This window comes from Bidens hawaiensis, unplaced genomic scaffold (assembly GCF_021521415.1).
Source record: "Bidens hawaiensis isolate Kalapana, Puna unplaced genomic scaffold, B.hawaiensis_p1.1 tig00006295_1, whole genome shotgun sequence".
In the NCBI taxonomy this organism is placed as follows: domain Eukaryota; kingdom Viridiplantae; phylum Streptophyta; class Magnoliopsida; order Asterales; family Asteraceae; genus Bidens; species Bidens hawaiensis.
This window is the reverse complement of record NW_027491420.1, coordinates 204063-276151: the sequence shown is the minus strand read 5'-3', so window position 1 is coordinate 276151 and position 72089 is coordinate 204063. Positions and strand designations below refer to the sequence as shown.

The 72089-nt window shown below is 37.1% G+C and overlaps 1 pseudogene; it reads left to right on the top strand.

Moving 5' to 3' along the window:
- The first annotated feature begins 25545 nt into the window (after window positions 1-25545).
- Window positions 25546-26735, top strand: LOC143631949 (WD repeat-containing protein RUP1 pseudogene; annotated as a pseudogene).
- The last annotated feature ends 45354 nt before the right edge of the window (window positions 26736-72089 follow it).

Genomic DNA, 72089 nt, shown 5'->3' with positions numbered 1-72089 from the left:
ATATAATATAATATACACATGTTCACGTACTTGTGCAACGGGTCCCTGATAGCGGAGACCTTGGCTTTCGTGGCCCTAGCCTCGATATAACACCCCGGCTTAAGTGGAAACGCCCGAGTGTGACGTACAGATTGCTCAAACACACGTGGCACTATTAAGTGACCAGAATAACATTAATTCATAAATTGCCAAGTACACAAGTTTAACAAATCACAATACAAGTTCAAATCAAAACATAATCATAACAATGTCTCGTTTATTAAATAACCTAGGTATTCTAAGCGTATTCTAGTCCTTCATCCTCTAATCACGGTACCTGTAACATATGTATAAAATAAAGTCAGCTATAAATAGCCGGTGAGTTTCCACAGTTTTAAATACATATATAAAAACCGTACAACTCATGGACAAGTGATAAACAAGCAAGTAAGTTCTTTCCAGTTGGTAACAACCAACGTACTTGGGTAATCGCGCAAGCAAGGTCCTTTTCAATTGGTAACAACCAACGTACTTGGATAATGAGACCCTTTTCCACTCGATACAAATGAACCGGAGTGCAAAGGGGGGCGTATGATCATACTTAATGAGGCTTCCCAACATGCAAGTAATATTCGTGCAAGTAATACATGTAACACACAAGTCCATATACGAATTGTAGTTTTGTAATAGAAGAAACAATACTTGAATTTTTATAAGGATACATATGCTACCCCAAAACAATAAAACATTAAAAAGGGGTGGTGAAAAACTCACCTTAGTAATTGAAGTAAGGGAAATAAGAATAACTTGAAAGCGTCAAGGGAAAACGAAGCGGTCAATCCGTACGAACTATAAATAAGAAATAAACACGACTTTTTATGACTATTCTATCGGGAGTCTAGGGTTGATTAATAGCATGAATAATTTTAGAAGTTAGTTATTAATTTATTATAATTCATTACAAATTTTATGGCTCTTTGATTATTAAATTATTATTTATGTTTTAACGGAAATCGGTTATTAATATGGTTTTAAGCGTTTTAATGGCGAGAAAACGAAGTTTATACTTCCGAAATACTTAAACCCTTGTTTATAAGTCGAAAATAAAGTTATTGTTTTAACGAGGCGATATTTAGGAAATTAAAGTTTACGTTACGTTTAATAACGACTTACGAAAATGAGAAACTTGATTTTTACATGTAAAATGGTGAGATATATTTTATAGTTAATTTACATAATTTTTATTTAATTTAAAAAGGTTTCTAAAATTTTATTTTGACTTTTAAATGATTAAAAACGGTTAAGAAATGATTCAAAAATTAATTACAAAAATCGGTTGTGACCCGGGTTCGAACCGAACAACACCCTTCCAAAGAGATACCTTGAGAAGAACACGATTACCAACGTTAAACTCGAGAGGTCGTCGACGATTATCCGCCTAGCTCTTTTGACGACTACGAGCGGCTAAGAGATTTTGTCGAATTTGTTCGATTCGATCAGTGGTCTCTTGGAAAAGTTCGGGACCGGTGATTTGGCTCATTCCAACAGATAGGAGAACGACACTTATGACCATAGAGTGCTTCGAATGAGCCATACCGATGCTCGTATGAAAACTGTTATTGTAGGAGAACTCGATCAAATGCATATGAGAATCCTAGTTTCCACCAAAATCCAAAACACAAGACCTAAGCATATCCTTAAGCGTTTGAATCGTTCGCTCGGATTGCCCATCGGTTTGAGGGTGATAGGCGGTGCTAAGGTCCAAACGATTTCCCAACGCAGTTTGCAAAGATGACCAAAAGTGAGAAGTAAAATGACTATCACGGTCGGATATAATACACAAGGGTACACCATGATGACACACGATACGTTGAACATAGATTTGAGCGAGTTGATCAATCGAGAACTTTTCATTGATCGGAATAAAGTGCGCGGACTTAGTCAAACGGTCAACAATAACCCAAATTCCATCGTGGCAGTTTCGAGTGGTTGGGAGTTTAAACACGAAATCCATGGTCACATCTTCCCATTTCCAAATCGGAATGTGTGGTTGCACGAGTAAACCAGATGGTCGCTGATACTCGGCCTTAACTTTAGCACAAGTAAGTCACTTTGCGACGTACAATGCAATGTCTTTCTTCATACCGGGCCACCAAAATGTGGACCGTAAGTCGAAATACATTTTATCCGCACCAAGATGAATGGAATATCGCGACTTATGAGCTTCGTCCATGATGAAAGTACGAAGATCGTCATGATTGGGAACTCACAAACGATTAAGGTAATACAACAAACCATCACGCTTAGTTTCGAGTTGAAGCTCAGTGCCATAGGACATTTCGTCGTGCATATTACCCTTGGTGACCGAGACATGTTGGGCTTCAAAGATTTGGAGTTGAAGATTAGTTTGAATGGTCACACTATGAAGCAAGATAGATTTCACATGAGTTTTTCGGCTAAGGGCATCAACTACAACATTTGCTATACCGGGGTGGTAGCAAATTTCGCAGTCATAATCACTAAGTAATTTGGCCCATCGACGTTGCCGCATGTTCAAATCCTTTTGGTCAAAAATGTGTTGATGACTCTTGTGGTCGGTGAATACCAGACATTTTGTGCCATAAAAGTAATGTCTCCAAATTTTCAACGCAAAAACAACAGCACCGAGCTTGAGATCATGCGTCGTGTAATTCCTTTCATGAACTTTGAGTTGCCGTGAAGCGTAAGCGATGACTTTACCTCGTTGCATGAGGACACAACCGAGGCCTTGATTGGAAGCATCGTAATAGACAACAAAGTCCTCGTTGCCCTCGGGGAGAGCAAGGATCGGTGCATTGCAAAGCATACGTTTGAGAGTTTGGAATGCTTCATCTTGCTTTGGTCCCCACACGTAAGGTTTATCCTTGTGAGTCAAGGCGGTTAGGGGCAAAGAAATCTTCGAAAAATTGAGGATGAAGCGACGATAATAACCCGAAAGACCAAGAAACAAACGAACGAACTTCAGTAGGAGAGGTTGGAGTTTCCAATTCTTGCTGGCTTCGATTTTGGCGGGGTCAACGTGAATACCCTTTTCATTTACTATGTGCCCCAAGAACGGAATTTCGTTCAACCAGAATTCACACTTCGAGAACTTCGCGTAAAGTTGTTCCTTCCTCAAGAGATCAAGGATGGAATGAAGGTGCTTTGTATGATCGGTTTTGGACTTAGAATACATGAGAATATCATCAATAAAGACAATCACGAATTTATCTAAGTATGGCTTGCATACACGGTTCATGAGATCCATGAATACCGCGGGTGCATTGGTTAACCCAAAGGGCATAACACTAAACTCGTAATGTCCGTATCGAGTCCGAAAAGCGGTCTTGGGTACATCACCTTCATGCACGCGTAGTTGATGATAACCCGAACGAAGAACTATCTTAGAGAAGCAAGAAGCTCCTTGAAGTTGATCGAAGAGATAGTCGATGCGAGGCAAGGGGTAGCGATTTTTGACCGTAAGCTTGTTGAGCTCGCGGTAGTCGATACACATACGGAAGGAACCGTCTTTCTTCTTGACAAACAGCACAGGTGCGCCCCATGGAGACGAACTAGGGCCGATGAACCCTTTTTCCGAAAGTTATTGGAGTTGGGTAGACAATTCTTGCATCTCGGAGGGTGCAAGACGGTAAGGAGCCTTTGCAACCGAAGTTGCACCAGGCACAAGATCAATGCGGAACTCAACTTCTCGAACAGGAGGAAGTCCAGAAACGTCATCGGGAAACACTTCGGGATACTCACAAACAACCAGAATGTCTTCAATCTTTTGCTCTTTCTTTTCAACAACGTGAGCCACGAACGCTACATACTTCTTGCGTAAGTACGTATGGGCTTGAAAGCAAGTTATGAGGTTAAGGCTCGAAAGAGAGGGCTTTTCACCAACAAAACACGAAGAGTTTGACCATCGGTAATCGGAATACGAATAATCTTCTCGAAGCAAACGATTTCGGCACGGTGAGAGGACAACCAATCCATGCCTACTATGATGTCGAAACTTCCCAATTGCATCGGGATGAGATCGATTGAGAACGTGTGGCCATTAAGATTCGTCTTGCAACTTCGAATAACGGAATCGATCGTCGCGGATTTACCATTCGCTACTTCAACAGTGTACGAGCTCTTAAGTTTAGACCAAGGTTTAGCAAGCAAGGACTCAAATTCAAAAGACATAAAACTCATATCGGCACCCGTATCAAATAAAATGGTTGCAAAGTGGTCGTCTACAAGAAACGTACTGTTCACCACATCGCCGCTTTGTTGCGCTTGGTGGGCATTCATCATGAAAGCACGCCCATGGTTATCTTGAGGAGCTTGAACGGCTTGACCCTCTTGAGGTGCAGGTGCTTGAATAGCTAGCAGTGGTGGAGCTTGATTAGCCATCAATTGAGGAACTTGTGGCTGAATCGCTTGGTAGGCTTGGTAAGCTTGGAGCTGGAATTGCGGAGCAGGAGCCAGTCGAAGTGTGTTCACGTTTGCGAGTCGTGGACACGCATTGCGGAAGTGGCCAGGGTCTCCACAATTATAGCAAGCTCTCGTTTGGTTGATGGGTTGGACATATGGTACGGGTCGATGATTCGGTGGAGCAGCCCTCGAGGGAGCCGCTATGGTGGTTTCACGACAAGTGGGGCTAAGATGCCTGTAACGGTTGCAACGGGTGCACTGTCGGCAAGAGGCATAGGCGGGGTGGTGACGTTGGCAGGTGCTACAAAACGGGTGAGGTCCGCCATAGGGTTTCTTGAGAGGTGGTGCGATATTGGCTTGGGTTTGAGGTGCGGGTTGTGGGGTTAGCGCGTAGTTCATGCGCTTCTTGTTGCGGTTTTGGGAGGAGTATGCAGGTTTTGATGATTCGGGTTTGGGTTCAGCAACAGGTTTATCGACCGGTTTCTTGGATGATTTCAATGTCAAAGTCCCAGCTTTGACATGATTGTCGGTTAGGGTTGCGGCCAGTTTAATCGCGTCGCCAAGTTCCTTAGGCGAACTACTGAAGACACTATCTTGAATTTGCCTCGGTAGTCCCCTGATGTGGTCTCATTTATACATATTATTATATAAATATTCTTTATACTTTTAAGTGCTTTTGAACCAAGTTTTTATTGAATATTATTATTAATTGGTTCACATGTGAGTTTAGTGGTTTCTAGAGATAATGAGTTAAAATGGAGCACTTTTACTATACTTGAGACCGATGAACGAAAAGTCGAGCATATGTTATATATTACTAATTATTATAATATATTAACAATTATATATAGTACTTAAATAAAAAATTTAATGAAAAATAAAAGGAAAATAAAGCCATGGGCTTTAGTGAGAGTCCGTGACACAAAGAAAAAAAAATAAAGAATAACCTAAGGCTGAGGGGTGTGGGGCTTCAGCGGGGGCGCGAGAGCCCATCCGCTCGCGCCCCGGGGCGCGAGTACCACACCACCGAGGCGCGAGAGGGGCGCGAGAGGGGCGCGAGCGCGGAATTCAAAGCAGGCGCAAGGCCGGGGTAGCGGGAGAAAGGTGGCGTAAAGGAGCATTGGGGTGCGTGAAGGAGCCGTTGGGATGAATAAAAAGAGACGTTGGGCTCTTTAATTTTATTAAAAAAAAATCTGTTTTTCCTATATATAAATCTAAACCAATTACCACACCCAAAATCACATACCACACCCAAAATCACATAAAACAATTACCACAACTTCAAAAAAAACCCAAAATCAACCCATCTTCCAAACCTTTTTTTTAAAACATGGCTGGAAATTGGTACCCAAACCTAGATTCAGGTTATAGTTACGACGATTTATGGTCGTCACCAGACCAATCGATGTTTTTTTCGGGGTCGCAAGAAACATCCGGCTTTCAACCATCCAACATACAACCATCTCCTAACTTGTTGTTCCGGAGACACAAGAATCACAAGGTGATGCTACGGGAGCAAGGAGACGCGTCCACCGGAAAAAACAAGTTGCAACGGACGGGTCGGGTTCGGCTTCGACTCCGAGGACGAAACGGAAAACCAGTCCGTGGTCATCGGATGAGAAGGAAGCCCTGTGTCGGTCTTGGATAGTCATTTCTGAGGATCGGCGTTGCGGTAATTGTTTTAACGTTTTTAAAAATGATTTTTAATAAAAAAGTTAAATAAAAAAGTTAAATGACTTACAAATTTATTTATGCATTTTGCAGCCGACTACCAAAAGAGCAAGGTCTTTTGGACAAAGGTTAGGGAGACGTTCTATTCGCTCGTTGGGAGTACAGAGCGGAACGCCGATATGATTTCGGGTCGGTGGTCCGAAATCAGAAAATTTGTCGGCTTGTTTACTAATCTTTTCAACAGGAACGCCGGTCGTATGAGACCAAGTGGCAGTGATGATTTGGCGGTTTACAATTTCACTGTCGAAGAGTGGAAGCAGGAGTGTCTGCGGAGGTATGGGACGGTGAAGACGTGGGACGATGTAAAGTTGTGGGAGAGGTTGAAAAGGTGTGCCAAGTGGGTTGAGCTGGTGGCGCCCGACCATGATGCGGAAGTAGGGCCGAAACGGACTAAAACTAGTTCGTCTGGAGCGTATAGCACTTCTGCCGCGTCGGATTGCCGCGTTGGATTCGACCTAAACATTGCGGGGGAGGAAACGTCTTCACCGCCGAGGAGGCGGCCATTGGGACGGGACGCCAAGGGGAAAAAACCGGCTGAGGGGGGAGCCGTAAACATCGTCGATCTAGTTGAATCCCTCAATAAATTCAACAAAACCATGGAGGTGGTCTCTAATGACAAAAAGGAAAAAAGCCGAATGAGAGATTTGGACTTCCTTACAAGAGACTTCAGTAACCTAAATCCGGTCGATCAAATGCTGATGGAAAAGCAAAAGGAACGTATCCGAAAGAGGTTGATCGAAGAAGACCAAGCCGAAGAATAAGAATAATGTTTTTTTAGTACTTTAATTTTTATTTTATTTTTAGATATTAATGTGTTTTTTTTAATGTGTGTTTTTTTAAATAATTTATGAGTTTTTTTAATAATACGTTTTTTGAATATATTTATAAAAAAATAAAAAAAAAAACCCGCTGGAGCCCCTGCTCGCGCCCCTCCACACCAGGGCCAGGGGCTCCAGCGGGGGCTCCAACACCCATCTTATCCAGTTTCTCTCTCTGCCACACGTCACAATATTATTGGCTAGAGCCCCCACTCGCGCCCCCGTTAGAGCCCCCCACACCCCTCAGCCTAATAAGGACATTGGCTTTATAATGGCATTGGCAGGTAGCGACGGAGAAAAAAAAAAGAAAGACAGAGAAAGCCGCCGTTTTGATATTCCTTCCGTGAGTCTTGGAGCACAAATCCCTAAAGCTTAAACATCATTAATCATCATTATATTATTCATGGGACAAAGCAAAAAAGACCCCTACGCATAAGGGAGAAATCAGACAGAAGGGACAGTTCGCAAAAGAAAGAGAGAAAAAGACAAGGGGAAACACTTTGGTTCGAGCAGAGATCGTCCGGGTTCAACACCTACTCATCCAAACATCATTAATATTTGGTTTGAATTTATTATTTTCGTTATAAATTCATTATTTGAACCTATTTATTTTCTTTTGTTTTTTAGTATGGTTGTTGGCTAAACCCTTAGACCGCTTAGGTTTATGATGAACTTTTGTTGACATTTGATCTTGGCTTGGGTTTTATTTATCGTTATGGTTTTATGAACTAGTAAAAGGTTTAAGTATATTAAGTTGATGCGTATGTGTACTTGAGGTTGTTTAATTAAGTTTTATTATTCCATAGTTGTCTTGATTATTGTTTGTCATTAAGATATGTTACTATTAGGTCATCTACTTTGTGTCTTTGACTATTTTATGATTGACTTCGAATAAGATCATAGGAATAATATTATTTAATTAAATAAACCTAAGTGTCCTGCTAACCTAAATAGCTGTAAGGTGCTAGGTTATTGATAGGTCTTTGTTGATCGGGATTGCTAGATTTAGTTCTTCCTAAGGAGTCCGTCTAAGTTTGATTGGTTAACTTTGTCTATCGAGTCAATTGAATATATTAGGCTGCCTTTGATTTCCGCGCTGTAAGGTAGGATTTCGTATAAAGGAACTAGTTTGTAATTAATTAGGTGACCGTAAGGAAACTTGATTTTTAATACTAGTGTGCGTTAAAACTTATTAGAAACCCATAGGTGTCTCTTGAGAAGGGTCAGGGGTCCTGTTCGGGTTTTCGCTTAGGTGTCTATTTTACAATCTCAATTCCATAACTAAGTATTATCTCGGTTTAATTGATAATTGAAACTTAGAGGATTCTAGCCTAGGTGGTTGTTCATCATCATCTGAATTAACTCCAAGTTCTAAGTTTAATCGTCTTTAGTTTCTTTAATTAGTTTAAATTAGATAAAATTAGTTTATTAGTAAAATCCCCCTTAAACAAATAATAAATAAGTAGTCGTGTCTGTAGTTGAGTCGAATTAGTTAGTAAACGTAATTTAAAGAGTCTCGTGGGTTCGACTTACTTAGCTGTACTAGAGTTGACCGGTTCACTTGCCGGTTAGTAGTTTAGTCGAGTTTTAGAAAGTCTAGAATATTATTTAGTGTCTAGATTAGTGTAATTTAGTTAATAATTATTAAACTACTTTTAGCACATCAAGTTTTTGGCGCCGTTGCCGGAGACTCTTGGCGATTGCGTTATTAGCTTTGATTAGATTTACTTGCTATATCCGTACTATTTGTATTTTATTATTATTATTATTTATTATTATTTTTTAGTCGTAGTTGTCTAGGTAGATCTTATTTTATTTTATTTTTATTTTTTTAGAGTTGTTTTGAGTCTTAGGAGTTAGGTTAATACAGTTTAGTTTAACTATTAGTTTAAATTTCTTTAATATATTGTTTATTACTATTATCTGGTGCTCGGGATCCTTTTCTGTTTAAGTTTATCTTTGCAGTGATCTTCATGGAGTGCTACTGTGAGCCCAAATTTTGCCCGATATATGATAGGATGGGGAACATTGTTGGTTATAAGGACTCATCTGGTGCAATGATGGACTACATACCACATCCAGAAGAGATATTCTTTGATTTTATGCGTGTCGTCCATAGCATGAACCCAAGTACACCGCTTGGGGATTTTATGGATGAGTTTCGGTTAGGCTTAAAATGTCGAATACAACTCAGTGAGCCGATGATAGAGTTGGAGGATGTTGGTTTGCAGAATCAGATAGAGGAGAGTATTCTCTCTTAGGAGGATGAGTTCAGAGATGAATTTGGTGAAGAGTTAGTAGATTTAGCTGATATTGATGAGAGAGATTTTAACCACGAAAAAGATATTGAGGAGCTTGAAAAATTGTTATTCGGGGAGCTGGTTGAGAAGCTAATTGTCAAAGAGGAATCACATGAGATATCCGAAAAGTTGAAGAATAACGAACTGCATCTCATTGTGAAACATCATCCGCGTGTGCGCGGTAAAGCTGGCAGGTTAATTACTCGTTCGTGGATCGCCACGTAAATCAAGAGCGCAAAGAAGGAGGATATCTGGAGTCAGAAATCAAAGTGTACCAAATTTGTCACATCCTCGGAATTTCAATAATTGGGTGATCGAGCTGAATTCATATTTGTTGATACACGTTTTGTCCGTCTCAGTCTTTATTCTCAGTTAATGTAATAGTTTAATAGTATAGGGGGTGTTAATGTAAATATGCGTAAATGTAAGGCACATTCGTTACCCCATAACGAATGTGTCACATTCGTCTAATGTAAGTTACATTCGTTAACCCTGTTTAAACGAATGGAACATAAAGAATGTTGGCCATTCGCTATCATTAATGTATTAACGAATAAGGGTGTTTATTCGTTAAGTAAGTGTAACGAATGACTCATTCATTAAGTCTATCTTAACGAATGAGGTCATCTTCCTATATATACCCCTGTAATCTATTTTTTCCATAACAGTTCCAACAGTTCTGATATTTACGAATCCTCTCGTTACTCTGTCTATTTTTGTTCTCTCCACACACACACCAATCACACAGTTTCGTATATTGATCCTAATCGTATCCTAATCAGCAAATATATCGTCGTAATCACAAGGTCTAGATCGTAATAAGCTCTTACAAGTGGTATCAAAGCACAGGGATCTGATCTACGATGCTATTAGTTGATTAAAGAGTTTAATTGAGTTCAATTGATTCGTTTTCATGATGAATTGACATGAGATTGAAGTCTTATTGAAAGTTTGTGAAACAGAGACGTTATAGTATTAATATAAACGAGAAATGGAACAAGTTTGTGGTTGTTCGTGAGTTTGGACTGGTATAGTGAGGTTCGGTTTTGGTTTAGGTACAATTTGATAAAGGTTTAAGGCGATTTAAGTTTTATTCGGACGGATTTGAAGTTTGAAATTGGTTTTCAGACCTAATGAAGATTCATTCGTTATGATGAATACTCATTCGTTATAATGAATGCTGATTCGTTAAAGATCTAGCTGCCTATTCGTTCAGTTCTAACTGCTCTTTCGTTTGAGTTTCAACCTCATTCGCTAAATCCCATTCGCTAAACCTCATTCGCTAAACTTATTCGTTAAACCATTCACTTTCGTTTCAATCACATTATTAAAACTCATTCGTTAAGCCATTCATTAAATCTTTAACGAATATCAATCTCATTCGTTAAAGTAATTCTCATTTAACGAATATCTCTCATTCTTTAAAATGATTCTCACTTAACGAATATCACATGATTCTCACTTAACGAATATCACTCATTCGTTCATATCACTCATTCGTTAACCTTTTAACGAATAAAGAAGTCATTCGTTATTCGTTAATTTTCTCATTCGTTACTGTGATCACATTCGTGTGAACAGTAAGTCTAAGTTTAAAGTTTTACTAGTTTAGTCCATGAAGTTTAACCAGTGTTTCATTATAGCTTGACAAAATGCGTCTTATTATGCATTGGCCTCTCAGAACGTGTTATTGCAGCAGATGCTAACTATGGATAATGAAATCGGAAGTCACAACAAATGTCCCAAATTGTTAAAATTGTCAGACTTTGCTCGCTGGGAACCAAGGTTCCATGCTCATTTGGGATCTGTGCATCCTAGTAGTGTACGGTTTCTCGACGATGTGTATGCAGCACCATTGATTGGAGGTGACAACATGGGGTGGACTCCGAAAGCATTCAAAGATTATGAGACTCATGAGCTAAAAGATTTTGAGAGTGAAACTAAAGCATACTCAACTCTCACCATGGCTTTACCAGAACAAATTTTTCATCAATACAGTACCATTAAAGTTTGTGCTTCTTTCTTCACAACTTTGAAGACGAGAAGTTTGGGAAACACTCTTGAGAGTAAAAAGACTTGTAAAATTTCAATTCAGATATTTTATTTTGATGAAAAACGAGACAGTGGAAGAGATGATTAACCGATTTAGTCATCTGATTGTGGAGATGTCCAGTGTCAATCTTGAGCCAACAGAACCAGATAAGATTGGTACTCTGAAGAATGCTTTACCTTCTTCATATTCGACTTTCTTGTTTGTATTGAAAGAAAACGGTTTCTTTCTAAACACTGAGCTTACTACTGTGCAATTTATAAACAAGATAGAAGAAAGCGAATTTGATATCAAATGTCAAAACTCATTTAAGGAAAATCAAAACCATCATTCTTCAACTCAAAACCCTTTACTCTATGGAGGTGCTTTGCCAGTAAATAATACTTCAAGTTCAGTGCCAATCAATGCGTTCTTTGCTCAATCTCAAGACGATCCTAACGTAAACGGTTCACCTAATGTATGTTTTATGGCTAATGGTGCGAATGCAAACTCAAATGCTCATGCATCAAGCTTGCCTAACGTAAATCTGCAAGAAGCTGAACAACAGTTCGCATTTGTGTGTGCGTTCATGACTTCTTATGAACAGTTTGTTGGAAGCAAGATCGCTACGAGCGACCTAACAGATGAAGATTATGATCAAATCGACCCAGACAATCTTAAATTAATGGACCTAAAATGGAACGTGGCTATGATCGTTCGAAAAGTCAAAAGGTTTATGCAACGAACTGGAAAAGATCTTCCTACGTTAAATAAACGGGTCGGATTTGATAAGATGAAGGTAAAATGTTATAATTGCGGGGAGTTTAGCCATTTTGCCAAAGAATGTGATAAGCCAAGAAAAGAATATTCTGGCCCATGCAATTCTGAACGTTCTTTGGGAAAGAATTCATCTGGTGGGGATCAGAGTAAAATGATTGCATCTGGTGACCAAGATAAATCTCTTGCTACTCAAGCTCTAGTGGCTAATGAAGTTGTTGATTGGTCTCAACGTCTGTTGGGAAATCAAGCAAATGTGGCTATTGTTGAACCAGTAGAGAAATTCGAAGATGCTTGCAGTGATAATGTATTTGAGAGAAGTGATTCATCTGACTTTGAGACAGATACTGATCAAAGCCTGTCTTCTCAAACCGAATCAATCCCTGATAAAGTTGAATCTTATGCCTGTATGGCTAAGATTGATGAGGTATGTTTCAAACCTCAAACTAATGTATCTGAACCTTCATCAAAAGTGAATGATTGTGCTGAATGTGCTGTATTAAAAGCCAAACTTGAAACAACATTAAATCAGAACAATACACTCACAAAAGATCACTTTATGATCAATGAATGCTACAAACAGAAAACAAAATTACTAAAGCAGTCAACTCTTAAAATTCAAAAACTGTCTGAAAGCAATCATGATCTTAAAGCTAAGGTTCAATGTAAGATTATTGAAGTTGATCAACATTTTAAGGAGATTGTTCGACACCGAGCCTGTATTTCCAATCTTGAAAACGAAGTAATGGAACTGAAAAATAAGCTTGGAAAATTCAGAGATTCTTCATTTCTCTTAAATGAAATAATTGAAGTTAACCATTCACATAATAAAAATGAAAAAGCAGGATTGGGATACGTTGAAATTCCACCTCCTTTTAAACATGATTACAGTAGCATTCCCGATGTGGAAAATGTTCAAATATTTTTACTGTTAAATCTGAAAATGTTGATACAACTGAAACTGCTCGTGAACCTATTCATATCGAAAGTAAAAGAGTTTTCACCAAAAATAAATTGGATGGTTCAATCGAGGAGTTGTCTGAACCAGATGTGATTGTCAAAAACAAAGACATTCCAATTGACAATCATATTCTGTGTGAACCTGAAGATTTTGAACAAGCTGTGTATGGTTCAAAGCCTTCGGGTGTTTCTTCAAACACATCAAACATTTCTAAGGGAACTCCTAAAGTAATTCCTAAGGAAAATTCTAATGTATCTCAATCAGACAAGCCTTCAGTATCTGACGAGGAATTAATGAGATTCATTAATCCTAAACCGAAAACTTCAACAGGAAAGGTTTTTAAATTAAAGGGTTTATCAAAAGTATTTTCTGACAAAGAAGTTCATTTGAATCTTCTTAAACCTGAAATGATTGAAAGTGTATTTCAGGATGACACCTCAAAAGTGACTGAACTTGAACAAAAGTTTTATCAATAAAAAAATGTTAATGTTCAAGAAAAACCAAACACCAATGTCTTTAAACCTATCACATTTATAAAATCATCAGGTTTGGAAAATTCTTCGAATTTAACAAATCTTGAATTCTATAAAAAGAAAAAAGGTTTAAAACACGAAACATCGAAGAAATTCACAATTGAGAAATCCAAAGATGATATTCATAAATCTTTGCTATCAAAGACTACCTGTGCTTCACCACAAAACACTTTGGACTCACGGTTATGTTTCAAATGTGGTGAATCGGGTCATGTGTCCAAAAAGTGCAAAGCAAAGATTGATGATATCAAAGATTCATCAACTCGAAAGACCAATTCATTACCAAACTTAAAAGAAAATCAAGTCGATGAGTGTGTTATCATGTATTCGAATATTAATCCGAGAGAAGTCGTTCGGGTTGATTCAGTTAATGTAATGAACAAATGTGTTGACCGTGTTCAACCTATATGTTCAAACACTGATTCGGGAAGAATACGTGATGGATATTTAAAGAAGAAAAACAAGAAACCTGTCACTTATTCCCAAGTACCGAATACATGTGTTAAATTATCATGTTCTCTGAAAGTATCAAAGGAAGAGCCCAAGACTGAGGCTTGGGCTGCCTTTTTGACCTAATCATTTAACTTGTTTGTGCAGGGTACATCTAGGTCCGTGTCTAATTACAAATGGATATTGAATAGTGGATGTTCTCGGCATATTACCGGCAACCTGGATCTTCTGAATAATGTCAAAGATATTCAAGGGGGTTATGTTGCGTTTGCTGGTAACCATGGGGGAATGATTACGAAGGAGGGAGAAGTCTCAAACGGGAAAATGACGTTTGAAAAAGTTAATTATTGTGAAAAGGTGGATCATAATCTATTGAGCGTGTCACAGATTTGTGATAAGAAATTCACCACTATTTTCACTGACAAGGAATGTGTCATCCTTCAATCGGGATACACGATTCCTGAAGACATGGTTGTCATGCGATCACCTCGATCAAATGATATTTATGTACTTGACATGAGTTATGATGTACCGGTTTCACCCTCAGCTACTTGCTTCATGTGAAAAGCTACCGAAAAGGATTCTATTCTTTGGCATAGACGCATGGGACACATTCACTAACGAAAGATGAACTTTCTTATGTCAAAATATTTGGTGGATGGTGTGTCCCTCAAGAATTTTAAATTTAATGATCACTGCGTCGCGTGCAAGAAGGGGAAACAAAAGAAGAAATCTCATCCGAGCAAGTCACTAAACACGATTGTTACTCCTCTGGAACGACTTCATATGGATCTCTTTGGTCCAGTGAACCGTGCTAGTAATGTTGAAGATTTTTACTGCTTAGTAGTGACGGATGATTTCTCACGTTACTCATGGGTGTTATTTATGGGATATAAGGATCAGACTCCTGTCTTAATTCAGAATTTTATCACAAAGATTAAATCACTTTATAAACTGAAAGTGAGACGAATTCGTAGTGACAACGGAACTGAATTCAGGAATAATGTATTGGATTTCTTCTGTATTCAGAAAGGAATTCATTGAGAATTCAGTGCACCTTATGTTCCTCAACAGAACGGTGTATCTGAAAGAAAGAATCGTATGCTGATTGAAGCTGCACGTACAATGCTTGCTGATTCAAAGCTACCTATTCAATTCTGGAACGAAGCTGTGAATACGGCATGCTATACACTAAATCGCGTATTAACAGTAAAGAAGCTCAAGAAGACGAATTATGAGCTTCTGAATAATCGTAAGTCAAATTTAAAGCATTTGGAACCATTCGGGTGTCTAACAAAAGAACAAATTTCCTTGCTTCTGGATCTAAATAAAGAAGAGGTGGATGTGTTAGAAATGAGTGTGGATGTGGATGTTGAAATGGAAGAGACTGATAATACAGGCATTCCTCACGGAAATGTGCCTGATTTTGAAGAAGTAGAAGTTGAAGACGTTACTGCTGAGGAGTACCCTGAGTTTTATACCAACAATAATACCAACGACTCAGGTATCCCATTTTTCACTACTGAGCACTTTGACGTAGTAGAACGTCGTTTGCAGGAAGAAAAAGATAAATTAAAAACTGCAGAATCGAGTTATGTCTCTGCTAATGAAAAGAAGCGTAAACGTGCTTTGGATGTTATGTTTGAACATAATATTGCAAAGATGAACAAGATGATCAAGACCTTTCGTTATCATGAACGAGAAGAAGGCATAGTTGAAAAGGCTCGAGCATCAGCTTACCAAATGAAGAAGTACAAGCCAGCTAAAGACGTAAAAGGTGACTTAGTGGCTTGGCAGTTTGATTCAGATCTTAAGGTATATATCATGAAGTGGGAGCATGGTATTTATTATTTCAAATGCCCACATGATATCTTATCTATGCCCAGATGGGATGTAAGAACTCTAGCCAATCGACCGTTTGTGAATCGTGGGGACGATAAGTGGGCTAGTTGGTTTTATAAGCAGATATTACATGAAACCCAATTTGGTTTCAAGTTCTTCAAGCCTGAGGTGCCTACTCATAAGTACATCGATGAGATTGATACTCACATAGGCTAGAGAAAGTTAATTTTACAGGTAAAGCCGCCGAACACTATGAAGAGAGTTCCTGTGAAGATATTCCCTCAGAGTCTATTCACCTCGTTCAATTATTGGTACTACGACAACGTTACAGGTGAAGCGGTAATTGTTTATGGTCATGGTTCAAACACGAAGACAATACGTGTGATTGATCCAATGTGGCTAGTTAACTTATCTGAGTCTGACAACGATGCGTTATTTACAAGTCAGATCAGATTTGCTAACGCAAGTGACTATGAGCTTGCTATGCAGTTTCAGAAGGTTGTTAGAGTCTGTTATGCATACAAGATTCACAGTTGCGTAGACTGGGAGACCAAGATGTTCCAGAGATAAGAGATAAAGAGCTCGAGACGAGGGGGAGTTTGTTGATACACGTTTTGTCCGTCTCGGTCTTTATTCCCAGTTAATGTAATAGTTTAATAGTATAGGGGGTGTTAATGTAAATATGCCTAAATGTAAGGCACATTCATTACCCCGTAACGAATGTGTCACATTCGTCTAATGTAAGTTACATTTGTTACCCCTGTTTAAACGAATGGAACATAACGAATGTTGGCCATTCGCTATCATTAATGTATTGTATTAACGAATAAGGGTGTTTATTCGTTAAGTAAGTGTAACGAATGACTCATTCGTTAAGTCTATCTTAACAAATGAGGTCATCTTCCTATATATACCCATGTAATCTATTTTTTCCATAACAGTTCCAACAGTTCTGATATTTACGAATTCTCTCGTTACTCTGTCTATTTTTGTTCGCTCCACACACACACCAATCACACAGTAACGTATATTGATCCTAATCGTATCCTAATCAGCAAATGTATCGTCGTAATCACAAGGTCTAGATCGTAATAAGCTCTTACAATATTTTTGGGCCCACGTGTATTTGAAAACTAGTTTCTTCCCAACTAGTTGTAAACGGAGAGTGTTGAAGAGCACTGATGGGAAGAGGATAAAGGAGAAACCTCCTGATTGAGGTTTCGGGAACGAGTCCGGCTGAAGACTCTTTTGTAAACTTAGCGCTTCCCGGGAGGCAACCCGGTACTATGTTTTCATTTTATTTTTATTTTTATTTTTTGGTTTTGCTTCTTTGCTCTGTCGGGTGTTACTTCTCTTACTTGCAGGTTGTTTTTGGATTGCTTATGAGATGATTGATGAGCTATGGTTTTAAACAAGTGTGGGGATGCCACTTGCTTCAGGATTGTTGCTTTTGTTCGTGAGAGATGACGTTATTTGAAGAGAGTTTGATGATTGCGTTTGAATTGGTTGGCGAAGAATACGACTCACGAGGCATATCGTCATATTTCCTAGGGGAGTCTGTTCCAATTCATTAATTTATTTTTATTTTTTGCATAATCTTATTGGTAATTTCCTTTTTCTCACATTGAGGACAATGTGAAACTTAAGTGTGGTGATGGGAAATTGATGTTTTTCGGCAAAAAAATAAAAATATAAAAAAATTTGAAAAAATGTCCCAAGAATTTAATGAATATTTTTGCACTAAAATGGAAAATGATAGTATAATCGGGAAATTGGTTTTTCAAACTACTAATATATAAGAGATAAAATAAAAAGAAAACGTACTAAGCTTGGGATGTGTCGGTAGGCCCAACTAGTCTTGAAAAGTTTCCCATTGCACATTCTTAATAAACCTAATTAATCTTAGATTTTGTGGGTTCTCATCCTAAGGGTAACAAAAATCGTGAGACTCGGAATAGTGCATGATATATATAAATCTATTCCATGATATATATAAAGAAAAGAAATCCTTGTTAAAGTTTGTTAAAATATGAAAACCATAAATATAATAAGTGTTGTGAGGAACTTAGAGTTTTCATGAACCACCATGGACTCTTGTGTTCCAACACAAAATCGAAATTTCGAAAATAAATCGAACCAAAAGCTGGGTATTCGTGTATCACCACGACTTGACAGACTTTCGGTTAAAACACATTGTAAAACATAGAGGGTCGGAGTCACACGTTGCATGAACCACCAAGACTTGTGTGACATCCTAAGGGATGCAACCATATCCTTATTTACAAAGACGACATGATCACGGTTGAAAACATAATGTGGTGACTCGTATGGCGTTTGGATGGTACGCTTTGGCGTAATAAGGTTCATGCCCTTCTCGAACACTCCAGGTAAGCAACTGGGTCCAACGTTTGATTTGATATATGCGCATTGCTTATCCTTAGGTTTCATGAACCTTGGTGTCAAGAGTTCGGGAAACAAGCACGTCCCCCCTTCCAGTTACTACATACCCACCACGACGAATCATCTTTATGCAGAAGAATTATCGGAACACCCAAACGAAACTTGTTTGTAAATCCTTTGAAAATTTTGATTTTTAGGCCTAGGCCTTGGACTTGTATGTGCTTTTATGTACATGAGGCGTAAACGAATTAAGCAATATAGCAATAATAGTAAGTGCGTTCAAACAATCAAATAAAGGCCCACATAATTTTCTAATCATGCAACCTAAACAATTTAAACAATTAAGCTATAGTTCAACTAGAACACTACGTCTAATGCCCGATCTTATAGCCACAGCTCTGATACCAGTCTATAACACCCCGGCTTAAGCGGAAACGCTCGAGTGTGACGTACAGATTGCTCAAACACACATGGCACTATTACTGACCATAATAACATTAATTCATTAAATTTCCAAGTACACAAGTTTAACAAATCACAATACATGTTCAAATCAAAACATAATCATAACAATGTCTCGTTTATTAAATAACCTAGGCATTCTAAGCGTCTTCTAGTCCTTCATCCTCTAGTCACGGTACCTGTAACATATGTATAAAATAAAGTCAGCTATAAATAGCCGGTGAGTTTCCACAGTTTTAAATACATACATAAAAACCGTACAACTCATGGACAAGTGATAAACAAGCAAGTAAGTCCTTTCCAGTTGGTAACAACCAACGTACTTGGGTAATCGCGCAAGTAAGGTCCTTTCCAATTGGGGTTTTTGTTCCATGTTTGTTACAATTAGATTAGGGGTTTTGTTTATTGGTGTAACGACGTTAACAAGTATATATTAATTACCTTATAAGGTTTTGTTTTGACCGAAACCCAGTTGCCGGAAAAACAGAAATACAACTCCAAATTACAGACAAATCGGGGTATTAGAAGGGGATTGAGAATTGTGAGCGAGTTGTTTCGAGTGTAAGGATCCTACTTATACTAGTAGGAGAAGCGTGTACGCGGTTATCGCATTAATGGTGAATCCTGTGAAATCCGGCGTCGATTACGGGGTGTTTTATGGCAAGGAATCACAATTAATTCGTTGGTTATTGATTAATATTGACGGAGAATCATTTTTATATAAACAAATTCGAGTTAAAAACGCGCTTAAGGGTGTAACGGCTACCTCCGACGCCGAATTCCGGCCACCGGAGGTTCGCCAGAAAAACGAGGACGGGGAAGGGACGGGGAGTTGGGTTTAAGTTTTATTTTTTTTTGAATTATTTTCACTTTGGCCCCTAAAGTATCATAAACCTTTTAAATGTAATTCAAGTTCCTTTAAGTTAAATATAAGTATTAAAGTTTTTTTCACTTTTAACCCTAAACTTTATAATTAAAATATATAGCATTCGGTTTTGGATTGTTTACGTGTTTAACCCGCACGAGTCGATTAATGTTTAAGACTCAGAAACTATAAACAATAACATCGAATGTTGAATATCAAACGTTGGGAACACTTTAATAAATGAACAATAATACATCGAAATGACCTATCGGGTCAGGTTTACAAATAAAAATACGAATCGAAATTTGACGAATGTCACACCCGAAAGCCTCATCGCTAATCGTGCTCCACTAGATCCTCACGTCGGCTTCTGGTAGCTAGTGTATGCTCTCCGTGTAAATCGGAAGCCGTACATTCGCTTCCGTGTATAGACCGAGCGCGAAGGCGAACTCCACTATAGAGAGGTGGATATCGTCCCCAAACATGCAAAAATAAAAATCTCCGCGTGAGGAGTATCTGCACCTAGCTGCCTCATCCGGGTCTCCTCCGTACCCGCCGCGCACGGCCTGAAACAATATAATATAATATATTAATAATAATATTAATTCATATAATATGATATAATAATAAATAAAATAATATTATCTAAAATAATATTATATTATATAACATAATTAACTAAAAAACTTATAGATACCTGGCACATAACGTAGAGTACAACTCAAGTGTGAGCTCCCAGCACCGACCTGAAACTGTAGATGTGAGTAATCAACCAAAATGTCGTCACCATATATCTGGCGCTTCTGCTCTTGCTCCACATCCTCATTCTCCATCTATAATAATAATAATAATAATAATAATAATAAGCAATAATAATAAAATAATAATAATAATAATAATAATAACAACAATAACAATAACAATAATAATAATAATAATATTAAAAAAATTATAGACAAGAGGCGGTGTATAGCACGGGAAGTCGCCTCTGGTCTTCCATCCGGCCGTGTATTCCCGTGCATTCCAAACCCCGTCCACAAATATCATAAGCTTAACATTATTGCTCCTCTAACCCTATAACCCTAAAATCTATAATTCGAGATAACAAAACCGAAATATAAAGTAATGAAACGTACCTCGTGTCGTTGCTATACGCCCCGTATAGTGCTATACGGGGCGTATGTACGACTTGACAAACTAGGATTGTCATAATCAATTCTAGGTTGATTGTACAATATACGCCGCGTATAGCACTATACGCGACGTATTAAGGGGAGTCTAGGTGTCCCAGCATGACCCTAATTTTTCCTTCTCCAATTGGGCAATTCCAGTTGACGCGTTCTTCAAAATCAAAGAGCCGAAGAGGAGGGGGGTGGTTGAGAAATTTTTATCTGTGCCATGGTGGAGTCTAGATTGGTTTTTCACTTTCTTCCATGCGTGCGTTAGGTAGGTTACGTAAGGTTGTCGAGCACATTCGTAGCATTGCTGAAGGTTGTCGAGCAATTAAGGCCATGGAATCTTGATCAACAGATTGAAACACACTTCAAGACTTTAGATTTGGAAGCGGTAGATTAAAAATCAAAATTGAGCCATTGCTTGTTGAGTTTCAAATGTTTAAATTGGGCAATATGCCATGGAGTCTTTGGTTTTAAATTGAGACTTTAATTAACTAATTCGTTTAAAATGAGTTTTCTTTTAAAATTTATTTAGTAAAATTTTATTTACTAAAATTTTCATGGACAATGGGTTTATTTTTATTTTGTAAAGCCAATAGGTTTAATTGCTAAAAAGATTGTATTTGATTGTTAGGGGGAAGGGGCATTTATTGGTATACCTATGTATTGGTCAATCCTACATTGTTGCCTTATTTTAACCATTAAGTACACACAAACTACATAATCACTGCCAGCATCTACCACATATGTAATAAATTAATTATTAATTTATTTTAATTCTTCAACCTTTGCCATGGATTAAATTTTGCGGCAAGCATTTGCCATAAAATGAAACAATGCGCCCTACCCACACGGGGGATGTGTTGCCACATGGTTTAGAAGCGATGCACTCTACTCATATGGATGACCCTATATAATCTATTAAAAACGTAAAAAGGAATAGTATTTGGCAAACAGACACCTAAAGAGTACCTCAACCACTGATCTTATTTATATGCAGATGTGTCAATACCCATGTTATACATGAAAATTATCTGTTATGCCTTTAGACTGTGCTTTGTGGAGCCACTAGAGGAGCCGTGAGTGGGTGGTGTTAGCCACGTCGGTAGCGAACACCATAACGTTTATCCGCGAGTGGAGCCACGAGCGAGCGGCCGCGAGTGGAGTCGTGGTGGCTAAAGGGAACGTTTGGAAGGGAATGTTTTGGGAGGCGTGCAAGTGACCGTTGAAGGTTATTTTTTTACTTTTTATTTATTTATTATTTTTTTTGCTTTCTATATTTATCCATAAAACACTTTCACACACCAAAAAACCTACAAGAAATACTCACCCATTCTACTTATTTCTCTCAATACAACCAATTATAAACCAAAAATGCAACGGAATTCCTTTTCTTCGTCCGACTCTTTGGAGGAAGACGACCTTATTTTTGAAGCCGGAAGAATAACAGTTAATCGGTTGGTTGAACGGTTTCAAGGAAGACACATATTATCAAGGCAACCACTTCTTCCTCATGATCGAGTGGGCACTAATGAAACTTTGGTACGTCACCATCTTAGCCTCAATCCCCTTTATGACGAACAACAGTTTAGGCGCCGGTTTCGAATGAGTAGACAAATATTCATGCGTTTATAAAATGATTTGTCAGATCGGTATCATTTTTTCAACAAAGAGAAGATGCAATACGTAGACCGGGTTTCACGACCATCCAAAATGTACAGCTTCTATTCGTCAACTAGCGTAGGGAATTTCGTCAGACGCAATGGATGAATACCTAGAAATGACTGAAAAAGTTTCACTAGACAAGCTTCATTTTCCTGTGAAGGTATACATATATACATATATGTTTCGTTTAGTTATGTTTTATATATTGTCTGAGGGTTTACTTGACAATGTTTATACATAGGGATCATATCGATTTACTCACGGATTTATTTGCGCAAACCAACTTTGTTTGATATCCGAAGTGTATACGAGGTGCACGATGAAAAACATGGTTTCCCTGGAATGCTCGGTAGCATCGACTGTACGCATGTCGGATGGGATATGTGTCCTACGACCTGGCGAGGTCAGTTCCACCGGGGTGATCACCTGGCCCTAGTATTATATTTGAGGCAGTGGCCTCTTAAGATCTTTGGATTTGGCATGCGTTTTTTGGTGTTGCCGGGTCAATAATGACATAAATGTTATCGAACAGTCACTGATATTCGATGACATTATTGACGGGGTTGAGTCAACTCAATTGTTTTATGCGAATGGGGTTCAATTCAAGCATGACTACTACCTGGTTGATGGCTTTTACAACGAATGGTCGACGATTGTTTAAGCTTATGCATCTCTAGTTAAAGACAAACGGAAGTACTTTAAGAAAAAGCAATAATAGGCACGAAAAGATATTGAAAGGGCGTTTGGAGATGTAAAAAAAAATTTCGTTTGATTTCGAGGCTACTACGGCTTTGGTCAAGAGAGAAAAAAGTGGATGTCGTCTATACTTGTATAATTCCACATAACATGGTTCTTGAGGACCAAGGTACGGCTATTTGTCAAAACTATCAAGGTGACGTCTCACGACCCAAATCGACAATAACCGATGATGAAAAAAATCCAAAACGTCTTATATCTCAAGAACCATGAGGTCCACATAAACCTTCGTCATGAGTTGGTCGAGCATTTGTGAGCTAGACGTCCCGTTGATCTTGTACTAGACTAGTATTATTTGTTAATATTTTTATTTTAATGTAATATTAGTTATTAGTTTCCAAATTTAGAAAAAAAAACTGAATAAATAAATAAATCAGATAATATGTTGAAGCCAGCGTTCTTCTGAACCACAACAGGCTCAAGCAGCTTCAATAAGTGTCTAGTTAGCATCCCGACTTCAGCAACAACACAACATAATATTATTGGATGAATTCGGAGCCCGACTTCAGCAACAACACAACACAGTCTTATATATGTGCATTACTGTATGATCATAAATGTTTTGATGTTCTAAAATTTATTTAAAAGTCAAAAGGGAAATATAAAAGGAGCAATAAAGGCGTTATTGATATTTGAGAAAGAAATAATATGATGTTAGTTAATGTGAGAGGGGTGTTGGGGGCCAAAAGGGGATGCAGATGACTTGGAAGGACAACAACCGCATCTCATGCTTGAGGTACAAAAACAACCACCATTCACTTTTCTATTTATCATACATGGAATCATGTCTCTTGGCCCTTAACTCCTGTCATTCCCTAAGTAGATTTCCTACTCATTTAATATATACTTTCTAATTACCAAAATGCCCTTCATGAAAACAATAAAATAACAAACGTAGAGGTTGTCTTTTAACATACAAGAATCACTATTAAGTATTGGGTACGAATTTGATCATTTATTTATCGTATCTATAAAGATAATTTATCATGAATGCCCCACCAAATGTTTATAGAAAGTAGGATTAAAGTAAAAAAAGAAAGAATACTCGAACTTCAACTAAAAAAACTAAATTGAATCGAAGTAATTAGACAATAGATGGTTAATATGTTTTTGATAAATGATTTTTATGTTCGGTTATTGTTATATATGTATAATAAGTAACGGAATTGAACCTATGTTAAAATAAACCTTAAACTTTACATTTTGTCTAAAGGTTTTCGTTACAATTTTTAATAAATAACAAGTTGGTTGTGACTTATTATATATATTTTTATAACCAAGAAGTTTGTCGATATTCATTTGAGCAAATATGTATTTAGTTTAACTAATTCAAGTTAACTTTAATCTACCCACACTTAACAAATGTCTAATCAAATTGATAGAGCAAGTTTTTCCACTAAAAGAAGCGTTTACAATGAGACTCAATCAGTTATCAAATCTAAAGAAAAAAACGTCAATTATAGGTTTAGTTTTAGTCCAAAATTTGACATGAGCAACCATAATTACCTAATTGGAAAAAAATTTATGTAAAAATGCATTTTAATGAGCATCCAAAACAAAAAACCCATACAAATTGACACATTATTACCGCATCAGATTCCAAACTTTTTTTAAAAGCTCCTCACTTTCTTTCAAAACAAAAACCCTCAAAAACCTCATTAGAAATTATTAAATATGTATATGTATATATAGTATGTGTGTGTATAAGAGAAGGAGGCCCACACTGCAGGTCTTGCAGGTCTGTTACAGGTTTGCAATCAAGGACAAAGTTCTTGGACTTGTGTACCACAATGGTACATTCTTTCCACCTCATGTTCGTCTTCATTGACATATCACTCGGGCCTTAGGGATTGTGGCTTTGTTGTAGATGCTCAAAGAATATGTTATTTATAAAAAAAATAATTTTAATATGTAGAAAGATTTAAAAGATAATCTTGTTTCTTTAAAATTATATCTTTAGTTAAACCAAACATACACAAAATCTCTAATCTGCCCATTAGGATTATTAACCTTGACACCATCTACAATCATAAAATCCATTTTCAAATAATCGACAAATACTACTTTCTTGTTTAACAAATTGATGTTTAAGGGTTTACAAAAGAAGAAATTGACCATTATCTGCCTTAAAACAACCTAATGGTACCATTGTAATAAATAACAAAAACAAGCCCAATCTTAAAGAATCCTTCTCTCAGGGTATGGGGAATATATACAGCCATGCATGTCTATCCATTATTTCATTCAGAATTTAACAAACGTAACATTTTCATTGGTGGCTACAAAATCCCAAACCAAAAAGCAACCGTGACACCACCACCGTTGCAAATTGGGTACTTGTTTATATACGATAAGCCATGACATGAACTACACAACCACACCTGATCGGATTCCCGACGATCAGGAACAACCACCCAAATTCGAGTGGGACTTCCGTGTCTCCGCTGTTGTGTCATCCTCCGCCAGCAGCGGACACATCTCCGACACCCTCGGAGTCATAGAAGTCGACTCCTCCGGCACCCTCTTTGCCACTGGCGGTATCGCTAGAAAGATAAGAGTCTACAACTTAAACTCCACATCATGCCAATTCAACATATGCACTCCGGCAAAGCTAAGCAGCCTCAAATGGAAACCCTACTCCGCCGGAAAAACCATGGGGTCCGCGGATTACGACGGTGTTATCACAGAATACGATCTCGAGACACAGATGCCGGTGTTCGAGCGTGACGAGCACTCCGGCCGCCGGATTTGGAGCATGGACTACTCCCATTGCAATCCGGTGGTCGGAGCCTCCGGGTCCGACGACGGAACCATGCAAATGTGGGACCCACGCCATGATGGCGGGAAATGTGTGGGTACAGTTCATTTTGGTAGTCCAGTTTGTTGTGTGGAGTATAATCCGTTTGGTGGACCCTCGATAGCCGTTGGATGTGCTAACACAAAAGCTTATGTTTACGATGTGAGAAATATTATTAATCCGGTTGCGTTATTCGACGGACATCAACGGACCGTGAGTTATGCAAGGTTTGTGGATGATCGGACGGTGGTTACCTCCGGTACAGACGGTTGTTTAAAAATGTGGGATACAAACCAAGGTTTGATTAGAACATATAGAGGGCATACAAACCAACGTAGGTTTGTCGGGTTATCCATTTGGAGGAATCAAGGTTTAATCGGGTGTGGATCGGAGAGTAACCAGGTGTTTGTGTACGATAAGAGGTGGGGTGAGCCCATATGGGAGCATGGGTTCGAACCGGAAGTTGGAACCACGTCCGAACATGGGTTCGTGAGTGGTGTATGTTGGAGCCAAGTGGGAGATGATGAGTGCACGTTGGTGGGTGGTGGTTCCAATGGAGTTATAAAGATTTTTTCTGGAAAAAGAAAGGTATCAACCTCTATTAGTTAACTGAATTAAAGGTGACCGATTTGTCTCTGATCTGGTTTTTTGTACCGATTTTAGTTTGTAACTTGTAAACTGAATATTACTTCGAACGTTGGTCCATTGTTTCTTTTTTCTTAATTAAATAGCATATATAGTCAAAATATTGTTTGATAACCTTGCTAACCAAATTGATATATAATCTTGATAGTTAACTTCGGCCCTTCAACAAAAGAAAAAAAAAACCCTAATATTCCTATTTTGCATAAAACTAGGTTTTAGGTTAAAGGTAGGCTTTAAAAGTTAACCACTGGTATTTTGTACTTAACTAGGTTTAAGTTTGACAATCGAATTAATCTTGAATCTTGATAGTTAAGCACTAGTATTTTGGAATTATCTAGGTTTAATTTTTTTCTTTCTTGATAGTTAAGCATTCATATAAATATTTACAATTAACTAGGTCTTAGTTTGATATCTTGAATCATGAAACTAATTAACCACACTCATATTTAGCATTTAACTAAGTTTTAGATCAAAGTCGAATCTTAATTCTTGTAAAGTCTGCCACTCTTATTTCCCAATTAACTAGGTTTGAGGTTAAAAGCAGATATTATATCATGATACACTTTGCCACTCATAGTTTCATTTAACTAGGTTTTAGGTCAAATTGATCTTTAGGGAGTGTTTGGGATTCCTTATTTTACCTCCTTATAATTTTTCATTAAGTTAATAAGTTACAAAAGTGTAACTTATGAAACTTTTCCTCTCACAATATAAGCAATCCCAAACACCTTATTATTTTTCAAAAAGTTAGTAAGTTATAAGTTGGTATAAATAAGCAATCCCAAACACCCCCTTAATCTTTAATGTTGATTGCGGGTCACTCATATTTTGAATTTAACATAGTTTGAATTACCGTTGGGGAACGTTCTCTAGCTGCACTCACGGGTTAGTGAACATGTAAGGCCAATATTTGTGACTTGCGATATCAAATTACGAAACCCTTTATATATTTAAGGTCAACTTAATAATTTATGTCGGCGAGAAAACCGGACACGAAATGAGAGCTTCGTTGCATGAGTCTAGCTTCAACGGAAGAGATCTTCTAGAAATTAATGTTTTGCTATAAATAGGGACTTTGTAGTTAATTCTTGTGGTGTGTTTTCCAAGGTGTAAATCACCCACCCAAGGGGCTTAATGTATCAAATATTTAACCGACAACGAGATCGTTCCTTTATTTTATCTTTATACTATTTATGTTCAGTCGTTTGATTTACCACACCCGTCTTGAACGTTTATCAAGTGCCAAATCCGTTCGCGCGTTAGATTTAGTCGTTTGGGACCTACAAGTGGTATAATAGCGGGTCGAATCTTATGATTTAACTTTGTTCTTGATATTCGGGCTGTATTCCACGATTACCTGAACCGAGACGTTAAAGACCCGTTGAAGTTTGAAAATCTTGAAAATAAAGTTGGAAATAAAGTGAGAAATAAGCGTATTTAAAGCTTCTCCTGGTAGATCCGAATGTTCAGGATCTACAAGTGCCAGATCCAGGCGTTTCAGGAACCATTCCGCCATACGCCGAAAATCCGGCAATCCTACGATCCTTCCCGGCGAAGATTCCGAGATTAAAGTAGTAAAAATCAAACTTGGATGTGCGTGAGCGTCGGTTATTTCTGATCGTGGTAACTGTTGGATAAAGATGTGACCGGGGGGTTTGCCGGTAACTGCTAGCAGCAGTGGTGGCAGCTGCGTTTTTCCAGCCATTCGGTTTTCCGGCAGCCGATCACCGGAATCGGTTTTCCGGCGGGCCAAATATGGTCACAATGGTGGCATTCGGATTTTGGCTCTAAAATCGAGGCCATTCGAATCGAATCGAATCGAATCAAACTCGATTCGAATCCATTCCAGTCAATTCGATTCAAATCGATTCGATTCGTTTTTCCAGCAAATCATTTTTCCGGCCGACAAGTAGAAGAAAAGAAGAAGACGGCGACGGTGGTGGTTACAATGGTGGTAGGAGTGGCCGTGGCTGGGGTAAAGGTGGCCGGGGCTGGTCACTAGAAGACGGTTTTCCGGCCATCAAATTTGGTGACCTTGGTGATGTTGGATGTGGCCGGCGGTGGTTATCGTTACGACGGAGGCAGCGATGGAGGTAGGTACGGCGGTGTTGGTGAGCGAGATGGCTGCTTCTGTGGACGGAATTGTTTTCCTGCACCGTTCACCGATGGAGTGGCTGGCAGCTGCTTCTTTGGTTCCATCTCCTGATTTTCTTGTTGTCTTTGTGCCCTAATCTTACTTGTAATGAGAAATGGTCTTGAAGCCTTGGACTGCTTGGGCCTAGTTCTTTTAGGGTTGCTAACTCTCAACCATATATGGACAAGCTTGCTGGTTCTTCTTGGGCAGGATTATTTTGTGTGAGCCAAATGTATAATTCTCTTGAACATTTGGGTCTAACATTTACAAGAAATAATTATTTTTCGGGGTTTGACCAAATTGAAGAAAGTCAAACTTGTTTGGGTTTTTCATCATTTTTGGACCGTGCTCAAAGCATATTATTTTTCAATACGCTTAAAAAGGAAATTAATAAGCTTTGTCATTTAATCGTTGCATCCAGTATCTCGTTGAGCGCGTCTTAACCTATATTGCTTAAAGATCCGAGATGGATAAAAAAGCGAGAACTCCTTCATGAATAAATTAGGTGGATCATACCTTAAGGGGGGGTGATTGAAGAAGCTCCGGTCTGTCGGGTTGATTTGGGAAAATGCGAGACATGGATTCGACAAAGTTTTGATATCATAAGTCAAGGGGTGATTGTAAGGCCAATATTTATGACTTACGATATCAAATTACGAAACCCATTATATATTTACGGTTAAGTTAATAATTTATGTCGGTGAGAAAACTGGACACGAAGCGAGAGCTTCGGTGCACACGTTTAGCTTGGAGGTGATCTTCTAAAATGTTAATGTCACACCCCAACCTAAGACGGAAATGCCGGGGTGCGAACTGATGGTTCACAGCTCACAAGGTGCTGTTATATATTATAAAATATGGCAATATCTATTTAATTTATTTATTTCAAATTTCAAATAAAGTGCACAAGTTTCAAATATAACAATAATAATCCCAAAACTAAATAATAGAGCAAATTTTCTTTATTTTATTTCCTAAGGTCTTTTTATGCGTTCTTCACCTTAACTTCGAATCAACTGTTAACCTTCATATGAGTAGAAAATAAAGAGATTTGTCAACAACACATGTTGAGTGAGATGATCACCAATTTTCATGATACATATAATAGTATATATATAATAAATGATAAATGATAAATACGCAAACAAAATAATGTGAGTAATAATCAATTAAACCGTAAGCAAATAATGTGTCAATTGACCGTTGCCTAGCGAATTGGGCAATAGTTACTAGGACTAGCATGCAAGTGTGATTGTCGGCTGACCATGCCTCACGAACACGGGCTATGGCTACTAGGATGGCTATGATCATATTATAATGTGATTATGACGGACCTCTCCAAATAAAATAGAATGTAAGCATATAAGCAAGTAACAACTAACATTTGATTGAATACACACGATCATTCATTTGCTAGTATTGTGTATATATGTAATATAAAAGAAAGTGTTAGTACGCATATGTCCCCAAAATGTTTGAAAACAATAAAATAAAAAGGGGAATGATATCTCACCTTATTACTTAGGCGACAATTAAACGAAAGATCCGTTATTTAACGTGCTGACTAAGATAAACTGAACAGACCTAAAACTTAGAGATAATAAACTATTATTAGAACATAAAACATAGCCGCTAGAATCGATCCAAATGAATGTCTAGAACTCCGGTTATGAGATAATTAACGTTTAAGCGAGCTGGTGCTGATCAGAATCTGAACAGCTAGTCGGAAGTCTGGTTTTGGTCAGTAGCCTTATAATCTTTAAACAAAAATAAAAGTCTTCTGGACCGAAAGTCGGTTCCGACCAGAAGTATGAGAAATTGATTAGTCAAAGTTGTTGACCGTTTTGCCCTTACACGGGCTTTAGTCAAATTGACCCGTCAATACCCCTCAATATTAGAAATTGATTAAAGTTTATTGACTAAGGAATAATAATGGATGATTTACGGTAAAAAAAACTTACCTGGAATGTGTATGAATCAATAGAAAAGTAAAGTCAAAGGTTGATATTATGGCAAAGTCAAACAACAAAGCTTTTATCTTTGAGTAATATGACAAAAACGGAGAAGAACTTGAGGTTTAAAGGTAGGTGACGGCTAAGGAATGCTTTATTAGGGTTTAGGGAAGAGTGTGGTAGATAATTTATGCCTTGTTTATATAAGATATGCAAGCATTAGTTAATTTTAGTTAATATGCTCGATTAAGAAACCGAATATCGTTTTAATGACTAAATCAATTATAGAATCATCAAAATTCATTCTTGATGAAGGGGTTATTGAATGTGGATATGCACTTGGTGTAGATTAGTTTTCTCGGGGCTTAAATCATGAGATTCGGTTCAAAAAATAACCAATTTAGCACCAAAAACGAACTAGGAAACAAAAATAACAAAGATTGCCGATATGATGGGTTGGCCGTGTCACACGACCAACTTCACGCTCCTTGGCCGTGCGGCTCGGCGTGGTCAAGGTGGGAAAGTTTGGCTTTTTGGCAGGTATAGTCCTTGTACTTGTTAAAGTGTTAATTTTTGTAATTTTAAAAGTTTTTAAGCAAGAAATGGCAAGTTTAAACAATACAAAGAGTATGAAATGAAAATACCTTCACGAATACTTTTAAATACATGATTTTATTAATAATAAAGATCTGAGTAACGTTCCCGAATCGGGTTAAACATAAACGAATACAAATACGGAAAGTCCGAGATGTTACAGTATCCCCTACTTTAGGGAATTTCTTCTCGAAATTAAGAAAAACTAAAACATAATCGTGTTATAGATAATTAAACTTTAAGGAAAACATTTTAAATAAAATTAAAAATTTATCATAACATATAACTTTTACTAGCCGGAGCAACGCTCCAAATGAAAATCCAATAAGGGCACTTATATATAGGATGTATAAGCGGCGTATCCACCATGTCCTTATCATCTCATCATTTGTACCGTTACTCAAACTACCGTCTGTTCTAGATTATGATACACAATTGCACGTATTATGGTTTCCATGTGAGGACTTGGATAATTATGTTCCGGACCATAATTACTTCTATCGTCGGATGGTTTGCATAATCCGTCCCATCGTGTGGGTAACAAAACAAAAATTTTGAGAAGAACCAAGGTTTTGATAAATTTAGATATAAAACCAGAACACCATAAATATACAAAACATTTCTAAAATTGAACGTTTTAGTTGATTAATAATGTAACACCCCGTAATCGCAGCGGAAACGTAACCGGGGCGCCGCAGACACCTCTGATATCAACCACATTGTTTATAAAAAAAACTGAATACATTAATATACTTCAAATTACATTATCTCATATTTCATTACCGTCTAAGTGATACACACATAATACAATACGATACATAATTCTATTTAATATAATGTATCATAACATCCCGCACGCAAATCTTACACACATCAAGCACTTAGCACGTAAGCAATCACTTCGTCTTAATCGTACCTGAAAAGCATGTGAGAAAACGGGTCAACTACGAATAGTTGGTGAGTTTCACAATTCGAGTAAACCATGATAAATCAATATCAAAATATAATATTATCGATGTAATTATGCTGAGCCCACAAGTGAAACCTCTGACTATCCACATACAACCCCGTGGCATACTCCGCCCACGAACCTGCCCCAAACCGCTATGTCTAACATTACATAGCAAAATAAATAACAACAAAATAGACATGTGCAACTGGCTGGGAAACATCAGCAAATCCATGCCGGACCAGTTGGGTTTGTCAGACCAATAGTACTATTCACACTCTACCAGCTTTTAGCTAATCACTCGTGTTGCGGGGCCTTACAATGTTAGCAACTCAGACAATCACCATCTTAGTACATTTCCGTACGATTCCCGTACAATAAAATATATATAAATACACGCAAATCCATGCGTTCAGTATGTACTTAAACATTTTAATAGTAACATGCTTTCCGCCCCGAGAAAATATTTAAAAACAATTCAGAAAAAGGGGCTCGTGAAACTCATCTTAGCACATACAAGCAGGTAACAACAGTCATTATCAGTTAACACGTCCAATCTGTAATATGATCCCTACGATCGTTACTATACAATCACTATTAATATAGCTTTAACCGTGTTAACCGGTACATCTGGGGACACTGTTAACCCAGTACTGTACCCGTTCCGGGGGCAATGTTAACCCAGAAACACTTCTAGGGACATCTGGGGACACTGTTAACCCAGTACTGTACCCATTTCGGGGGCAATGTTAACCCAGAAACACTTCTAGGGACATCTGGGGACACTGTTAACCCAGTACTGTACCCATTCCGGGGGCAATGTTAACCCAGAAACACTTCTCCGGACTCAGATTGTGATATCGTTTATAGTTCAACAGTCAAAATTACTATAAGTTTGTTTTCCCCGTTTTGCGTGCCTAGCACGGTTATCCGTTTTTTTCTTTTCAAAAATGAGTTTGGTCACACACGACCCGAAAATAGTTGTTGACTGATAATTTAATTAAAGTTGTGAAATTAGAGCTCGGTTTAGACGCCCCGATTGGCCGCGGGACCCGTTTCCGTCTTTAGTGCACCGGAAACTGTTAAATCGGATAAAATCACTCAAATCATCCGAATTATTTTCGGATGATTTATTTTTACTTGTTTAACTCAGTTATATGAAAATAATTCAGTTTTAGGGTTTTTATACACCGGTCAGCTCGTTTAGGTGAACTTTACCGGTTTACGCGTTTTAAACTTTAAAAGTTTGTTTTTATTTTCTTTAGCACAAATAATTACCCGTTTAATCTCGGATCTTGAAATTTTGCAAAAATCACTTTTTGACAGTGGGGAATTTTATAAAAATATTTCCAGAATTAATTTTTATATTTAAAATTTATTTATCTATTTTTAAACACCATTTAAACACTAAATATGTCGTAAATACCAAATGACCTTAGAAAAATCCCAAATTTTTCCTGGATGACCCCTGCCATTCACATAGTCCCCTGTAAATTTTCCAGAACCAAAATATCTTTTTACATGCCATTTTCACTAAAACCGAGCTAGAAAACCCTAGAACTCGTTTAACCGAAAAGCCTACTTAGACTTCTCCAACTGACCTAAACTTTTGTGTGTGACTTATACATGTTATAAAAAGCTTATCTGGAATTTTCCAGAATTTATCATGATATTTATGTATTTTTCACCATTTTTAGCCAAAACCGAGCATTAAATTCACCAAATATTCATCCTTTATCCAAAAATTACCAAATTTTCACAGAACACTTATTTTCATGTGTAGATCATCCCTGTGAAATTTCGTAGCCTAACTCTAAACGTACCACAATCTGTCCAAAACACTCATAACCGACATAAACCGAATATACCTTTTGTTTTCCGCCACTACAAGCTACACACTCGTCTTTCCGCCTTATCTACCACTAAATACAGAACCTACAACCAACATACCACAATACCAAGCAAGTTACACTCACAATCAAGCCTCTTACACTATAGTTTCGGTTATTGTTTCAAAACTAAAGTTTAAACCGTAAAAATTCGTTTTTGGTTCGTTTAACTCCTTTCTTGGACCAAGATCCCTTGTATAACCCGTATACATCACTTGATCATGCAAGAATCGGTTTTTATCTTTGAAACCTCATTTTCTTGCAAATAAACTCAAGAAAAGAAGATGAACACGTAAATAACTCGATTTTTACCTCGGTTTTCTTGCTACAATTCCGGGTTTTTGGATTATGAAATGGAGAGGATTGTAAGATCTTGAATGGTTTGATGAAAAAAAAGAAATGAGAGGCTAGGGAATACTTCCCCATTCCGATCGGAAGTATGAGGGGGGTGGGGTGGGACCCACCTTTCCATTTCTAGCCACATGTTTAGATTTTGGAAATCCGGATAATGTTTTGGATAATCTGGTTCAGTTCGTTTTTCGGTTAAATGTTAAATTCGGCTTAAAACGAGGCTAAAACGGTCGTTTTCGGCTTAAAAAATGAAATTTATATAAAACCGATTTAAAAACTTTAAAAACTTAAACCATGACATTTATTAACTTAAAACATCATATTATTAATAATTGTGCATCTTTTTCGGCTTGATCGATCGTCTCTTGCTTGGTTTGGTATTAAAGGTTTCGTTTAACGTACCGACGTACCATCAAATCGAAAATTCTTTTTCTGTGCTTTAATTCACTTATCCCGAAGCTTTAATACTTCGTAACATCACTAAATATCATATATCTCGTCTATAATGTAATCCTCGATTCGTTCGGGTTTCAATATCTATCGATCGATTAATCGCATATTCAATACGATGAATTATATATTCACGTACAATCAATACAGTGAACCATGTATTCTCGTATAATTACTATGGTAATTCATGTACCCGACATTAAATATAACGTAACTATTGTCTACCGGTTAGGGTATACCTGGTTCCGTCGGAATCGTTACATTCTCCCCCCGTTAAGAAATTTCGTCCTCGAAATTTTACACGCCCACTATCCCCTTCCGAGAGGAAGGTGGGGGTTTTTCCTTCAGAATTCACCCTCGCGTTACCAGGTATAATCTGGTCCTCGCTGTGAATTCCACTTAATCTTAATCAATAAAACTTGGTATGTCCAAACTGTTTAGTTTTCCCGTCTACTATCTCTACGGAATTATTTATGATATCAAGCATGTCTTCTATGAGTACCTCCATTACTGGTACTTTCGTTGCCTCATCGCTTAGGTACTTTTCAATCCGTATACATGGCAAAACATCATGTATAGTACTTAGCCCCTGGAGTACTTTAATCGATAAACTAAATGACCAATCATGGAGATAGTCTCATGAGGTCCAATATATTAAGGAGCTATTTTCGGTTTTGCCAAACCTCATATCACCTCTCTAAGGTGATGCCTTAAAAATGCCTTGTCACCTCTATCCAGTGACGATGGTTTCCTTTGAATGTTGGCATAAATCCTTTGCCAATCTCGCGCTGCTTACAGCTTATCTTAAATATCATAAATCCGATTGGTTGATTCTCGAATCAATTCAAATCTTATGGCTTGAGTGACGCCCATTTTCAATTTAACAACTTGGTGATAATTACTTCACCCATAGCTCTCGATGCTTCCTTCCCCGCCTTCCAATAATGGAAGTAGGATGACTATTTCGATCTGAGATAATTGAAAATGGTACTCCACGACGAGATACCATTTCACCATCATGAATTTGGGCGAGAATTCATTGTGGTAATCGTCATAGATTGGGATGAAATGCGAGGATTGGTTAATCGATCCCCGATTACCCAATTTACATCATGCCTTTGATATATCTTGGGAATTTGCGTCCCGAAATCCATTGTAATTTATTCCCACTATCATTGGCGAATTTTCTGTCGTTGTGGCGTTCCCTAGGGTTTTCGGTGTGCCGCCCTATCTCTTGCGTAACTTAAATATTCACCAACATACGTAACCATATCTTTCTCCAAACTCGGCTATTAATAAAATCCTTTCAGATATTCGTATCATCCATAGTCTAATCCGATCCTCTCTACTTAATCATCGGCTACTATGTTAGCCATGCCGGGGTGATAACGGATGTCACAGTCATAATCGCTTAACAATTCGACCCATCTTCGTTGCCTCATATTCAGTTCTTTCTGATCGAATATGTGCTGCAAACTTTTATGATCGGTGAAGATGGTGCACTTCGTACCGTAGAGATAATGTCTCCAGATTTTAAGTGCGAAGATAACCGCTCCCAGTTCTAAGTCGTGAGTAGTGTAATTTTCTCGTGTACTTTTAACTGTCGGGAAGTATAGGCTATAACCTTATTATTCTGCGTCAACACGCATCCTAACCCTCTACGCGATGCGTCACAATACGCGACAAAACCATCGTCTCTATCGGGGAGACTTAAAATCGGCGCTTGGCACAATTTTTTTTTATTTTTTATTTTTGCTTTAACGTTTGAAACGCCGTTTCCTGCTCTTCTCCCCATTCATACTTTCGATCCTTTTTAGTCAGGAGAGTTAAAGGTTGGGCGATGCTGGAAAAGTTCTCTATAAATCGACGATAATATCCAGCTAAGCCTAAGAATTGGCGGATTTCCTTTGGCGATTTAGGCGCTTGCCAATTCTTAATTGCTTCGACCTTACTCGGATCAACGTGTATTCCTTGATGGTTTACAACGTGACCGAGGAATTGCTCTTCTTGTAACCAGAAGTTACACTTGGAGAATTTTGCGTACAATTTCTCCTGATTCAGAAGTTCTAAAATTATTCTTAAGTGTTGCTCGTGCTCTTCTTTACTTTTCGAGTAGATCAAATATCGTCAATAAACACGATGACGAATTTGTCGAGGTAGGGTTTACAGACTCGATTCATGAGGTCCATGAACACTGCCGGCGCATTTGTTAGTCCGAAAGGCATAACTAAGAACTCGTAATGGCCGTAGCGAGTCCGAAACGCTGATGTTGCAACGTCCTCCTCTTGGATTTTTTTTTATTTGGTGATAATTATATCTAAGATCAATTTTCTAAAAATAAATCGCCCCTTGCAGTTGGTTAAACAGATCATTTACTTCGAAGAAGTGAATACCTATTCTTGATCGTCACTTTAATCTATTCTCCCTAGTCAATACATATCCTAACACTTCCGTCTTTCATTTCCTAAATAACACTGGTGCACCCCATGGTGACTAACTAGGTCGTATAAAACCTTATCCAATAATTCTTGCATTTCAGCTGGTGCAAGTCGGTAAGATGCTTTAGCAACAGGGCCAGCTTGAGGTATTAAATCGATTCTGAATTCGACCTGTCGGGTTGGCGGTAATCCAGGAAGTTTTTCTGGGAAAACTTCTGGATATTTACGTATCACCGAAACATCTTCTATATGTTTTCTTTTAAATACTTTTCTCTGTATCTAATCGCTTCATCGTCCGAAAGAGAGCTTCTAATCATCTTCTTTTCATATTTGATTTCAGCTTCATGTTGAGTTAGCCAATCCATGTTAACTATTACGTCAAAACTTCTTAACTTTACTGGTCGTAGGTCAATAAGGAAAGGTTAATCGTTCAGAATAATAGGACAATTCCGAACAATTTAGTTAACCATTAGGGATTTACCGTTAGTGATTCTACAGTATAGGGTTCTATAGTTTCACTAATCGGTATCTTTCCAAATGGTAGGAGGTTAACAGGAACTAACTTCTATCGGCGACCGTAAAAATATCACTGAAGCCTATTGATTTAAAACTACAACATATTTAATACCACCTTTGGATCATGACGTGCTTTATTCGAAATACTCACAAAAGCACGGCTCCTTGCTTGATCAGAGGTTGATGCTTGTCATGAGGTTCATCTTCCAACGACACCTTGGTTCAACTTTGGGCAATTTCTCTTGAAGCGTTCTGTACTGCCACATTCATAGCAAGTACAACTGTTTGGCATAATTTGGTTTCTTTGGATGGATTGTTATTGGAGTTGTTGGGTTCGGAGTGGTTGTACACGAATGGGTTGGGGTTGCCGGTTCACATGGCTTCAATTGGTTCTACAATTAGGGCATTACGTCCATCTTTACCACACCTGTGGCCTACTATCACTCGACATTCTTCTTCCTGCCGATAACCATATTTTCCACATTTAGGGAAGGACCCTTCATGCGGTTCATGTTTTCACACCAGAATTAGTCTTAGTATAATTCTGGGTTGTAGGACATACCTACTTATTCAAAGGCCTATCTTGCACTATTCCTTTATCATTTCTCTTTTTTTTAACACTCGACGTCTCACCTAACGTCCTTCCAGTCCGCTTCCCATAGAGTCAAATATATCAATGCTGGCTTGTGACACAACCCTTCCAAAGGTTGTATATTTTACAGGATTGACTATACTCCTTATCGATGGAGTTAGTCCCCAATATAGCGCTCACTTCACTTAGTTTCAGGAGTAATTAGCCATGTTACCAGACATGACAATTCCTTCAAACGATTAGCGTGTTCTAAGTGATCAGCACACAACATTTCTATCTTCCATAGCTCAGTTTCCAATCTCTGAACTTAATTACTCGAATAAAAGTGCTCTAGCACAAGAATTTTAAATTCTGACCATATCATCCGAGTAAAAATTTTCTAACTATAATTTCGCACCATCGTGTTCCATCACGATACAACATAATCTACCAACATATCTGTAGCATATTTCACTACACAATGTTCTAGACTCTTACCAATATCCTTAACCATTTCGATCTTTTCTATCCACTCGCTAATCTATTCCTCCCTTTACCATCAGTAAACTATTAATAATTTCCTTAACACATCCAACAAACATATCTTTCATACCGGATCTAATTCATTACGACTACTATTCATGTTTAGTTTATAACTAATACTTGTAGTCATAATAGTGTTCGGTGGGACATTATCACTCTTAGTAATACCACTAAGAATTGAAATATTCATATTCATGTGATTGCTCGATCTATAATTCTGCGATCACATGTGCATCAACACTAGCAGTGATCTGTGATACAACATTCGGTATCATCATCTGCTATCTTTGAGCAATCAACTGAATCATATCAATCTCCATCATTGGAGTTACTCTTTTTATGTCATTCTGCCGTACCCATCCTGTACGTAGTAATCAATACTAATCTCACCGTATAACTCGTTACCAGCTCAATCATAACAGCAGGTACACATACACACCAAATATTAACATACATATTACACATACCAGTATCTAGTATATATGTCCCACAAATATAATAACATATGGACTTAACCTGACGTCGGTTAACGTTTAAATATGTTTCATAACCCTTGTCACCAACTGACATATAGATCTTTCTCAACAAGATTAATGTTTAATATGCTTGATTTCAATATCCTTCTGCATGTCCTCAGGCGTTCTAGGTTCGCTAAAATCGGTAATTCTCGATCTGGAGGTGGTATGTCTCATATGTTTGAGAGTGAGAAATACACATATATATTTCTATATATTATTTTTATCTGCTCATTTATTATCAAATTTTTTTTTTTATTTTTTACCTTAATGGAATAAGAATGGGTTCAAGTACAGGTCCGTCCGTACGTGAGGGTCGGCGGTTCAAGTGAACATAGGGGGTTATTAGGATATACGGTACCGGTGTTGGTAGGGTAAGGGATTTATCAATTTTGGTTGGGAGTGACGGTTACTAGATATTTCTGGTTAATGTCAAACGGGAGATCTAACTTGGTACTACCATAACTATGGCCCGATAAGTCAGACTTATCATCAACCGATGCTTTAGAAATTTCAGCATCCTCGGTACTTTTATTATTTCATCCCCAGGTTCCTTATCCGGGTCCTATTTCTCAATACATGTACCCACAAGATATGTACATATATATATATATACACATTAGCACGCATAAATAATATTATATACTTTGCACATATGTTGCCATTTTTACCTATTAATGTATCCAGTGACTTCCCCTGAATTCCCTCGTGCAGACAAGTCTGTTATTATGTTCCGGACCATAATAACTCACTTGTCCGACCGAGTTCAACCCGATACTCGTCACCATATATTATTAGTTGATATTCAGATCCTATAATGCTTGAGCTACTGGTTATATTTTAGGTATCTTTTAAAGACATCCTAATTCTTTATAACCAATGGCTCTGATACCAACTTCTGTAACACCCCGTAACCGCAGCGGAAACGTAACCGGGGCGCCACAGACACCCATGATATCAACCACATTGTTTATAAAGAAAACTGAATACATTAATATACTTCAAATTACATTATCATATATTTCATTACCGTCTAGGTGATACACACATCATACAATACGATACATAATTCTATTTAATATAATGTATCATAACATCCCGCACGCAAATCTTACACACATCAAGCACTTAGCACGTAAGCAATCACTTCATCTTAATCGTACCTGAAAAGCATGTGAGAAAACGGGTCAACTACGAATAGTTGGTGAGTTTCACAATTCGAGTAAACCATGATAAATTAATATCAAAATATAATATTATCGATGTAATTATGCTGAGCCCACAAGTGAAACCTCTGACTATCCACATACAACCCCGTGGCATACTCCGCCCACGAACCTGCCCCAAACCGCTATGTCTAACATTACATAGCAAAATAAATAACAACAAAATAGACATGTGCAACTGGCTGGGAAACATCAGCAAATCCATGCCGGACCAGTTGGGTTTGTCAGACCAATAGTACTATTCACACTCTACCGGCTTTTAGCTAATCACTCGTGTTGCGGGGCCTTACAATGTTAGCAACTCAGACAATCACCATCTTAGTACATTTCCGTACGATTCCCGTACAATAAAATATATATAAATACACGCAAATCCATGCGTTCAGTATGTACTTAAACATTTTAATAGTAACATGCTTTCCGCCCCGAGAAAATATTTAAAAACAATTCAGAAAAAGGGGCCCGTGAAACTCACCTTAGCACATGCAAGCAGGTAACAACAGTCATTATCAGTTAACACGTCCAATCTGTAATATGATCCCTACGATCGTTACTATACAATCACTATTAATATAGCTTTAACCGTGTTAACCGGTACATCTGGGGACACTGTTAACCCAGGACTGTACCCGTTCCGGGGGCAATGTTAAACCCAGAAACACTTCTAGGGACATCTGGGGACACTGTTAACCCAGTACTGTACCCATTTCGGGGGCAATGTTAACCCAGAAACACTTCTAGGGACATCTGGGGACACTGTTAACCCAGTACTGTACCCATTCTGGGGGCAATGATAACCCAGAAACACTTCTCCGGACTCAGATTGTGATATCGTTTAGAGTTCAACTGTCAAAATTACTATTAGTTTGTTTTCCCCGTTTTGCGTGCCTAGCACGGTTATCCGTTTTTTTCTTTTCAAAAATGAGTTTGGTCACACACGACCCGAAAATAGTTGTTGACTGATAATTTAATTAAAGTTGTGAAATTAGAGCTCGGTTTAGACGCCCCGATTGGCCGCGGGACCCGTTTCCGTCTTTAGTGCACCGGAAACTGTTAAATCGGATAAAATCACTCAAATCATCCGAATTATTTTCGGATGATTTATTTTTACTTGTTTAACTCAGTTATATGAAAATAGTTCATTTTTAGGGTTTTTATACACCGGTCAGCTCGTTTAGGCGAACTTTACCGGTTTACGCGTTTTAAACTTTAAAAGTTTGTTTTTATTTTCTTTTGCACAAATAATTACCCGTTTAATCTCGGATCTTGAAATTTTGCAAAAATCACTTTTTGACAGTGGGGAATTTTATAAAAATATTTACAGAATTAATTTTTATATTTAAAATTTATTTATCTATTTTTAAACACCATTTAAACACTAAATATGTCGTAAATACCAAACGACCTTAGAAAAATCCCAAATTTTTCCTTGATGACCCCTGCCATCCACATAGTCCCCTGTAATTTTTCCAGAACCAAAATCTCTTTTTACATGCCATTTTCACTAAAACCGAGCTAGAAAACCCTAGAACTCGTTTAACCGAAAAGCCTACTTAGACTTCTCCAACTGACCTAAAATTTTGTGTGTGACTTATACATGTTATAAAAAGCTTATCTGGAATTTTCCAGAATTTATCATGATATTTATGTATTTTTCACCATTTTTAGCCAAAACCGAGCATTAAATTCACCAAATATTCATCCTTTATCCAAAAATTACCAAATTTTCACAGAACTCTTATTTTCATGTGTAGATCATCCCTGTGAAATTTCGTAGCCTAACTCTAAACGTACCACAATCTGTCCAAAACACTCATAACCGACATAAACCGAATATACCTTTTGTTTTCCGCCACTACAAGCTACACACTCGTCTTTCCGCCTTATCTACCACTAAATACAGAACCTACAACCAACATACCACAATACCAAGCAAGTTACACTCACAATCAAGCCTCTTACACTATAGTTTCGGTTATTGTTTCAAAACTAAAGTTTAAACCGTAAAAATTCGTTTTTGGTTCGTTTAACTCCTTTCTTGGACCAAGATCCCTTGTATAACCCGTATACATCACTTGATCATGCAAGAATCGGTTTTTATCTTTGAAACCTCATTTTCTTGCAAATAAACTCAAGAAAAGAAGATGAACACGTAAATAACTCGATTTTTACCTCGGTTTTCTTGCTACAATTCCGGGTTTTTGGATCATGAAATGGAGAGGATTGTAAGATCTTGAATGGTTTGATGAAAAAAAAGAAATGAGAGGCTAGGGAATACTTCCCCATTCCGATCGGAAGTATGAGGGGGGTGGGGTGGGACCCACCTTTCCATTTCTAGCCACATGTTTAGATTTTGGAAATCCGGATAATGTTTTGGATAACCTGGTTCAGTTCGTTTTTTGGTTAAATGTTTAATTCGGCTTAAAACGAGGCTAAAACGGTCGTTTTCGGCTTAAAAAATGAAATTTATATAAAACCGATTTAAAAACTTTAAAAACTTAAACCATGACATTTATTAACTTAAAACATCATATTATTAATAATTGTGCATCTTTTTCGGCTTGATCGATCGTCTCTTGCTTGGTTTGGTATTAAAGGTTTCGTTTAACGTACCGACGTACCATCAAATCAAAAATTCTTTTTCTGTGCTTTAATTCACTTATCCCGAAGCTTTAATACTTCGTAACATCACTAAATATCATATATCTCGTCTATAATGTAATCCTCGATTCGTTCGGGTTTCAATATCTATCGATCGATTAATCGCATATTCAATACGATGAATTATATATTCACGTACAATCAATACAGTGAACCATGTATTCTCGTATAATTACTATGGTAATTCATGTACCCGACATTAAATATAACGTAACTATTGTCTACCGGTTAGGGTATACCTGGTTTCGTCGGAATCGTTACAAATAAAACATTGAAATTTCTAACACATCTTTTGTTTATAAAAGTAAAATTTTGAAAATTGAAAGAAAATGGATTTCTTGAAGCAGATACTGAAATGGATCATGATGATTGAAAGTAGGAAAATAAGATAGAAGTGCGGTAGCATAAGCAATTAACCTTGATAAATAGAAGAAACTTTATTCGTGCGATAAAACGCGCAAAAAGATAAATAATCCCAATTGAAATTATCCAAGACCATAATTAAGTAAAGAGTCATTACAATGCATAACTTGAAAAGACAAGATAACTAAAGATAGAAATAACGAAAGCAACAAAAGTCTTCAGAATCCTTAAGAAGCTTTACTTATAGTTGAGTTGATTCATTTCGCTTGGAGCACTTGAAGAAGTTGGATCCATAAGAACTTGATCAGTCGAGGTAGATCGATTTGGAATTACTTGAATAGGTTGAGCTTGAACAGGTTGCAAGAGTGGGGTTTGATTAGAGTAAGTTTGGTAAAATTGAGCTTGCAGGTACGGGATTCGATAGGCTTGGGTTAAGTAGGAATGATCTTGATTGAGAGGAGCTTAAAGAATGTATGGTTGATAGGTTTGGACTTGGTGAGCATTGGTAGTGTAGTAGGGTGTAGGTATAGCTTGAGCTTGGTGTGCACGGATGAGTTGAGGACACATATTGCGGAGATGATTAGGGTCTCTATAATTGTAGCAAGCACAGGTAGTAGCAGATCTAGGAGCGGGCTACACAGACCGTTTTTGGATGGCTTACGCACCAGGCGGCGTACGATAAACATTAGCAAGGTGACCGTAAGGATTGAATTGGTGCAAAGACGGCACGGGGATTAAGACGGATGCCGATAGTTGCAAGTAGAGCATAACGGGTTTGGACAAGCATTATGTTTCTTGTTCGGGACGGTTTAGTTTTGTTGAGGTTGATGGTTCATTTGGTTAACGACATAGCTTTGGTGATTGGACTTACGTTTATGGTGAGAATTGTTGTCATTGTGCGGAGTGGGTTTGGGTTCAGGCTATGCATCGGTTGAGGATTCGGTTTTTGTTTTGTCAGGGGTAAGTTTAGAATCTTTTCAAGAGAGAGTTCCATCCCTAACATGGTTATCGGAAAGGGAAGCAGCAAGAGCAATAGCTTCATCGATGGAGAGAGGATCATGACTAACCACAACATCACGAAAAATTGTTGGTAATCCACGGATGTACTTTCGAATACCACGAGTCACAGATGTAACGAGGTAGGGTACTAGCAGGCTAAGCTCCTTGAAACGATTGGAGTAGGTGATTTGTCACCACCAATTTGCTTGAGTTCCCAAAACTCAGTCTCCAGCCTTTGCAGTTCATGTTCAGGGCAAAATTTTTTCTTCATAGCTTCTTTAAGTTCATCCCATAGCATAGTCATAGCAACCTCGATTCCTTGAAGGGCTTTGAAAGTGTTCCACCAAGTGAGAGCTTGCTCATCGAAGATGCTCGATGCAAACTTAGTCCGTTTCTCGTCCGGACATTCACAATGGATAAATATGTTCTCCATTCTCTCGAACCATCGGAGCAGTTTTGTGGCGTTTTCCTCTCCAAGGTACGGGGGTGGTTTAGCACTAGTGAAGTTCTTGTAGTGAGAGTTGCTCGAGGAAGATGAAGTAGCAGAACCATTCGAGTTGAGTCTCTGGATTTAGGTCACAATAGTAGGCATAGCAGCAGCAAACTCCTTGATGATTCTAGCAGCCAGACGTCGATCATGAGAAGCAGATGGACGACGTTGATTACGATGGTGATTTCTTAGGGAAGACATTCTACAAGGACCAAAGATGAAAACTTCATGAGATGATGGGTAAGTTGTGTAAATGAGTCAATGTGAGATAATAGGAAGTGGATTTAAATAGAATTGTGCTAGTGATTTATCATGACTTGAGGATAAGTCAAGATTTAAAACATTGTGAATAATTTTTTGAGATATTTAATTAATTAGACAATGTTTATTCTGAAAGTAAAAATCCAAAAATGAAATGTTATTGGGTTGAGCTTTCTTTAGACTTTCCATGGTAGCTTGAGAACCCAAATTAAATAACAACACATATCCAATGAGTTGGCCTCCCATGAGCTTTCCATAGCAATTTGAATGTCCCAACCAAATAACGCAACACGATTTATGAGTTGGGCCTCTCATGAGCGTTCCATGGCAGTTTAAATGGCTCAATTAAAATAACGAGTAACTAATCAATTGAGTTTGTCGGCCCATGAGCATTACATGGCATTTTAACTGACCTAACTAAATAACGTATTATCAAATCAATGGAGTTGGTCGGCCCATGAGTGTTACATGACATTTTAACTGACCCAACTAAATATCAAATTAACAGATCTAAATTTGAGAAGTTGGAGTATCTCGTGAACCACCACGGGTAATACGTTCCAACCAAAATCAAATAGAAAAATAGTTGAGAAATGGATAGTTGGAGTGTCCATGGGTTGTCATGGATTTTTCATCCAACTAGGCATTTTAAAATAATAATAAAACATAATATTTTAAAGTTTTCCCGAATTTAGCCACAAACCACCGTCAATTCGGTTTTTATAATAAAAGGAATGTAACCATTTACCCGGTCACGTTGACCACTTAAAGTTCCGGTTGTATGACATTTGTTCCGCTTTGGCCTATAGGATCAAGTACTGTGGTCAGGTTATCCTCCAGGTAAGGAATAGCATCTTACCTTGGGTTCTCGGAACCGTTTTTCCAAGGCCCGACTTACAGTTCTCTCCCGTTTGCGATTACCACAAGAACATGCCATACTCCTATGCTTTAAGGTGCAGGAGTAAAACAAAAACAAGGGAATTCTTTAGGAATTTCCCAAAATAAAATTAATCTACTAAAAGGAATTTAAAAATATTTTGAGAGTGAGACATAGTCTCAAAGTTTGTGTGTGCACAACATTAAAATAATAAAATAAATAAATAATCTAAGTAGGCTGTAAATACATAACAATAAGCACATAAGGCAATCAAGTAGGCACGTATAGGGTCCTAAGCATATTTCTAGGATATTTCTAACCACCTATCTTATAACCTTCGGCTCTGATACCAGTCTGTCACTCCCCAACCTAAGGCGAAAATGCCGGGGTGCGAACTGATGATTCACAGCTCACAAGGTACTATCATACATTAAAGAATATGACAATATCTATTTAATTTATTTATTTCAAATTTCAAATAAAGTGCACAAGTTTCAAATATAAAAATAATAATCCCAAACTAAATAATAGAAAAAATATTCTTCATTTTTTTTCCCAAGGTTTTTCTATGCGTTCTTCACCTTAGCTTCAAATCAACTGTTAACCTGCACATGAGTAGAAAATAAAGAGATTTGTCAACAACACATGTTGAGTGAGATGATCACCAATTTTTATGATACATATAATAGTATATATATATATATATATATATATATATATATAATAAATGATAAATTATAAACACGCAAACAAAATAATGCAAGTAATAACAATCAAACCGTAAGCAAATAATGTGTCAATTTACCGTTGGCTAGCGAATCGGGCATTGGTTACTATGACTAGAATGCAAGTGTGATTGTCGGTTGACCATGCCTCACGAACACGGGTTATGGTTACTAGGACGGCGTATGATTATACTATAATGTGATTATGACGGACCTCTCAGAATATGATAAAATGTAAGCACATAAGCAAGTAAAAAATAGCATCTGATTAAATGCACATGATCATTCGTTTACTAGTTTTGTGGATATATGTAATATAAAAGAAAGTGTTAGTACGCATATGTCACACCCCATTTAGCAAATTGCGGAAGCGTAAAATGGAAATGTAACAGACACCTCTGGTATCAACCACATTGTTTATAAAGAATAATACAAACTAATTTACAATATTTTACATCGAGCTAACTTCGTTTACAACTAGGTGAATCAAACTAAGTCCAGCCCGTTAAGCGGCTTTACTTTTTACTAGAACACTTGCATCAATTCACCCAGCATTGATCGCAAGTCGAACACGTAGCACATTGACTTTCTAGTCCAGGTCCGGTATACCTGAAAAACATGTTAAAACGGGTCAACTACAAATAGTTGGTGAGTTTCATGAGCTTCAAGAAATCACTTGTGCGTACAACAATCGTAGTTTGTAAGTACGCAAGTATGTGTGTATGTACATTCGCATGTACGTTTGTTTATATGTTTATGATGTAATTATGCTAAGCTGTAGTGAAGCCTTGACTGTCTCTTCGTGCTACGTGCCTCCATTTCCCATGTTCAATCAACCACTGTGACCCCACTTCCCCCCCACAACAGGCCCCGAGTAGCTATGTCTAACACTACATAGCGTGTTTGGATAATTATGGTCATGCACAAACGGGGTAAAGTCTCAGCAAACCGTGCCGGTCCGTTTGTGTTTGTCAAACCAATAGTACTATTCACAAGACACCAGCTCAAAGTTAATCACTGTGTTAGTGGGGTACTTTCATGTGTTAGTACTTAGATAATTCACATGTTTGGGTTTGTCAAACCAATAGTACTTGCTTAAACGAATGACATGTCCATATTTGGTTCGTTTTTGCTATTCCTATATAAACAAGTCTCATTCATCTTCCACAAAACTTTACCATAAAACCTAAGCCTCCTCCAGCCGTCCTACCTTCTGCTCATCATCAAACATGTCGGTTTTTGCTTATTTGGCTGAAGACACAAGCTTGTTAGTTTGACTTTGCATGCGTGTGGACGGTAGACTCGTCATATCTCTCTATTCTTTCACTTTTCGGGTAAGTTGTAAACTGACTTTTCATTCACAAACATTCCCTAGTTGATAACCTTCAATCGATTTCCAAGATTGAAGGGTGTTGACTGGTCAATTGCTTTAAAACTCGATAAAGGGCAAAATAGTCAACTAGTTTGACTTAACGTTTTCTCATACTTCTGGTCGGATTCAACGTTCGGTCCATAAGACTTTTATTCTCGTAATGAAACTTTAACGCTACTAACCAAAACCCGACTTCCGACTTGCTGTTCGGATTCTGGTCAGTACCAGCTCGCTTACATCTTATATATAACATAACTAAAGTTCTAAACGTCCAGTTGGATTGATTCCAGCGGCCACGAGTTCGTTTTTACTTGTATTATCATATCTCAAAGATTCAAATTCTGATAACATATGACGTGTAGTGGAAGACTCGCTTATTCGTTAGCTCATTTAATTGAATTTATTAATCGCTTGTCATTAATCTAAGGTGAGTTTCATCATTCCCCTTTTTATATACTGTTTTCAAACGCTTTGGGGACGTATACGTACTTTATCATAATTTCTATCATATATATATATATATACACACACACACACACAAATTCGCAAACATAATCATTGTGTGAATATCAGTTAAATGCTATTTGCTAATTGCTATTTGCTTATGTGTTTACTTTACCGCATTCGGAGAGGTCCAACATATTCCCTTGTATAGGGTGCTCATTAGTATGATCATAAGACCGTCTTAATAACCGAAGCCCGATTCGCTTGGCAACGATTCATTGGCACACTAGCAAGTCTTTGGTTGTGTATATGATTGTTAAGGTTTGATTGATATGGATTGGTTTGCGTATTCAACATTTATCATTTATCATTTATCTATCATATATATATTGTTGTTGTGTCAAAATCTGGTGATCATCTCACTTAACATGTGTTGTTGACAAACTCTTTTATTTTCTACACATATGCAGGTTTCTTTGTAATGAAGATTGAAGTTGGACACTTAGACAAGACCTTAGGATATAAACAAGATAATCATTATTTGAGCTTACATTCATGTATTTAAAATTGCTTGTTATATTTGGATATTGTGTGTATTCTTTCAATAAAATTATTAATTAGATATTGTCACATTTTATGTATGATAGTATCTTCGATCTGTGAGCAATCGAATCACGCACCGGCATTTCCGCCTTAGGTTAGGGTGTGACAGATTGGTATCAGAGCCAGGTTATAAGATTAGTCGCTAGAAATTGTCCTAGTCATATGTTAGGACGCTATATGTGCATATCTAAACTGTCTTATGTGCTATAATTGTTTACAGCTGCTTACATTAATTATGTTATTGTATTTATCTTATTTATTTATTACACACACACACAAATTCCGAGGCTATGACTCACATTCAAAATATTTTTCTAACTCTTTTGGTTTTTATAGATTATCTTTTATTTTGAGAAATTCCTTAAGAATTCCCATATTTTGTTTTTACTCACTCTCCCTAGGGCATGGAAGTAGGACATGTTCGGTTAGTAGCCGTAGGGGGCTAGAGAACTGTGAGTTAGGCCTTGGCAAAACGGTTCCAAGAACCCAAGGTAAGACGCTATTCCTTACCTGAAGGATAACCTGACCACAGTACTCGAGTCTCTAGGCCAAAGAAGAACAAGATGTCATACGACCGGACCTTAAGTGATCAAACGTAACCGACTAAATGGTTTCACTCCTTTTATAAAACCGAATTCACGGTGGTTCTTGGCTAAATTCGGGAAAAACTTCCAAATTGTGTTTTTAAATCATTTTAAATGCTTAGTTGGGTGAAAGATCCATGGAAATCCATAGGCACTCCAACTATCCATTTCTTAAACCATTTTCAATTTGATTTTTGGTTGGGATGTATCGTTCGGGGTGGTTCCCGAGATACACCAACTACTCATATTTGATTCGTTGATTCGATATTTAGTTTGTTCGGTTAAATGCCATGTAACGCTCATGGTCCGACCAACTCCATTGGTTTGATAATTTGTTAATTAGTTGGGTCAGTTAAACGCCATGTAACGCTCATGGGCGGACCAAATCAATTTTTTATTACTCGTTATTTTAATTGGGCCAACAAATTGCCATGGAACGCTCATGGGAGGCCCAATTCAAAAACTTTATGTTGCTTATTTAGTTGGGCCATTCAAATTGCCATGAAAAGCTCATGGGAGGTCAACACGTTTGATATGTTTGGTTATTTTATTCTTGGAAAATTTGATAAACATTATTTATTTACTTAAATGCCTCAAACTTATATAGATTATTTTAAATCCTGACTCGTCCTTGAGTCTTCACTAGCACAATTTCATACACATACATATACATACGCATCTCTATTATTTCACATCAACTCATTTCCACAACTTACTCGTCATCTTACACATTTTCATTGTTGATCCTCGTAGAATGTCTTCTCAATCTCATCATCGTAATCATCGTCGCTCGTCGACCCCTCATGATTGTTGTTTGGTTGCTAGAATCACTAAGGAGTTCACTGCTGCCTTACCCTAGGTGGTGTCCCAACTGCAAAATATCAACTCCAATGGATCCGCTACTTCTGCTACACCAAACAACTACCACTACAAGAACTTCACAAGTGCTAAACCCCCTCCTTATCTTGGCGACGAGAATGCTACTAAGCTCCTCCGCTGGTTTGAACGAATAGAGAACAAGTTTATCCGCTGCGAATGCCCGGAAGATAAGCGTACTAGGTTCGCCTCGAGTGTCTTTAAGGAACGAGCTCTCACATGGTGGAACTCTTATAAGGACCTCCACGGTGTTGAAGAAGTTTTAGCTATGACTTGGGAGGAACTCAAGGATGCAATGAAGAGAGAGTTTTGTCCAGAGAATGAACTGCAAAGGCTCGAGACAGAGTTTTGGGAACAAATCGTTGGTGACAATTCAACCTACTCAAACCGTTTTAAGGAACTTAGCCTGCTAGTTCCTCACCTTGTAACTCCTATGTCCCGTGGTATTCGAAAGTACATTCGTGGATTGCCGATGATTTTCCGTGATGCTGTGGTTAGTCGAGATCCTCTCTTAATCGAGGAAGCTATTGCTCTTGCGGCTTTACGTATTGATGACCATGTTAGAGATGGAACCCTACCTCGTAAAGATGCTAAACCTACTCTTGAAAACTCTGAGACCGACTCCTCAACCGATGCTAAAGCCGAACCCAAACCCACTTCGCACGATAATAACTCCTCTCATCACAAACGTAAATCCAACCACCAAAATTATGTTGTTAACCAAGCTAACTAACAACCTCAACCAAACCAAACTACCCCGAACAAGAAACATTATACCGGACCATACCCGTTATGCTCCACTTGCAACTATCATCATCTGACCCAATCCTCATGTCGTCTTTGCACCCAATGCAATCGTTACGATCATCTTGCTAATGTTTGTCGTACACCGTCTACTCCTAAACCCCCTACCACCCATGCTTGCTACAATTGTGGAGATCCTAGTCATCTTCGCAATGCGTGCCCTCGACTTATTCATGCACATCAAGCTCAAGCTATGCCTACACCCTACTACACTACCGATGCTCATCAAGTCCCAACCCATCAACCGTATATCCTTCAAGCTCCTCTCGTTAACCAAGGTTCCCCTGCTTGACTCAACCCTATCCAACCCCATACCCTCAAGCTCAAGTTTAACTTCAACCAAGCCCCACTTATGCAAGCTGTTCAAGTTTCCCCTACTCAAGCTATCCCAAATCCATCTACCTCAACTGCTCAAGTTCTCATGGATGCAAGTACCTCAAGTGCTCCAAGTCAAGGGAATCAAGTCAACCGTAACTGAAGATCTTTGAAGACTGAAGATTTTATTGCTTTATTTATTTCCATTTTAAGACTATCTTATCTTTTTCCGTTTATGCATCGTATCGACTATTTGGTTATTTGTGACGTTTGGTGATTTTAAGTTGAACTATGTTGCACGTTTCATCCTATGAATGATGTTTCCTTTTATAATTTGTTAGGCTTTTGTGCTCTTATCTTATTCATATCCATCACAATTCATTATAGCGTCTGGTCCCAAGAAATCCATTCTATCAATCTTCCAAATTCTACTTTTATAATCGAAATATATAATAAGAAATCACCTGGTTTTATCAAACCCGGACATTTATTACCTTTTGAATTTATTAAAACGTTTGTTTCTTTCAAAATGATGATTTTTAAATGTTTTGTAATCCACATGATGAAACAAGTTATGCGGACCATCCGACGATAAGAGTAATTATGGTCCGGATCATAATTATCCAAGTCCTCACATGGAAGATATAATACGTACAATTGTGTGTCATGATTTAGAACCTAAGGTATCTTGGGTAACGGTACGAATGATGAGATGATAAAGACATGGTGGATACGCCGCTGGTACATCCTATATATAAGTGCCCTTATCGAATTGTCATTTGAAGAGTTGCTTCGGTTATTAGAAGTTCTTTGTTATGATAAATTTTTATTAAAAGTTAATTATTTTCAAAAACGATTATGTTTAGTTTTCCTTAATTTCGGGACGAAATTCCCTAAAGTAGGGAAGACTGTAACATTTCAGGTTTTCTAAACTGTATTCATTTACGTTTAACCCGACCGAAACATTTTGGACCTTAATTGTTAATCAAAAAATCAAATGATTTTGAGTAATTAAGTTCCTTCATGTCCACTCTAGGCCCTTACACTTTAGAGAATGTTTAAATCCCTATTTATATCATAAAAAGTTCAAATATTGATCAACACATAAACTTCAAGGACCTAAATCATCAAAAATCAAACTTCCACCCATGGTGGCCGGAGCACCATGGGATGGGAGGCACCTTGGTGACCGCGCGGCGCCTTGGAGGTGCTGCACAGTTTCGTTGTTCGATCTTGTTTCCTACGTCAATTTTGGTATGCAAATCGTGTATTTTAGGTATATTTGAGTGAATTAAGGACCAAGAAATCATAATATAACTAAAATACAAGTCTCTAATCGTTTCTTACTGATCTAGATCAACTCTTTATGTTTATTTCATTGATTTTGTCATTAAAAACATATTTACTTGCTTAAACGAATGACATGTCCATATTTGGTTCGTTTTTGCTATTCCTATATAAACAAGTCTCATTCATCTTCCACAAAACTTTACCATAAACCCTAAGAGCCTCCTCTAGCCGTCCTACCTTCTGCTCATCATCAAACTTGTCGGTTTTTGCTTATTTGGCTGAAGACACAAGCTTGTTCGTTTGACTTTGCACGCGTGTGGACCGTAGACTCGTCATATCTCTCTATTCTTTCATTTTCCGGGTAAGTTGTAAACTGACTTTTCATTCATAAACATTCCCTAGTCGATAACCTTCAATCGATTTCCGAGATTGAAGGGTGATGACTTGTCAATTGCTTTAAAACTCGATAAAGGGCAAAATAGTCAACTAGTTTGACTTAACGTTTTCTCATACTTCTGGTCGGATTCAACGTTTGGTCCATAAAACTTTTATTCTCGTAATGAAACTTTAAGGCTACTGACCAAAACCCGACTTCCGGCTCACTGTTCAGATTCTGGTCAGTACTAGCTCGCTTAAATATTATATAGCGTAACTAGAGTTCTAAACGTCCGTTTGGATTGATTCCAGCGGCCACTAGTTCATTTTTACTTGTATTATCATCTCTCAAAGATCTAGATTCTGATTATTTATAACATTTGACGTGTAGTGGACGACTCGCTTATTCGTTAGTTCGTTTAATCGCATTTATTAATCGCTTGTCATTAATCTAAGGTGAGTTTGATCATTCCCCTTTTTATATACTGTTTTCAATCGCTTTGGGGATGTATGCGTACTTATCATATTTTCTATCTTATATATATACACAAATTCGTTAACATAATCATTGTGTGTATATTAATTAAATGCTATTTGTTAATTGCTATTTGCTTATGGGTTTACTTTACCACATTCGGAGAGGTCCATCGTGTTCCCTTGTATAGGGTGCTTATTAGTATGATCGACCATCTTAGTAACCGGAGCCTGATTCGCTTAGCGATTGTAAACCGACAATTTTAGTCATCGTAATCAATGCCCGATTCGCTTGGCAATGATTCATTGGCACACTAGTAAGTCTTTGGTTGTGTATATGATTGTTAAGGTTTGATTGATTATTACCACGTGGATTGGTTTGCGTATTTAACATTTATCATTTATCTATCATATATATGTATTGTTGTTGTGTCAAAATCTGGTGATCATCTCACTCAACATGTGTTGGTGACAAACTCTTTTATTTTCTACGCATATGTAGATTGCTTGTATTGAAGATTGAAGTTTGGATACGTAGACAAAACCTTAGGATATAAACAAGAAAATATTATTTGAGCTTACATTCATGTACTTATATTGTTTGCTATATTTGGATATTGTGTGTATTCTTTCAATAAAATAATTAATTAGATATTGTCACCTTCGAGTCGTGAGCAATCGGATCACGCCCCGGCAATTCCGCCTGAGGTTGGGGTGTGACAATCAACATGTTTTTCACCCCGAAAGTTCGTAAAAGCAGTTTAAAAGTAGGGTTATGAAACTCACAGTTTAGAAGATATTCAACCCGGTGTCGGATAGTGGTCCGTTCTGCTTGCTAGCACTCAGACCCTATAATCAATATTATAATAATATTAATATTTTAATATTATTGTAATGTACATACTAAAATGGGCTGTATATCTAATCCAGGTATAGTTGTCACACCCAGAAAGTGTTAATAGGCTTATATTGTGACGTTGTTCAATGTTTAATCTTCAAAACCAAACTTGGCTCAGTTTCCCTGTTTCACCAGCTGAGCCAAGTTGCTCGTTTACGCGTTTAGAAAACATGTATGAGTATATAAACTTGGGTAAACGTGTTGGCTGATAAAATGATTAAGTTATAAAGAAAGATCACAAATTATGGGTCTGAATTTGCTACGAGGCTCATATCCGTTTATTCAGTCTGGTTTTGAGAAAAACGCGCACAATTCATCCAAATTGTCTGGATTTCTTCCAAAAAGTTTGATTTTACTTAATTAACCCGAAAATATGTTTTTTGATCACTCTTGATGTTCTGATATTCCAACAGATTCGTTAGTCACAAACTCGTTAGTTTTTATCATAAATGAATTTGTTTAACTTTCAAATTAGCACATTCAATTATCTGTTTATCATTAAATTATGAAAATTAATCCACTTATCAATTAAAATATTTATATTTATAAAAATATTTCTGGAATTATTTACTAATTTATTAATTTATAAAAATTCATTTTATATGCTATATTTAGCCCGAAAATCGTCCGTTTATACCAAATGATTTATAAAAAAATCCTAAAAACTTACTGAGTGATCCAAATACCTCCCAAAACACCATGTTAAGTTTCCATAACCTAACACTTTTTCCAACTTACATTTTTGAGCCAAAAACGACCTTATAACTCGAATAAACGTGAATCCAAAAACCATAGCTAGGATTATCCAATTGACCCCAAATTTTATATGTGATCATATTATGCCATAAATGAGTTCTCCACAAAATGTCATAATTTTTCAAGCAGTTTAAGTATTTTTCACAAATAAACATCCCTAAACGGTAATAAATTCGCCAAATATTATCGGATTGTTGAAAACTTACCAAATTTGGACAGGACTCATTCATATGGTCCCTGATGTCCTTCAAAAATTTACAAGCTAACAACAAGGATGCCACAATCAAATCCTAAACAGCCCCTAAACGAGTGTTTCGGCATTAACTTTGCGGTTTTCATTCGTTTTCGCTCTTTTACTCAATTTTTAGGGTTCTTGGTCTTCTAAGTACTCTAACTACAAGTCCTATATCACAAAACCAAGCAATTATCATCAAGAGATCAGACTTGAAACCTAGGGCTTCGGCTAGGGCTTTAAACCGAACTTTTGAACCGCAAAAACGCAATTTAAACCCCTTAATCCATGTTTATGGCCAAAAAATTTATCAAACCAGATTCCTAACCATATGTATGATCAAAATATGTTTTTGGACCATTTTTAACATTTTTACATGGTTAGAAGTAATTTTTACTAAACAAGGCTCATGTTTTATGTAATAATCATGTAGAAATCAAGCTTTAATGATCAAATAATCAATTTTACCTTAGGTTCTTAAGTGTGTGTGAAAGAGCCAGATTCTTTTGTCTAGAATTTAGATGAACAAGTGACAAAATATCTAATTTGAAGACTTAGATATAAAGAAAGTGTAACGTCCGCATTTAAGAATTTCTGAATATAATATAAGATTTTATTAATTGTATGTCGTGATTTATTTCGGATAAATAATCATGGGACAGAATGTTAAGTTTAGATTCATTATATGGATTTAAGAATGGTTACGGGCCTAAGGTTCATGAGCTTGGGAGTATTTAAGTTCCTACTCTCCATAAAGACTCCAAGCATCCTCATTCATCCATCTTCAACATCCAGACACATACTCTCTCTGTACACACACAAACACACCCTCCTTTTCCTTTCATACTTCATCCAAGGTCTAAGGTGTAGCAAGTTAAACCTTACCCAAGCAACAAGAAAACCCGTCTATATTTGCAAGTAGTTCAAGATCCAAAACTGTGACACCCGACAAACTTGGTCAACGTCCGTACAGCTTAAAGGTTTAGATTAAGCATACTTGCGTTAAAGTAATTTTTTTCTATTATTAAAAGCGTCGCCATTTAATTCATCACGATTTGACCAAAGTCAATATTGCATACCACGCACGTTAGGTAATTATAGGGGTTACAAATCGCACACCATTTGAAATAGAAAATGCGAGCGTTGGGGATTTTTTTTACGAATCAAAAGTGTTTAAACAAACTAAGAGGTTTGAATTCTATGTTATACGATTATATTTTATAATTATTTTTTTTATAAAATATTCAAATGTCAAATACAAAACGAACTATGAGTGTTTATTTACTTATAAGAAAATATTTTTAATATTACCAGCAAACAAACGTGTGAACGTTTAGAATTAGTGTTAAACTTCTAAACTCTATAAAAACAACACCTAACCATCCAACAATTAATTTTCCAAATTAACCTAGCTATGTAAAACTAACATATTTATCTCTAATAACAAAAATATCTATCAAAACAGTACCAATATTTAAACCAAATCTTGCTCCATACTCTTACAAATTATTTTACTTCATTTTACATATGACTTTGCACCTCTCCTGTCAAAATCCATTTATCCATCACTTTTATTTATTTATTTTTTATATTTACAAAGATATGCAATCATGCATGCATATTAAATTCCTTACACCATGCTTCTCCATGCTATAAGAAAGGAGACTTGAATTTATCCATGAACTCAAGTAAACAACCCAAGACACTTCACCAAATATTCAAACACCCTGGCGTGCATGATTAGTTTTGTGCAAGACCCTACTTCTTTCTTTGTATAAACAATTAAGGAATCACCACACCACTCATTTCCAACAAACACTCCGTTGCTTCTTTTCTTGCTAACAGCCGGCCACCACCAAGAGCCACCCACCATTCCCACCTTGCTCGTTTACACGACACCAAGACAAAACAACCTCCTGATCTTTCCCTCTCGTTATTAAAATCGGCCATAATACTACCACCCGACGCCACCACATCCCACCACCACCTGCACTCCATCTCCACCGGTACGCCACCACCCACCGTCGCACTCACCACAGCCGTCCGAATCTATCTCCTACCACCTTCATCACTGCCTATTAAAAGCTCCAAACCCATCATGATAAACCCTTATGGTTTGTTATTAGATTCGACCATAACCCGGCCCGACACACACTTCAGTTTCTTCCTGTAAATCGAACGCATCGAACTCGGCCGGTACCAGTTCTAGGTTCGTGAAACTAGGAGTAGGAAGGTGAAAATGTTAAGCCGAGCACAGCGGAGTGGAAACGAGCTCAAGTTCTTTCTTATTATTAAACATTCCCTAAACAACTATAAGTAAGCATTCTTTCCAAACTTATTTATTCTTATATTCATAAGTATTAACTTGTTTATGCACTAAATATGGTCACCCACAAGTTAACACAAGAAGTATGATCAAACCATGAATATATTAATATATAAAAAGTTAGATGAAATATATGCAAGCGTTAGAAACTGATGTTAAAAGCACGATTCAGAACTCATTTTGGAACCAAGAATTGAACTTGGGCTAACAAATTATAAATTTGGAGATATAAAGATAAACAAGTGAAACATGATTTATGGTTTAATCACTCGACACGGGGAAGATATTTTCTTAACGGTGATTTTAAATAATTATGTCTATATTGAAAAGCTATGTATATTTTAGACTGTTTTAAAAGTGCTATTATTGGAATTTATATATTTATACAAACATATAAGCTTTCTTTTATAAATGAATAAACGTATTTTGAAACTAAAATGTAGTTTCTAAAGTTAAGTGAAAGATGGTTTTTTTTATAAGTTATTATAAAATATACATTTATAAAGCTTAATACAACTTTTAGATAAAACTATATAAATTATAAGGGTAAGACGACAAACATAAACAATTACTTATTTTATCGACAAAATGATTGTAAATGACTATTCGGGAATTTATTAGCAAAAATATAGGTATATTATATTTTAAAGGATGCCGGTCATACTTAGATATTCTCTACAAAATAAATATATCTTACGTGACCGAATCGGCTGTATTCAAGTAAACGATAAAATATACGAACCCTACCACGATAATTTGTAGACAAAACAACGTACTATATTTGTAATATTTATAGTAATATTTATATAGTTTATATAAATATATTTATTTTCAAGAATATGTCACCAATGCATCACCAACATTTATTTTTCATGCGAGAATTAAACGAGTATAACTAAGTTGGGTGAGCATATAGCATTAATCGACCCATGAGACGTAAATAGAATCTAATTGTCCATATGTATTTAGGACAACTCAAGAGCTCGATTTCATTAATTATCTAGTCTGCCAGAGCAAACTCATCAGGTGAGTTTCACTGCCCCCTTTTTACGCTTTTTACTGCTTTTATAACTTCGGGGGGAAACATACTCAAAGCTATTTTTATACAATCACCAAACCATATTATACTTGAAATATATTATAGCCATGTTTTATGCAATATAACTAAGTTTTATGCGAACACAAGACTACAAAATACTGATCATTTTCATTGGGATTGGAAGATCATTCACTGGATCGAAAGATCATTCACTTGGGATCGAAAGATCATTCACTTAGGGATTGTAGGACCATTCACTAGGGATCGTAAAGATCATTCACACTTTAACCATTAGCTACGACTTAGCCTGAGATTATACAGATAGGACTAATGGGTTGACTCCCTAATCATGGTTGGCCATTAAAGTTATCTATACACATTATCAAGCAAAGCGCATGAAAGTATTTGGCATATATGATTTATAGGCCAGGTATTGGATATAGGCTCGTATGAAAAGATACTTGTAGTCCAAGCTAGATGTACGAGGATTGAATCATACTTATACACAAGACCATTACTTTTACTGAAGTTTTTGGGGGAAAAGATTACATGCTATGAACCCTAAATTATTACTGTTACTAATCATTATTAAGGGAAAACGCTTTCTAAATATGATCTATGGAATATCTGTGATATTTTTATGAAAAACGTATTTCTATTTATGAACAAAGAATTCCTACTAACGTTTTTCAACAAGAATGTTTTCGTGTTATGAACACGTAAACCTTTATATTGTTTTCTTGGAAAACTAACTTACGTTACAACTATAAAACTTGTGAACTCACCAACATTATGTTGACGTTGTCGAGTATGTTTTTCAGGTTAAACTGAAGTCGTGGAATACAAGTAGGAACCCCACATGCATCGTAGGATACCATCTTTTGAAGGATTTCATCGTTATAACTTAAAGCGTTTTGAAATCTTATTATGTATTTTGATTAACTCATGTTTTGTAAACGTTTTAAACAATTGGTATCCTAATAAATTTGTGTTTGTGATAATCATATTCTTACGGTATACATGACGTCACGCGCCCATGTTTCTGCCTTAGCGGGGTGTGACAAAAACCAAGCCAAATCTTAAAGGTATGTTGTAGATTAAAAAATTAGGTTTTTGTGTTAGATGGTGTAAGATTCAAAGATTTACATGGATCGGGTCTTACTAAACAAGAAAAATGTGAACTTTGAAGTAAGAAAGTTACTTGGGTTTAGTAGGTTTGAACAAGTGTTGTTCGGATCGTATCGAGCAAGGAAATGGAGTTGTTATAGCCTGAAACTTGTCCTAACGATAAATCGGGCATAACATGACGCAAGAAGTGGAAAAATAGGACCCAAATAGAGCCGAGCCGGAACCCAACGAGTCAAATGGAAAATTCGACTCGAATGGGAAAATTCGACTCGAATGGGAGATTTGACTCGAATGGCAGATTCGAATCGAATGGCAAATTCGACTCGAATGGTTTGAGTCGAGCGTTTTCAAGCCAACCCCCCCCCCCTCGTTAAGGGTTTCGTTAACTTATAAATTCAGGGTAGTAGAACGAGGAAATTGATACCTGTAATTTGTTAAACAGTTACCGTTCCCAATTGAAGAGATGTGTCACTATTAACTCCGAGAGAAACCGACTTCAGGTGAGTTCTAGCCCCCTTTTCCTTTAAATGTTTCGGGGCTGTATGCATACTCGTATGTGAAAGAACAGACATATGCAATTTCACTTAATGAAATATATATATCTTGTAGGAACGTGTTTATATATTAGTTTATTAATATATATTTGAATATTTGAATGTTAGTTAATAGAACAGAGAGAGTTAGGGAACAAACCCTACTAATGCCTGCGTAGAAAGATATATGAATATAAATGAGTATGCATACTATGTATAGAAGAATTTGTATACGTTCATGCGTAGAATCTTCGGGCCTCATGCATGCATAATAACTTAGGATGGCAAATCCCTCTAACTTTATATGGCTCGGTTATGAGCAAGGAAAGATGGCTTGGTTAGGAGCAAGAATAGACAGGTCGGTTATGAGCAAGGATAGGAGGCTCGGTCATGAGCAAGAATAGGAGGCTCGGTTATGAGCAAGGAAAAATGGCTCGGTTATGAGCAAGAGTAGGAGGCTTGTTTATGAGCAAGAATAGGAGGCTCGGTTATGAGCAAGCGCATATGAATATAGTTATGAATTGATTGATAGACAAACATAGGGGAAGTAAATAAATATTATAAACATTATGCATGGAAGATGTGATGCATTTACAAATCGTATGTTATGAAAAGTAAAGAAATGTTAGAACTCACTCAGCTTATAGCTGACTTTTAGTATGCATGCAGGTATTGTGATGACGTGGCAAGCTCGAGGCGCGTACGAGGCTATCCATATTGAAGAATAGATAGAGAAGGAAGTTGTTATATAAAAAGTTTTGAATTTCCGCTATGATGTGTATAGACTTCCGCTGTAACAAACTACATTTATGAGTAAATCCAACGCTAAAGTAGGGTACCCGGGCTCGGGGCCTTACAAGTTGGTATCAGAGCAAAAGTTTGAGAGATTTAAGCATTCTTACATGCTTAGACTCAAACAGGGAATGGGACCAAAGAAGAAAGAAAATATGGATAGCCGTATGTCACTCAAGCAAGCTTAATACGTGAATTACCCTACGTATAATGTAGGGATAAGTAAGAAAGTTATATGAATTGGTAGAGATAGGATTGCTTGCTTATATTTGAAATGTTTGATTTTCTAACTGCTTTAAGTAGAACCGAGCACAAGTAGACTCACGAAAGGAAGTGTATAGGACACGGAGAGTAACGTGAGCAGCTAATCCCAGCTGGCCACTGTTATTACCTACAGCCTACTATTCTTGTACTAAATAGTTCCCCACGTGACGATGTTTGTGTTTTGCCTTAGAATTCTGAAGGCTGGTGCTAAGACTACTATGGGCAAGGAAGGCGCACGGGGCGTTGTGGTAGGCCCCGTATCAACCGAGTACCCTCTGAAGAACCAATTACTGAGCCTAGTGAAGAAAGAAGCATCACTGTGAGAAAGGAAGAGTATCAGCTCCATCCTGCTATTAAAGTTGTGATTACTCAAGCAGTTGCTGCTGTAGTGAAGAATCTCCAATCAGACAAGTCTACTGAAAGCTGTACCAAGACTGTTGATAAAACTGGGGAAAGTAGTAAAAGGATACTGAGACTGAGACTAAGGCGTCAAGCGAGGTTCATTCTGTGAAGATTAACGATGGGAAAAGAGGCCGAGGTGGTTGCAACTATAGAACCTTCAAAGGATGTGACCCACCTCAGCTGGCTGGTATGGGGTGACGCAATCGCTACTCTTTAGTGGATAACCGCAATGGATAGGGTTATCCGCATTAGCGAGTGCCGTCCCAACCAAGCTATGGGCTTCGCTACTCAGTCTTTTAGTGATGAAGCTTTGTTCTGGTGGGAAACTGTTGAGTAAAGAAAGACTGCTACTGAAATTAAGGCCATGAAGTGGGAAGATCTGAAGGAGATGCTAATGAAGAAGTTTTGTGCTGATGATAAGGTTGAACGAGCTGAGATGAAGTAAATCAAGTGTGGGTGAAACAATCTTGACCATCCTTATCAAGATTGTGAATTCTGTAATAAACAAAAATCAACAAAACAGTATGTTGGTTGACACTCATAAGTGATTAAATCCGTAAGCTTGGTCAACACTTATTCCTGTAAAGCTCGTGATGAAGTCGTGAAAATTTGATAAGGCTTGAGTTCCTTTAGCTTGTTGATGATTGGAGAAAATTTAACAATATACCCCTGGTATATATCTTCCGTAAAGATCAACTTGGTCAAAAGGTCAACGGCACCAAAAATCTCAAAAGTTTCTTCAAAAACTTGTAATTTATGTACGAGCATGGATTTTCAGTTCATGAGCATACATAAGTCCTTTAAGTCCCTTTACGAGCATACTCAAATTTTTTTTTCCGAGCGTGCTCGAAAGTAAAGGTGTGCTCGAGACCAAGACTTGTATTTTTCTTTTCTTTACCCTAGCATGCTCAAAAGCAAAGGTGTGCTCGAGACAAAGACATGTATTTTTCTTTTCTTTACCCGAGAAAGCTCAAAAGCAAAGGTATGCTCGAAGAAGGTTTGCTCGAGTAAAACAAAGTGTGCTCGAGACCAAAAGATAGATTGTTTTGAGATAAACAAGGATGTGCTCGGGGTTCATGTGCTCGAATCCAAACTTTATGTGCTCGAGATAACATATGCTCGAGATAAGCTGTGCTCGAGACAAAAATGTGCTCAAAAAAATCACATTTTGTGCTCGAAGCAACACTTAGTCATTTTGCATACTCGAGACCATTCTTATAAGCTCGAAACATCCAGACTTCTTTTCTGCATCATCAATCAATGAATTTCCAATACAGAACCTGTTTGAATATTCCCTTTACATCTGCTACTACAAACAATGATTAGATTACTCCTAGTACCTATTCATTCTTGACTTTTACTTATGAGATTATACTAGTAGCAATGTTCTTCAATATTACCATTTACTGTTCGAGCAACACATTTATATCAAAAACAAATAATAAGCATAGAAAACCCTTATCTTTCAGATCAAGAAACCAGCTTCGTAATCTGAAAATAATCGTTGTAGCAATATCCCAGTCATCTCGATATCAACCACTATCTTCAATCTATCAACAGCCTTTACAGATCTGAAATCATCTTCAAGAATAGTTTTGCCCCAAAACAAGCTAAAAACACTGTTACATCATATTTGGACCAATATGACCAAATAAACATGAAATTTATGTTGAATCTCCGAACAAGTCATCAACCCAAACATCAATCCACATAAATTTGACCCAAATCATCAAATAATTTCAAAACCCTAAAGAAATTTTCAATAAACTTCATCGCTTTAACGTCCATGGTGGATTCAAGAGCGAGATGAATCAAATTCAGCGGTTAGTCTGAATGATTCGGTAACCTCAGCTCTGATATCAATTGTGAGAACCAAGCCCCGATGCGGAAGCGTGAATAATCGGTATTAACGATGGAGCTCGGATCTGAGTTAGGATCGAATCAACAACATGTATTCACTCTTGAAAGATCTATGGACGGATGAGTGGTGTTTAGGAGAATGCCTGATTCAATTAACAATAATCAAGAAACTGGATGAACACATATATGTAATCGAAACACAAACATAAAGAAAGATGTGGCAGTATGATTTCATTAATCAATAGATTGTCATAAAGAGCACTCATACATACACACATACATACAATAAAGATCAGCCACCCCCGGGAGAGCTCATCCTGGAGGCGGAGACTCTCTCTTAGGGATAAAACCCTGGATCTCACTTAATACATAATACACTCATGCTAGACAAATAAACAAATAAATCTATTTATACTACCCTAGCATGTCTTGGTCTTCAAGCCATCCACCATTGGTTGAGACCAAAAGTATTAATTTATTTTTCACTCATAATAATAATAATTCGATGCGTCGGTCTAAAATATAAGTCCCAACATAACAAGTATTAATAAAATTTGAAACTTATATATATATTTAAACTAACCAATACACACATATACATACATACATACACATTCTATGCCAAACGAGTCATGTTCGTAATACTAAAACTTACACAATGTACATATATACAAGTATACAAATACAAGAATAACAAGTTTAAAAAAATGCAAACTTATATATATTTAAACAACCAATACACATATAGACGTATACATACATGCATACATACACATCTTGGTCAAACGGGCCAAATTAGTTGTGTTCGTAATACTAACACTAATACAACGTACATATATACGCTACACACATATATATACATACATACATACATACACACACACACATTCTAGGTCAAATTGGCCAAACAAGTTGCATTCATAATACTAACACTTATACACATCATATTTACACGTATCCAAATACATAAATATCAAAATTAATAAAATGCAAACTTATATGTATTTAAACAGACCAATACACACACACACACACACATATATATATACACACATTCTAGGTTAAATGTGCCAAACAAGTCATGTTCGTAATATATGTATACAAACTTACCCAATCCTCCTCCGCCTTCTTGTTTACCCAACCGATTTGCATCTTGTAATGCATTTTGCACCAGCCTTCGATGTCACTTGACTTTCCGGTTTCTTTTCTCTTTAAACAACAAATATATTATTATTAAGACCCATTTAACGAATTGGATATACTAACAACTTTTTTTTACCTCAATGTATCGATATTGTGCGTATGACGTGCTCCCACCAGCACTAGGATATGGTTGTTTCTTTATGTTATTCAAGTTTTTCTCAAAACGCTTAATGTACTCCTCATTAAGAAACAAATCATCAATAAGTTTTTTAATCTTGTATTCTGGTGATTTTAAACACTATGTATGTCACAGCTTGTCTTAACCTTACTGTTTTGTCGGACACACTTTTTAAACTCATTTATGTATTTTGGCATCATGTTAATTATACTCTATATGCAATTAAAATAAATGCATTATATGAAACAAGTAACTTACAAGATGAGAGAGCATGATAGGATCTAGATCTTGTGATTACAACGATGAATTCGTCATGTGTGTATACGATTAGGCTATGTTACTTTAAGTGTGTGAAGTGTGTGTATTGAGAGAATATTTTGGCAGAGTAACGAGAGGGAAAACGAATGAATAAGAACTGTTTTTTTAATGAATAGATTACAGGGGTATATATAGATGATGACCTCATTCGTTAAGATAGACTTAACGAATGAGTCATTCGTTACATTAACCTAACGAATAAACATACTTATTCGTTAATACATTATCATAGCGAATAGCCATCATTCGTTATGTTCCATTCATTAAGCTGGGTTAACGAATGGGACTTACATTAATACGAATGTGACTCATTCGTTACGGAGTAACGAATATGTCCTACAATTAGGCGAATGGCATAATTACATTAAAACCCTTATAATACTAAACTATTACATTAATACCCTGATAAAGACCGAGACGTACAAAACATGTATCAACAAACTCCCCCTCGTCTCAAGCTCTTTATCTTCATCTCTGGAACATCTTTGTCTTCCAGTCCACACAACTGTGAATCTTGTATGCATAACAGACACGAACCACTTTCTGGAATTGCATAGCAAGTTCATAGTCGCATACGTTAGCAAATCTGATCTGACTTGTAAATAAGGCATCGTTATCAAACTCAGATAAGTTAACCAACCTCATTGGATCAATAACACGTATAGTCTTCGTGATTGACCCAGAGCCAAATACAATAACCGCTTCACCTGTATGATTGTTATAATACCAATAATTAAACGAGGTGAATAGACTCTGAGGGAATGTCTTCATCGGAGCCTCTTCATTGTCTTTGGCGGCTTTACTTGTAGAATCATCTTCCTCCAGCTAGTGCATTGATCAATCTCATCAATATACTTGTGAGTCGGCACTTGCGGCTTGAAGAACTTGAAACCATAACGGGTTTCATGCAATAAATGATTATAGAACCACTTAGCCCAGACATCATCTCCTCGATTAACGAACGGCCTGTTAGCAAGTGCTCTAACGTCCCATCTTCGCATAGATAAGATATCGTGTGGGTGTTTGAAGTAATAAATACCGTGCTCCCACTTTACGATATATACTTTAAGTTCAGAATCAAATTGCCACGCGACTAAATCACCCTTCACATCTTTCGCCGGCTTGTACTTTTTCATCTGGTATGCCAATGCTCGAGCCTTTGCCATTTTGACTTCCTCCCGTTCATGATAACGAAAGGTCTCGATCATCTTGTTCATCTTCTTTACATTATGCTCGAACATACCATCCAAAGCACGTTTGCGCTTTTTCTCAGTCGCCGACAAGTGACTTGTCTCTGCAGCTTTATTCCATTTGTCTATCTCTTCACGTAAATGACGTTCTGCTGCATCAAAATGTTCTGTGGTGAAAAACGGAATTCTTGAGTCATTATTGTTGTTGTCAGTGTAGAACTCAGGATATTCCTCAGTAGTAACGTCTTCTACCTCCACCTCATCATAATCAGGTACATTCCCACGAGGAATATCTGTATTCGTAATTTCTTCAATCTCAATATCTACATCCACACTCTTACCCAATTCTTCAACCTCATCTTCGTTTAGATCCAGAAGCAAGGCTATTTGTTCTTTTGTTAATGAATGATCAACAAATTCGCCTTCTTCGATCTTATCTGCGTTTACCATACTGTACACAATCCCATCCATACCCACAAACATAAGCATATTAGCCAGACTAACATCAATTGATTTGGCTCTCGTGTAATCCTTGTATGGAACAATCTATAGATTACTTGCTTCAGACCCACCACCAGTACCCGAATCAGTCTTATTACCCGCCGACGGCGCAGAACTACTGCCCGGTTGCTGATCGACACCTCCCGTTCTATCCTGATCATCCTCATCATTCTTTAATTTCTTCAACTCGTCATCTTTACAAGTGAGCTGGGGGATGATTTCATCTTGTTTGTCCAATCGCTCCCCCTGAGCAGCAACAAGGGCTCTAAGTTCCCTGTTTTCTCATTGAGTAAACTGAATATGTCTTAACAAATTCCTTTGCGCTAGCTCATGGGCAGCTCTATCAGCTTGCATTTGTGTCTGTTGAAGATGCAATAGATTCATCATATGAAACCACTAAGTTTGAAGATTCATACCAAAAAGTTAAGATGAACTAGTTGCAAGGGACCCTGAGGACGAGTAAATGTCATAAATGAGTACTTAGGTCTTGGCAACTGCGTAGGGGTAACTGGATAATTTGGAGTAGTCGGCTGTGGTGTAGGCATACGAGACAACACTATTTGTAACACATCTCCAAAGTAAGGATCAGACCTCACAGTAGTAACCAAAGTTATAGACGGAGGCATTGGAGAGGTAGGCATTTGTACAGGAGTTGGAGAACGAGTAAAGTCTGGAACTAGAGTATGAGTAAGACATAGTGGAATACTCTGTGGTACATGTGTAGCAGTAGCAGAAATAGATACTGGAGCAGAAACAGAAGTAGAAGGCACAAACGGTTGACTAGGTATCTCTATACCCGAACCTCTTCTAACCCGTTGCTTCTTGGGTTTCTCCCCCTTTTCCACCATCGGTTCTTTGCCTTTACGTTTACGCTACTGAGCATAAGTTAATTCAGCTTGTGGTCCTGGACCACCATCATCTCCACCATTTCCACCATCACCACCTTCTCGTTCAGAATAGGAATCGTCATGAGCCCAACGATCATTAGGTGGTGCAACATAATCAATGTTAGCGAGATGACCGATCAATCGCTTAAACTTCCGTCTATCTTGAAGACTTTGACCACGGTATGAGCGTAAATGTCTCATCGTTTCTTCATTCATGTGTTCAAGCTTCATCACAACGCTTTGATCTTTAATCAAACCAGGCACCAGATCATTGATTATCATTTGTAGAAATCTGGGATACATTAAAAACTTATGACGGCTCCTGATGTTTTCCTTCAGATGATAATAAACCAATTCCGAGAAGTTGAATAGTTTATTCAAAACGAGGGCAACAAAAGCTGATTGGAGCATTACTCGGCATTCATCGAATCCACCCTTACGTCCACCGAGACAATGAATCAACACGTGTAGCAAGTACTTGTATTGTTCACACAAGTTTTCTTTGTTATACATAGACCTGCCCAAATCCCCGTTATACTTAACTCGTCCAAACAACCCTCGAATCAATTCTCTATCAAACTCACACCTGTCGTCGATCGTATCACGAAACCCCAACGAATCTCGAATGACACCAATATCAATCACAACCCGCTTGTTCTGAATCACTGCTTCTATCTGATTTTCGGCCTTGTTGTATCTAGCAGTATTCCAGAATGCTCGAATAATACTCTGATAAACAACAGTACGGGTCGAGATGGCTTTGTATATCCTTGAGCGAATCAGGAAACTGATCATGCCACCAAAGATTGGTGTATCTTTAAAATTTGGCTCTAAATAAGCACAGATATTATGACTCTTGTTCCAAGATAACATCACTACAGCTTGTTCGGGTTCGGCTTGAGCAGGTTGAATAGGATTAGTCTCAAGATTTAACTCGGGAATAGGATTCTGAATATTCTCGTCAGGCATTACTATTAAAACAAAATAAAAATTAGCATAATACTCAAATATTATCTTCTTAATAACGAATGTCTATCTCATTCGTTAAATGGTTTAAACGAATGAGACATTCATTATACATTAAGTGTTTTCATTCATTACATGTAACGAATCAAACTTATATGTTAACTTCTTTGTTATCATAATGAATCAATGATTAACTCTTTCAACAAACCAACTCTTATTCGTTATCATAATTCATTGTCAGGGAAATCTTCATTCGTTACATTTTAACAAATCATGTAAACATTCGTTAACAAGTTAATGAATATTACGATCATTCATTCACTCATAACGAATCTGTCTTTGATAATCTGGATTCAAATCTTAGACATAATTTTGACTTAAGGAAGTCATAGAAGACAAACATCATCGTCTAAACCCTTAAATCTCTATTGCTTTCAACAATTAATCATAACAAAGAGGATCGATAATCGATTTAATGCACTAATGCACATTATCTGTTCGAAAATCGATTCGATTATAGGATTTAATAGCTATCAACTGTTCGGTTAACATGCAAATATCAACCAAACCACTAAACCCTTAACCATCCAATGAAAATCCCTACAAATTATATGTTTGAGATCGCCTGTACCTGTAGAACACAATGAAGTTACTCAATTTTTCTAATAGTCAGGCAATAGATTTTGAGAAAAATTTGCAAGAGTTCGTTTAGGTTGATGGTGAAATAGGAAATGACGAAAGAAAGGTCATTCGTCTGACATTGGGATTATAAACCCAATAATTTCACGCTTTACGAGGTCATACGTTCAAATTTTGAACTAACGAATGTCCTCATTCGTTAACTTATACTTCTGATTCGTTCAAGATTGTTAAACGAATAAGATTCACATTCGTTAACTTTTAACGAATATTACATTAATTCATTACATTCGTTAAACGTTTTAGCGAATGTCTTCCATTCGTTATGCACAACGGAAGCGAATGTCAAAATAACAAATAAGTGTCTTATTCGTTATGTTTAGATAACGAATGGCTTGACATTCGTTAAACCGAATTTAACAAATCACCAAAAACTCCTTAACGAATGAGAAACAATCTCAATAAGGAATTAAATATTCATTAAAACCAATTAGGGTTTTAATCAATGAATTAAATATTCAATTAAATCCAATTAGGGTTTAATTTGCATACATTAAAAATACCCGATCAATCAAAGAACGGTAGTGTTTAAATTAAACGGATTTTTACATTAAAAATCAATTGATACCAATTGAAAATTACGTTAAGCACGATTAACTTAAATATTCAGGGTAAAAACTTCTCTTCTTTTTGTTTTGATTTATTCGCCAGCTCGGTAAATCGAAAAATAAAGCAGAAAATTAAAATCTTTTTGTACTTTTGAAAGATTTTTCAAATAACAAACAATGTAAAACAATAAAACTATACTAATAAAGCAGTACATATTTTTGTGAGTCGAGCAGGAAATCATATTGACCAAAATTTCCATCCATCACAGTTTTATTTTCAGTTTTTATTATAACTGGTGTTAAGTCGATTATTGGTATTGTTGTCCACTTAAATCTTTGAACAAATTTTTCAGAACTTTCAGTGATATTGTTAATTGGTTCAATTAAGCACAATTATTGGATAGAATTAGTTCAAATCTTGATTCAAGCGTAGTTTGATTTTATCCAAATCACCCCAACTTGACTTAAACCTTAGAACCAATTTGATGAAAAATGATGATTTTTAAGTGATCATTGTCCGTAATCCCCACTATAAGATATACCCCCGTTATCAAGCAATACCCTAAGGTCCGTTCCCATGGATAAGTATGCACGATTTAATCTGTCGGTTTATAGACATTGTGTCCCTTGTGGTCCGTTTCTTAATGGTAATGAGACGCGAGCAATGGGACAATGTATGACTCACAGCGTGGTTTGATCAAGTCTGCAATTCATTTTTGTGCACGAAGTACTTTTTGCGATCAAGTTTAGAGACTTAAGCAGTTACACTGCGGATTCGCTTTTACAAGCATTTTTAATATTCATCGAAATGAATACCAGATGTAAAACCACATAAAGACCCAATGCAATCCAGAACCTTAAAGCATCGCATCAATACAGGATTTAAGGCCACAAGACCATACATCGTTGAAGCGTTAACCACCAACTAGATACTTTTGCTAAAATTGTTTTCAAATTGATTAGAAGGCTTGAGTATGACCGGTTTATTATATTTCTGTCATCATTATCAAGACCTTTTATAGAACCAATATCCCTTTTCATTCAGCAATTTTATGTTTATATCACTTACTAGCCCATACTTGTTTGTCAAAGACCTACCAATACATCAATGCAATTAAGCACACAGTCTTTTATTACTTACTTTTTACTGGACTTAGGAGCAA